The sequence below is a fragment of the Gopherus evgoodei genome, unplaced genomic scaffold (assembly GCF_007399415.2).
Source record: "Gopherus evgoodei ecotype Sinaloan lineage unplaced genomic scaffold, rGopEvg1_v1.p scaffold_62_arrow_ctg1, whole genome shotgun sequence".
Taxonomy (NCBI): domain Eukaryota; kingdom Metazoa; phylum Chordata; order Testudines; family Testudinidae; genus Gopherus; species Gopherus evgoodei.
The window spans coordinates 914,779-966,744 of record NW_022060083.1 but is presented as its reverse complement, the minus strand read 5'-3'; the positions used below and the strand labels follow the sequence as shown (position 1 = coordinate 966,744).

At 42.5% G+C, this 51,966-nt stretch overlaps 1 protein-coding gene across 1 annotated transcript; it reads right to left on the bottom strand.

Annotated features, from left to right (window-relative positions):
• Positions 1 to 863: 863 nt before the first annotated feature.
• Positions 864 to 47,308, bottom strand: LOC115643567 (cytosolic phospholipase A2 gamma-like; the record flags this gene model as incomplete). Its single annotated transcript, XM_030547591.1, is given in 15 exon segments — positions 864 to 994; positions 2,067 to 2,120; positions 2,812 to 2,905; positions 2,907 to 2,942; positions 4,000 to 4,019; positions 4,496 to 4,534; positions 10,859 to 10,924; positions 13,220 to 13,273; positions 17,860 to 18,000; positions 18,878 to 18,995; positions 22,819 to 23,017; positions 24,182 to 24,324; positions 29,332 to 29,448; positions 37,216 to 37,322; positions 47,194 to 47,308. Coding segments are annotated over 15 exon segments (1,434 nt in total), but the record flags the coding sequence as incomplete, so codon positions are not given.
• Between the last annotated feature and the right edge of the window lie 4,658 nt (positions 47,309 to 51,966).

Below are 51,966 nucleotides of genomic sequence, written 5' to 3'. Positions count from 1 at the left end.
AAAAGTTTGTTGGAACAAAAAACAGAAATTCCCTTTTACTGTTACTTTTATGCTCCCTCGTGCGCAAGAATGTTTGTAGGTCTGTGATAATTGTCATAGTCCTCAACATTCTCCCTCTGTGACCTTGAGAAAGTCATTTCTCATTTTTGTATCTCTGTTGGCCGTTGCTTCAAAGGGAATAATAAGAGGTCTCTGTCTAGAAGGAATTTTTTAGCTGTCATGGGGTACTAAGGTAATATGGCAATAGGGATTACTAAATAAAGAATTTGTGATAATTTTCATGATACTATCTTCAAAGCTCTTTATTGGCTATGGTATAGTCATCCCCTCTCATGCCCAACCCTCTGCTGCCCCTATGCCCATTATACTGTATCACCTTCCCTTCCCGATACCCAACCTCTGCCATCCCTACTGCCCATTATACAGTATAGTGCCCCTTCCCCACCCTCACCCTCTGCTGCCCCTAGTAACCATTATACAGTATAGTGCCCTTTCCCTACCCCCACCCTCCGCAGCCCTTAAAGCCTACTATACAATATAGCCGCCACTTCTCCACCCCCCCTCTGCCATCCCTACTGCCCATTATACAGTATAGTGCCCTTCCCCACCCTCACCCTCTGCCCTCTAGTGCCCATTACTTAGCTGCCTTCCCTACCCATATCCTCTGCTGTCCTTAGTGCCCATTATACTTGAAGGCCATTGGTCTGAGCCAGTATGGCCGTTCTTATGTTCTCACCTGCTGCTGCTCCCTGCTGCTTATTATACAACACAACTGCCCTTTTCTCATTCCTTTCTGTTTAATCTATTCGCTGCCAAAACAGAACCTTGAAAAAGAGAGCAATTTACCCTATGGATGTACATACATGTGGGAAGGACAATTCAATTGCATTTTGCTTACGACATTTGTACAGAAAGTTATGGGTGCTCCCCCATCTCCAGTGGAAGATACAGATACAGATTTTCCAAAACAATTTACATGCACTCGATACACTTCCTGTTAGGGAAAATAAATAATAAATAAATAAAAAATAAAAATCGAAGCTGAAAATAAGTAAAAACAAATAACTAGAGGAAATCTGTAGACATTTTTTCCTTTCTTCCCCCTCTCAGTTGTTAGTAGGTGTGAGTAGGGACAGAGATGAGTATTTGTTGATTCAAAGGCACTGAGGTAGCGTAGTGCCCCTTGTAGAATAATTTCAGTAAACACAGAGGGGATCTTCCCCTGGGGCTGCTGCTCAGAAGAACAGGTTGTGCCTGTCTGGTATTCTAGCTCTCAGACCAACTGCCAGAACATCATGATGCAAGTTCTCCTACGTGCTGAGCCATTAGGAGTGGTTGTAGCCCCCACTGAAAATGGAAGTTTCTTTGCATTTACACAGACATAACTCAGGAGCACCTCTAGTATAAGGACATGGAATGAGGATAGAGTGTGAGCAGAGAGCAGCAATGTGCATGGAACAAGGGGGTTATGGAATGAGTGGGCAGGGGTGAAAAGTGGCTGAAATTAGTAGGCAGCAGGTTTAATACAAACAAAAGGAAATAGTTTTTGCACACAATGCACAATTAACCTGTGGAACTCATTGCCATGGAATGTTGTGATGGTCAAAATACAAATGGTTTAAAAAAACCCAACTAGATAAGTTCATGGAAGATAGGCTAAATATCAGGGTGTAAGACCGTGCTTGGTGTAACCCTAAACCTCTACCTACTGGAAGCCTGGAGGGAAAATCAGAGTTGGATCTCTCCAAAATTGTCCTGTTCTAAGGTCTGGGACTGGCCACTGTCGAGACAGAATAATGGGCCAGATGAACCATTGTTCTGACCATTAGGCAGTTCTTATGTTCTTATGTGAAATCTAAGGGTAAGAGTTTTGGAAGTATTTAGGCACCTAAAGATGCAGATAGGTGCCTAGTGGGATTTTCAAAAGTGACTAGGAAAGTTAGGAGTAGCAAATGAATGGTAAAAACAGGTGAGATTTGTTGATTTGAGGATATTAACTTTGTATATTTTGAATGTGATTTTGACAGTTTGTATTTTAACTATTTATAAAGCTTTAACTTGCTGACTCTCTGCATCTGCTGCCATTAAATTATCATCTCTTTCCCCATAATTTTCCACAGCTGTGAAAATTTAAAGCAATAAAAATCAAAAAATTAAAAACCAGATTGTACCAAGCAAAATTCAAAAATCTAAATCACTGGGAATAGACACCATTAAATTAGGCTTGAAAAAAGACTGGGAGTGGATGGGTCATTACACAAAGTAGAACTATTCCCCTTACTGTTACTCACACCTTCTTGTCTATTGTTGGAAATGGGCCATCCTGATTATCACTACAAAAGTTTTTTTTTCTCCTGCTGACAATAGCCCACCTTAACTGATTACACTCGTTATAGTTGGTATGGCAACACCCATTTTTTCATGTTTTCTGTGTAGATATATATCTTCCTACTGTATTTTCCACTGCATGCATCCAATGAAGTGGGCTGTAGCCCACGAAAGCTTATGCGCAAATACATTTGCTAGCCTCTCAGGTGCCACAAGTACTCTTGTTCTTTTTATGAAAGAGTTGTCAAACTCTCTCGGTTTCCCCTTAAAGTGATGGGGAGTGGGGGGAACAGTAGAACAAAGAGTTGAAACACCCGGAATGAATGAATTATGCAGAGAAAATTGTTAAATTATGAATGTTCTTCCTTTTAGGACACATCTGGTTCTTTGCTCCCACCTCTGGAGCAATAATTCGGAAAGTCAAGAGGCTGGCTTTCTTTGAAAAGCCCCATCTAAGTGACAAAATATTTCTATAAAACTTGCCTCCATGTTCTGTTTCAAAAATCCTGCCGAATTCAGCACACTCCTCCATTCTTGCTGCCAAGGTCTTTGAACCCCAGGTGTCGCTCATTTCACAAGCACTTCTGGTAGGAATTTTTGCCCCTCATGTTCTGCTTAAATAATGGGGGAAATTAAGTTAGATTTGGGACAAGCTTTAGAAGTGTTCAGGGGCCCAGGGATTGCCTCAAAGAGGGGCAAAGGCAGTTTTCAGTGCCCAGCTTCCATGAAGGATTTGGGATGTTAACTCCCGTAGGCTCTTTTGAAAACCTCAGCCTGTGTGTCTGGAACAGCCCTGGGCATTTGTGAAAATATTGCTATGTTGTCATGGACCAAGCAGGCAGCAATTCATTCACCTGATACTGGGATTACCTAAGGTGCCTAAGGAAGTCACTCTAGACACATTTGAAAATCCCATTTTAAATGATTAGACACAGGGACAGGTGGTAGTCTAGTCCCACTGGTCCACTTGCCTTTCAGGGACTTCCTTCATTTTCTCAGAGACGTCCTTGCAGTCTTCCCCAGCTGAGGCATGACTGTGAACTGCAGGAGGAGGAGGGGCACTCCGACAGTGTGCACAAGCGCAATGAGTACCTGGGAGGGAAAGAGAACATAATGTGGCCAGCAGGCAGCGGTTATCCTGTGAGCCCCCAGATGTGGAGAGAGGAAGACTCATGTCCTCAGTGCCCAAGTCTCTTACAGCAGGGATGCAATGGCCAGTGTACAGTCAGACACCTGGCGCTGAATCTGTTTGTACCTGGTGTCCTAGAACATCAGCCACACTTCAGTAGAAGGAGTGGCAATGGTTAGAATTCACTTCCCACTGGCACCTAGCTTACGGTGTGAGCTACCTGGGGCTGACCAGGACTCCTCAAATTTATGTAGTATTGTTATTTTATTGAAAATGACTGTTCAACCAAATTGGAATTTTGGTTAAAAAGAGAATGGTTTTCAGATGAAAAACGAAAACACAAATTTTGATTAAATAATCCATTGATATATTCCAAGGCCAGAAGAGAACCATGGCAGTCAACTAGTCTGACATCTTGTGTAACACAATAAACTGTATTCACTGGTTTGGTTTCACATAAATTATTTGTTTTTATTTTATTTTTTTTACTGAAAATGAGCATTTTTCTCTCATACATTTTACTAAAAACTGAAATGTTTTACCATATCCAGCTTTTGAAAAACTAAAGAAAAAATCAGTCTCAGTTTTGTTTATTGTCTGAACCTTCCCCAGCTTCTCGGCAGAAAAACCTTTTCAATGTGTTCTAGTCTGATGTGAAAACAACTTGAGCCCTGTAGAGATAAATGCACATCCAGGTAGAAGTGTATTCCCTATGGATTTCTCCCTATAGATCTAGGATTAGGTTATCCAACTTCTATTGAAAGTGAACGAAGTCAGGCATCTAATTCCATGAGGCCATTTAAAAAAAAATCCACCATTGATGCTGGATATTCTTCATCAGCATCTTGAAGAACTGGGGCTAGATTATCAAGCAAACCTCAGGAAGGTAGGACTCAACTTCCTTACATTTATATTCTTTTGAAAATCCAATCATTAAGAATAGACTGTCAGGTGGCATGGCAGAGCTCGGGGGGAAAGGGTGGTAGTTAATAAAGGCTGTGAATGACAATCTGTATATCCATATATATAATGTCTTACCTCCTCCAAGTGGAGACACGGACATTTCTGATGTGTTTTCTGCAAGAAACAAACAAACCACCAGTTAGAATTATGTAGTTACCGATTCTCTGGCCTCCTAACACCCAGAGCCGGCCCCCGATAGCCTGTCCGAAATTCAAACATTAGCAGCATTTTCCTCACCTGTCAACCTGACTCCATCAGCCCCCTCTTTGGTCCCACCCTGCAGCACCTTCTTGCATCAATATGAAACATCCTTAGTACCTAGCACAACTCCACCCAGGCCAACTCTTAACAGAATGTTGGGGTCACAATGGTTGACATTCCCATGTGGTGCAGGATTGCAATGGAACAAGGAGACCACAAGAAACTCCTTTCAGCCATGCTGCCAAACCCAGAATCATGGGTTTCTCCAGAGGTGCAAACAGAGAAGGACAGGGGGATATTCCCCACACATACTGAAATGTCAACCAATTTCAGCTTTGAGCTGATTCTTGCTGACTAAACTCTGAGGAGGCCTTTTGAGCATTCTAAGATAATGCAACCACTGCTTGGCATCACCTAGCTGGTCCTGGACCTACAGAGGTAAAGGAAAGTTCACCTCTATCTGATCAGGCAGTTGACGAGAGAAGTAACTACAAGAAACTCTGTTCTTTGCAGGGGGTTTATCTAATTTAATTTAGTTGAACTGGGTTAAGCCCCATATGGGAAAGGTGAATCAGGCCCAGTGATCTGAGGAATACAATACCCACACCTTCCATGTGTAGGCATGTCCATTTCTGGCAGCTGTCTTAGAACAAATAATACAAAAACTCATTAGGACTATATAGTTAGCTCCTCTCTGGCTTCCAACCACCTGCAGCTGGCTCTGTCCAGTCTGCTCCAAATTCAAGCACTAAAATTATCTTCCTCACTTGCCAGCCTGACCCCCCAATGCACACTTTCATCCCTCTCTAAATGTCCTTCTTGCATCAACTTCTAACACCCTCTGTGCCTGGAACAACTCCACCCAGCCAAGTTCTTAGACAGAGATTTAGGGTTATATGGGTGATATCCCATAATGGCAAGGGATTGTAATGGCATAAGGACACACAACAGAAAATGCCTCTTCAGAAAGCACGCTGCCGACCTGAAGTCACTGAATTTTCCACAGGTGACAATCAGATAAGGGTAGGGGACATTTCCCACTCAGGCTCAATGACAATGAATTTGAGATGTGAGCCACCTCATGCTGACTTTGCTCTGAGAAGGCCATTTGGGCCCACTGGGATAAGTCCACCTACCACTGAAAAGCTTAAAATATACTGGTTCTTGTAGACCTCCCACGAGAAGCAAACCAACACCCCATTAGTATTCTATAATTATCACCTCCATGACACCTAACTCACACAACCTCTAGCCAGTCAAAAAAATCAGTCATCCTCCCCATCCACCTGATTAGTTCAGCATAAAAGCATAAGAACGGCCATAATAGACCAAACCATCTAGGCCACTATTCTGCCCGACACTGGTCAATGTCAGGTGCCCCAGAGGGAATGAACAGAACTGGTAATCATAGAATCACAGAATATTAGGGTTGGAAGGGACCTCAGGAGGTCATCTAGTCCAACTCCCTGCTCAAAACAGGACCAATCCCCAACTAAATCATCCCAGCCAAGGCTTTGCCAAGACTGACCTTAAAAACCTCCAAGGAAGGGGATTCTACCACATTCTTAGGTAACCCATTCCAGAGCTTCACCACCCTCCTAGTGATTTTTTTCCCCTAATATCCAACCTAAACCTCCCACGCTGCAACTTGAGACCATTACTCCTGGTTCTGTCATCTGCTGTCACTGAAAACAGTCTAGATCCATCCTCTTTGGAACCCCCTTTCAGGTAGTTAAAGGCAGCTATCAAATCCCCCCTCATTCTTCTCTTCTGCAAAATAAATAAGCCCAGTTCCCTCAGTCTCTCCTCAGTCACGTTCCCCAGCCCCCTAATCATTTTTGTTGCCCTCTGCTGGACTCTTTTCAATTTTTCCACATCCTTCCTGTAGTGTGGGGTCCAAAACTGGACAGAACACTCCAGATGAGGCCTCACTAATGTCTAATAGAGGGGAATGATCACGTCCCTTGATCTGCTGGCAAGGTTTCTACTCATACAGCCCAAAATGCTGTCAACCTTCTTGGCAACAAGGGCACACTGTTGAGTCATATCCATCTTCTCGTCCACTGTAACCCCTCGGTCCTTTTCTGCAGAACTGCTGCCTAGCCACTCGGCCCCTAGTCTGTAGCAGTGCATGGGATTCTTCTGTCCTAAGTGCAGGACTCTGCACTTGTCCTTGTTGAACCTCATCACATTTCTTTTGGCCCAATCCTCTAATTTGTCCAGGCCCCTCTGTACCCTATTCCTATTCTCCAGAGTATCTACCACTCCTCCCAGTTTAGTATCATCTGAAAACTTGCTGAGAGTGCAGTCTACGCCATCCTCCAGATCACTAATGAAGATATTGAACAAAACTGACCCCAGGACTGATCCTTGGGGCACTCCACTTGATACTGGATGCCAACGAGACACGGAGCCATTGATCACTACTCGCTGAGCCTGATGATCTAGCCAGCTTTTTATCTACTTTATAGTCCATTCATCCAACCCATACTTATTTAACTTGCTGGTAGGAATATTGTGGGAGATGATATCAAAATCTTTGCTAAAGTCACGGAATAGCACGTCCACTGCTTGTACTTGTAATGATACAACAAGATCCAAGAGCCAGACATAGAATCTAGACAAATTCAGACTGGAAATAATATGTAATTTTTTTAATTCTGAGAGTGATTTACCACTGGAAAATCTTACCAAAGGTCATGGTAGATTCTCCATCATAGGCAATTTTTACATCCAAATTGGGTGTTTTAATTAAAAGCAACTGCTCTATAAATTATTTTGGAGTAGTTCTCTGGCCTGTGTTATACAGCAGTTTGGGCTAGATGGTCACACTGGTCCCTTCTGGCCTTGGAATCTATGATTCTCTTGTCGATAATCATTTCTGCCTTTTTAGGTTTAGTTTATATCTCATTGAAAGTGGTTTAAGGTAATACAAGAAAGCTGCTCTTATACCAGAACAAGAGCATCCACATGAGAGTTATTCTAGTATAATTATACTTGGATAACTGGTAACATTTCCCACGTAGAGAAGTCACATATTTGCTTTCAGTGTGATTTTGTTCTGGGCAAGCATTTATCAGAAAGATACTATGTGTGTTAACACTCATTAGAAAGGGTGAATGAGACTCATGAAACTCACATATATCATTAATGCAAATGGCTTGATTTAGCTCTAACTTGGTCTACACTTGTAAGGCATATGTAGGTTAGAACAGGAGTGAAAAAAACACACACATCACTGTATAGACTAACAGACGTTTTGGAGCATGAGCTTTCGTGGGTGAATACCCACTCCGTCGGATACATGTAGTGGAAATCTCCAGGGGCAGGTATATATATGCAAGCAAGAAGCAAGCTAGAAATAAGGAGGTTAGTTCAATCAGGGAATGTGAGGCTCTCTTCTAGCAGCTGAGGTGTGAAAACCAAGGAAGGAGAAACTGGTTTTATAGTTGGCAAGCCATTCACAGTCTTTGTTTAATCTCTTCTGGGCTGAGTGTGTAGTTGGATAGATTGACGATATTGCTGGGGGTACCACGGTTGTGGCCCCATGTGTCTGGTAGGAGTTTAGACAGCTTACAGTCCTTTTTCCTTTGTAGAGAGACGAAGTGAGTAATGTAGATCTCCTGTCTTATTTTAGTGAAGTCCGTTTGTATGGAAGTTTGGTTATTAATGAGAGTCTTCAGGTTGGAGAGCTCTTTTTTGATGTTTTCCTGTTTGCTGTATAGGATGCTGATCAGGTGGTTCCTCAGTTTCTTTGATAGAGTATGACATAATACAGATTTTTCCAGACTCTGGAAAAATTCCATTACTATTTCAACAGCTTCCACTCCACCATCAACCTCAGCCTGGACCAATCTACACAGGAGGTCCACTTCCTAGACACCATGGTGCAAATAAGCGATGGTCACATTAACACCACCCTATACCGAAAACCTACCAACTGCTATGCCTACCTTTATGCCTTCAGCTTCCATCCCAGGCACACCACATGATCCGTTGCCTACAGCCAAGCACTGAGGTACAACTGCATCTGCTCTAATCCCTCAGACAGAGACCAACACCTACAAAATCTCCAACAAGCATTCTCAAAACTACAGTGCCCACGAGGAAATAAGGAAACAGATCAACAGAGCCAGACGTGTACCCAGAAGCCTCCTACTGCAAGACAAACCCAAGAAAGAAACCAACAGGACTCCACTGGCCATCACATACAGTCCCCAGCTAAGACCCCTGTCATAAACAGATAGTTAAGGGTTAATGTCTCTTTCACCTGTAAAGGGTTAACAAACAGTGAACCTGGAACACTTGACCAGAGGACCAATCAGGAGACAAGATACTTTCAAATCTCGGTGGAGGGAAGTCTTTGTTTATGTGTTCTTTATCCATGTTCTCTCTGGGTTCTGAGAGGGACCAGACATGCAAGCAGATTCCTCCAATCTTTCTGAAAAAATCTCTTCTGTTCTAATTTTAGTAAGTACCAGGAAAAAGGTGAGTTTAGTCTTTTAATTGTTTTCTGTATTTGCAAATATGTATTTTGCTGGAAGTATTTTAAATTGTATTTTTGCTGGGGGGAGGCTTCTCTCTAGTGTCTATAAGCTGAAAGACCCTGTAATATACCATCTTGAATTTACAGAGATGATCTTTACTCTTTCTTTCTTTTATTAAAAGTTTTCTTTTTAAAAGACCTGATTGATTTTCCCCCTTGTTAAGGCTCAAAGGAAACTGAGTCAGTACTCACCAGGGAATTGGTGGGAGAGAGGAGGGGTGGAGGTGGAATTCCTCTGTGTTTTAAAATTCTAGGAGTTTGAATCACAGTGATCTTCCAGGGTAACCCAGGGAGGGGAAGCCTTGAGAGGGCATGGTGGGGGAAAGGGTTTACTTTCCTTGTGTCAAGATCCGGGATCTGAGTCTTGGGGTCTCCAGAGAAGGTTTTTGGGGGACCAGAGTGTCACCAGGCACTGTTAAGTCCTGGTTGGTGGCAGCCTATTACATCAAGCTGGTAATTAAGCTTAGAGGAATTCAGGTCTGTACCCATCTTTTGGACTCTAAGATTCGGACTGGGGATTTACGCCATGACAACCCCTCCAACACATCATCAGGGATCTACAACCCATCCCAGACAATGATCCCACACTTTCACAGGCCTTGGGTGGCAGGCCAGTCCTCGCCCACAGACAACCTGCAAACCTGAAGCATATTTTCACCAGTAACTGCACACTGAACCATAGTAACTCTAACTCAAGAACCAATCCATGCAACAAGCCTCGATGCAAACTCTGCCCACATATCTACACAAGTGACACCATCACAGGACCTAACCAGATCAGCCACACCATCACCGGTTCATTCACCTGCACGTCCACCAATGTAATATACACCATCATATGCCAGCAACGTCTCTCTGCTATGTACATCGGCCAAACTGGACAGTCCTCTACCAAAAGGATAAATGGACATAAATCAGATATTAGGAATGGCAATATACTAAAACCTGTAGGAGAACACTTCGACCTCCCTGGCCACACCATAGCAGATCTTAAGGTGGCCATCCTGCAGCAAAAAAAGTTCAGGACCAGACTTCAAAGAGAAACTGCTGAGCTTCAATTCATCTGCAAATTTGACACCATCAGCTCAGGATTAAACAAAGACTGTGAATGGCTTGCCAACTAACAAAAGCAGGTTTCTCCTCCCTTGGTTTTCACACCTCAGCTGCTAGAAGAGGGCCTCATCCTCCCTGATTGAACTAACCTCGTTATCTCTAGCCTGCTTCTTGCTTGCATATATATACCTGCCCTGGAGATTTTCCACTACATGCATCCAATGAAGTGCGTATTCACCCACGAAGCTCATGCTCCAAAATGTCTGTTAGTCTATAAGGTACCACAGGACTCTTTGCTGCTTTTACAGATCCAGACTAACACGGCTACCCCTCTGATTCTTGACACATCACTATGACAATCCCTCCACCATCAACTGAGTGTAGACACAGCTATGAAGATGGAAGAATACTTCTGTCAATGAAGCTAATGTTATTGGGGGAAGGAGTGAGAATATATTGGCATAAGAACTGTTGCTGCTTTCCTCATCCATGATAGGGGGGCTGCAGTGCAGCCATAGCTGCTCATAGTGGTGCAGATCAGAACTAGCTCCTTTCATATCAGTGAAGTCATGAAAGGAAAAACCCAATGTGAATTATAAGAAAAACTGGCCCATGGTTCCAGAAATAGAATGACTCACCTGCTTCTCCTACTGCATACTGATGTTCCCCTCCCAGTCCTCCAGAAAATACTTGGAGAACAAGCTCTGGAAACAGAAAAGAAAACATGCGCATTATGAGTCATTTCACAAAGTTAAGGACACTAACCATATCATCTAGGACTGTGGGTTTTAGCCTGTGGTCCATGGACCCCTAGGGATTCAGACCATGTCTAAGGGGTCCGCAAAAGGTTGTCATTACCATAAAATAGTGGTTTTCAACCTATGGTCTGTGGACCCCTTGGAGTCTGCAGATTATGTCTAAGATTTCCAAAGCTCCTCTATTTGATAATTTTTAGACCTCTGCAGATTAAAAAAACAACAACCCGGGATTGATAACCACTGAGCTAGGAAATCAAAATTCAGTTACAAGGTATTGAAGATCTGTCACCCAGGGTTTTTAAAGAGGAGTCATTTTTTTTTCTTTAAGGTTTGAGGTTTTCTTAACTCTGGACATCAGGGACATGGTTTTGATCTGATCTGCATTAGTGTAACTCAGAAGGATAGTGGGTAAGGAACAGAACTTCTATCCTGTGGGAAACTTTGGAGATTCTGAAATTTGTTTTCATCTCAAATTCATTCAAAAACTAAAAACTTCAAAATATCTTGAAGGATTGAAATTGTGAAATATTTCAATTCAAAATTATCAAAATGACCGCACTAAAAGTTTCCTTTGAACAACTAGTGAAGCATTATAAGGTAACAAAAATATGACCTATAAATATATAATATAAAATATAAGTTAATATAAGATATTTTTAGCTAGCTAGTTAAAAATAAATAAAAGTTGAAACCAAATGAAATAATAAAATTGAAACAAAATGATGAAGTCAAAACAAAATACTCCATTTTGATTTGTAGCATTTTGAAAATTTTCTATCAAAAATTTTATCAGAATCAACACATTTCCACAAAACTTTTGATTATCACAAAGCAGGATTTTCTGGTGGAAAATGGTTTAGTCAAAATGTTTGAACTGACTATTCAAAAGTAACTCTGCTCTTTTCACTGGAATTATTCCTGATTCATGATACTGTAAATGAAGACACAATTTGTCACTGTGTAAAATCAGCCTGAAACCAGAATCATATCTTAGATTTGATCATTATCTATGTTTTATAATCTAGGCATTATCTGACCATTATTTTTATTTTTTTAAATACCACCACAAATATTAAGGCCAGTATTGAGCATTTGCTTCCCTTTAAAATCATCAGTAACTAATCAGCTAGTTTCGGATTTCCCTGACTCCTCTGTACAGTGGGCCTGATGTCAGTAACACTGGTATGAAGTAAGGGGAATTCCACTGATTGCTAAACATTTGTTCCTGATTTATACAGGTGTAAGTGAGGCCAGCATTTGCCGAAGTGTAGATAGTTCCAAAATTAGTATGAAGTTTCAGATCAGGATTCATCTAAACTGAGAATTCAAAGCCACCTAAAGGAACTGAATTTCATTGCTCCATGCACTTGTAGAGTTTGAGATGAGAAGGCCATTACATTTCACACAGATATCCCTGGTGGAACCCATTGACCTCGTTTAAGCTGAGGCAGTGCTGAACTGTTGTGTGCCACAGCCTGAGAACAGGAGATACTGAGCTGCACACGAGGCAGAGGTCCTGCAATGGCAGGGAATGATTAGGTGAGACATGCCTATACAATCTCAGCAGGTGGCCTGCACACAGTGCTGCTAAGAAGGTGAATAAATCTCCACTGCTCCTGTCAATGTGACCTGGGAGAAAATTCCTTCCTGATCTCTAATCTGTTGGACCTGTAGCATAACTCACCAACCAGGAATCTAGAAACAAAATTCTCAGTACAACCTCAGAGCATCAGCGTACCCTAGCTGGACTCCCATCTCTAGAGGTGGCTGATTAAGAAACAGTTTACAAATGTGCACCAGGGAACAAATTCCTTCCTGATTCCCGCAGGTGACTGGCTGAGACCTGAAGCATGAGATTAGATTATGCCCAACTCTTCTTTAAAATTAGTGGAAATTAGGATCCAAACACCCAAGTAAACTTTGAAAATCTCATCTTTAGATATAATAATATGGAAATTATCTGGCATGCTGGACATTTTGAAAGGCAAAAATGAGAGTTAGGTGCTCTGTCTCCTTTTGGCACCCTTGAAAATCCAACGCATCCACAATTGGAAGACATCCATGGGCTACTTTAGGCTACTGCTAATACAGAGATTGTTGGACACATGACAGTGCCACTATGATAACCAGTAGGGTACTGGGATCATTGCTACAGAATGGTGCAGTAGCTTCTCCACTGGAGACCTGTGCTGATTCCACTGATGACCTGTCCATAACTTCAATAGGCAGAAACGTCAGTACCTTTTAAATATTTCATGTTTTCCTCCCTGCTTCCAAAGACACTTCCCCATAAACCTGAAAACAAGAAGGAAAAGACTTTATTTACAATGGCACAAGTAAGAGTTCATCAAGACCTTTCCCTTTAATACTACATAAAGAGTTGCCTGGAGAAAAGCCCCACCGGTAGAAAAGTCAAGAGGGCACTGGCAGGCCAGTCTCTGATGGGTTATGTGTTTTTGCAATTTGATTTACACATTCATCCATAACTGAAAAAACTTATTGTAAATTGAGGCGGTCAACAAATTTCCAGTGTAATATTTTTGCATCAGAAAATACTCTTTTGTCAAAATTTAAACTTTCCAATGTGAAAGGAGGCATGCTGACACATTGGAACAGAACCTTTCATTTTTTTCATTTTTAAATTACCTTTCATTCCCAAATGTATTGGCTTTTACAATTCAGTGTAAATGAAACTATTACAGAAATAGGAAGGCAACGTTTCACTTTTATAAAAACAGAACATTTCAATTGACCCAAAACAGAAATCATTTTGTGGGAAAGGTCGAAATTTTGTGTTTTAGTCCTGATTTGGTGTATAAACAAATTGCCACATTTCATATAAATGTAAATACTAACTTTTGAACAGCCCTAATAATCAATATTAGTATTTGTAGTATCACAGTGCCAATGTGACCCAGCAATGAAGAATGACCCCATTGCATTAGGTGCCTTACAAACAAACTAAAGAAAGAAAGAAAGAAAGAAAGAAAGAAAGAAAGAAAGAAAGAAAGAAAGGAAAATATTACCTGCCCAGAGTTTGATAACTTTTGGAACATCTCTGCCCTACAGTGAGTTGAGAGATGGGTGTGATAAATGTATTTATTAGGTTTATAATCTTAATGGGATTACTTTGATCTCAGGATCATGGAAATATAGGTCTAGAAGGGACCTTGAGCTGTCTTTTTGTGTATCCCCCCACAGTGAGGCAGGACCAAATAAATCTAGATCAACCCTGACAGATGTTTGTCCAACCTGTTCTTAATAACCTCCAGTGATGGGGATTCCACATCCTCCCTTGGAAACCTAATCCAGAGTTTACCTATCCTTACAGTTGGAAAGTTTATTTTCCCCCTTTAGGATAAATAATTGCTGGAGATATGATACATTAGGAGATATATTTTGAAGTACTGTCAGAGGCACCCAGAGCTAGGATGGACTATGTTTGATTGGTATAGTCCAAATTTGAATGAATGACTGAAGCTGGAATATTCAAAGGAAGTAAGCCAGTTTGATATCCAGAATGAGATTTTCAAAAGCAACTAACTGGCTTAGGAGCACACATGTCATTAATGTGTGCTCCTAATGTGCACACATAATGTGCCATATAATCCTTATATGGCATTTTGGGCTTATAAGTAGGAGCATTGCCAGCAGATTGAAGGACGTGATCATTCTCCTCTATTCGGCATTGGTGAGGCCTCATGTGGAGTTCTGTGTCCAGTTTTGGGCCCCACACTACAAGAAGGATGTGGAAAAATTGGAAAGAGTCCAGCAGAGGGCAACAAAAATGATTAGGGGGGCTGGAGCACATGACTTATGAGGAGAGGCTGAGGGAACTGGGCTTATTTATTCTGCAGAAGAGAAGAATGAGGGGGGATTTGATAGCTGCTTTCAACTACCTGAAAGGGGGTTCCAAAGACAATAGATCTAGACTGTTTTCAGTGGTACCAGATGACAGAACAAGGAGTAATGGTCTCAAGTTGTAGAGGGGAGTTTAGGTTGGATATTAGGAAATCTTTTTCACTAGGAGGGTGGTGAAGCATTGTAATGGGTTACTGACGGAGGTGGTGGAATCTCATTCTTTGGAGGTTTTTAAGGTCAGGCCTGGTCTACACTACGCGTTTAAACTGAATTTATCAGCGTTAAACCGATTTAATGCTGCACCCGTCCATACAACAAGGCCCTTTATATCGATATAAAGGCTCTTTAAACCGGTTTCTGTACTCCTCCCCGACAAGAGGAGTAGCGCTGAAATCAGTATTACCATATCAGATTAGAGTTAGTGTGGCCGCAAATTGACAGTACTGGCCTCCAGGAGGTATCCTTCAGTGCACCATTGTGACCGCTCTGGACAGCAGTCTGAACTCGGATGCACTGGCCAGGTAGACAGGAAAAGCTCTTCAAATTTTTGAATTTCATTTCCTGTTTGCCCAGCGTGGAGCTCTGATCAGCACGGGTGGCCATGCAGTCCCAAATCCAAAAAGAGCTCCAGCATGGACCGTACGGGAGATACTGGATCTGATCACTGTGTGGGGAGACAAATCTGTTCTATCAGAGCTCCGTTACAGAAAACGAAATGCCAAAGCATTTGAAAAAAATACAGAGTCCACAGCACAGTGCTGCGTGACAAGCGTAACGGAAAGCCAAAGATTCAAATGGACGCTCATGGAGGGAGGGAGTGGGTACTGAGGACTCCAGCTATCCCACAGTTCCCGCAGTCTCCGAAAAGCATTTGCATTCTTGGCTGAGCTCTCAATGCCTGTAGGGTCAAACACATTGTCCTGGGTGGTTCAGGGTATATCTCATCAATTTACCACACCCCACAGTGAAAGAAAAGGGAAAAAAATTGTTTCTTGATTTATTTCAATGCTATGGCGTCTGCCAGGGCAATCCAGGGAAAAAGGGCGTGAAATGATTGTCTGCCATTGCTTTCACGGAGGAAGGAATGAGTGACGACATTTACCCAGAATCACCCACGACACTGTTTTTTGCACCATCATGCATTGGGATCTCAACCCAGAATTCCAATGGGCAGAGGAGACTGCGGGAACTATGGGATAGCTACAAGATAGCTACCCACAGTGCAACACTCCAGAAATCGACGCTAGCCTCGGTACATGGACGCACATGGCCGAATGAATGTGCTTAGTGTGGCTGCGTGCACTTGACTTTATACAATCTGTTTTACAAAACTGGTTTATGTAAAATTGGAATAATCCCATAGTGTAGACATACTCTCAGACTTGACAAAGCCCTGGCTGAGATGATTTAGTTGAGGATTGGTCCTACTTTGAGCAAGGAACTGGACTAGATGACCACCTGAGGTCCCTTCCAACCCTGATATTCTGTGATTCTATGATTAAGCTTCTAAATCACAACCTCAAAGCCCATTGAATTTGTATGGGAGTTAAGTGCCTAATTGTCCTTCATCCCTTTGAAAATCTCCTCCCTACATACACATACATACACACACTTACACGATCCTTTTAGACCTTTTGGAAATTCCCTATCTAAATAAATAAATATAAAGAGGAAGATATGCTTACACTGTTATATTAATTAATAGGAAGATTAATGTTCCTGGCAGGGATTTTCAAAGGAGACCATGGGAGTTCAGTGAACAAATTCCACTCACATTCAATGCAAGTTGGGCTTCCTAAGTTCCATAGGCTCCTTAGAAAATCCCAGCTCTAGTGACAAAGTAGTAGCTTAGGCATTAGGAGACCTGACTTCTATTCCTTCACCCCCCATTTCTGACCTTCATGACCTTGGATAAGCCACTTCCCCTCTCAGTGGCTCAGTTCCCTTCTCTGTAAAATGGGTATCTTGATCATGGATGGGATGTGCAATCTATATAAATGCTAACATTTCAGCAGGATCTAAGTGGGTTGACAAACGGATGAGATGGTGGGAGAAGGGTGAGCAAAGGGGATTACACGTGAGTGAATGTCATGAGTGAGGTGGAAATTATGGTGTGGGTACAGAAGGAAGATTGAATGGGGGGAAGGAAAGCTGAGTAGGTACAAGCAACTGGCAAGGGTGCTCTGAAATCGGGATGAGACCTACGGGACTGGGTGTCTGGAAGCATTCCTAACAGGTCTATAATATGAGATAGATCTCATGCTGCATTAGAATAACGTGGTTGATTTGTTGCCCCAGATTTGAGGGGTGCGTGTACCCCAGAATTTGATTAAAGCAATTGCAATCATATTATGTACATTTAGCCATCAGGAATAAAAAAAAAAAAAACAACCTAGAACACCACATAGTTAAGGGTTAATTTGAACAGACAGGGCTTCTTGAGGCAAGATCATATACCAGCTGTAGGTTTGCAGCTTCTGCCTTTAATATAGGAGTTTATTATGACTAAGTTTGTTAGGAAAGTTAGTTGACAACTGGTTTATTGATGTTGGGAGAAGCGATGACCCAGGAGGGGTCACTATGATACATGTATTTTGTAAAAGTTAGTTATAAAGAGGGCTAGATAATAGAGTTTACTTTGGGGAAATTCTCTGCAGCTATCCAGAGAGATGTTTTTCATGACACCATACTCCCCTGAAGGGAAGCACCTTGCCATCACCACCCTGCTGCAAAGTACTCAATACCATCTCAGATTCTAGATAATGATTTGGGATGTTCTAAACCTATTGCTTATGTTTGGATGTGTTTAAATCTAATAAATTGTCATTTTAGTTAAGAGCATGCTTACTTGTATCAATCATTTCTCAGATGAAAATGGATGTGTTCCCATTGGTTTATTTCTGATAATGCCTGGTGTGAAACAGTTAAGTTACCACTCCTTTGGGTTCTGAAAACCCTGGGTAACACATCTGCAATACATATCTATCTATTGGCTGAGAATCAGGGACTTGAATGCTTACCTTGCAGGTAGCAAATACTTTTCTCTTTGCTGTTATCTTTCAACTTCCCATTCTCGAATTTGCTTCCCAAGTCTTTTGTGCACACAAATGCCCCTAGGCCAGGAAAGCCAGACTCATGAGGAGTGAATTCAAACCAGGTGCCTGTGAAACATAGATAGGGTTTATTAAAAAGGCCCTTTCAAGTGCCAGCTTCTTGTTGTCCCCTTCTTGGATGATTGTAATAATTTCTCAATTCCCTGGCCACTCTGTTTGCTCTAACAGGGAATCCTACCTCTCTTTTCACTCTGTTTCTTCACCCCGTGATCATTTTCAAGTCATTTGCTATGATTACCTTCTCCATCTAATGTTTCCTCTTTAGGCCAGCATGTGCTGTCCTTGGATATCCCAGAAGCCTGTGGAGCCAGCACAGCCTTCCTCCACCCTCCCTCCAACCACCTATCTCTAACTCTGACCCAAAAGTATCAAGAAAAAATTACTCATAATGAGTCAAATCTAAAAGTGATATATTTAACTGTAGAGCTAATCAAAAAAGCAAACATTTCTGAAGTTTTCCAAGTTCTTTTCATTTCTGAAACTGTTCCTTATTGGGCAATTTACCACAAACTTATCTGATAGACATTTATATTGAAAATGTTTTTCAAAGTCACAAGTGAAACAATTATGGGAATTTTTCATTTACTGAAAAACCTGTTTGTTTTTGTTGGTTTGTTTGTTTTTTGCTTTTTTACAATGAGGAACATCAATAACCATTTTGGTAAAATCCTTGATAAAAAATGAGATAGATAGATAGACGTGAGAGGTTTATGCAAAAAAACCACCACATTTTCTAAAAAGGCCATTTTTAGACTAAAAAAACACATTGTTAGATTGCATTCAGTTCTATTAAATAGTGACTCCACCTAGCAGTGTTTACAGTAGCAGAAACGGCAAGAAGCAACATCAATATTTATTTTTCCATCAAGTACTTGACATTTCAGACATGGTTTCTCTCACTATCACCAGTGTGTTATGGTTTTACCTGGGCTGTTTTCATCTACTTTATGTGATATCTTTGCTTCCACTGCCGCATAGATGGGATAAGGATTTGTCCCACTTGTGGAGGCATCATCTTGTTCAGATAACATGGTCTGATCATACTGGAAAGTTAAGAATTGATGAGCACAGAAATACACAAATGTTGGTGATGTTCCCAGTAATTCTGTTCCTGGCTAATTAGTTCAGGCTAGGAATTAGAAAGACCCTTTTTTCTGAGACCATCATCATCTTCATCATTGTTCTCTCATTCTAGTGTGCATTTGTTCTGTACCTTGTGGAAATACCCTACATCCCCATGTTCATCCTTATAATATGATTGTGTGGTATCTAATGCAAACTTTGTCATGTTGGGTGTCTTTGGAAGGCCCATGATGCACTGAGCATTGTTGTTGCAGTAATGTTATAGTTTATAATTGCATGTATATAGTTATGAGGCTGAAAATGTGTTTTTATGGCTTAAAATAAGCCCAGGCAAAAACTCTCCAAGAGCGGAGAGGCAGTTCACACCTCATCAGGACTTGTATGGGACGAACCCAGCCCAGCCTTGCAGGAACAAAGGACGATGGCCTAGGCAACAACAAAAGGATCTGTTGGAGTCTCAAGTGAGTTACCCCCCTTCCTTTGGTTAATTTGGGTCTGTGTTGAATCACAGAATCATAGAAGATTAGGGTTGGAAGAGACCTCAGGAGGTCATCCAGTCCAACTCCCTGCTCAAAGCAGGACCAACACCAACTAAATCATCCAGGTAATGCTCACCTAACTCTGAAGGTGGGGCAAAGCCAAGAGGGAAGAAAGAACATGATAAAAGTGAGAGACGTTTGCCATCCTCTTCCAGTGTCTTCCACTTACATCTACAGACACCACCACCACCAAGCAATTGAAGTGCTGATCAAAGGGGAAAGCCTGGCTGAAGGGCAACCAGCCAGCTGTGGTGAAAAGCATATACATTTGTAAGGGCATTGAAAGTGTTAAGATCAGCTTAGTATCATGGGATAGCCATGTTTGTTAGTCTGTACCCACAAAGCCAAAGAGGAGTCCAGTGGCACCTTAAAACTAACTGATTTACTTGGGCATAAGCTTTCATGGGTAAAAAACCCACTTCTTCAGATGCATCTGATGCCTCCGTAGAAGTGGGTTTTTTACCCACGAAAGCTTATGCCCAAATAAATCTGTTAGTCTTTAAGATCAGTTAGAATGTGTTTTGCTTTTATTTCATTTGATCAAATCTGACTTCAAATTGACTTAAAATCTTTAGTTTAAATCTATCTTTGTAGTTAATAAAGTAGTTAATAATAACTGCTTGTTAGTTTTACTTGAAGCAGTGCATTTGTTCTGGAGCATGTCAGAGACTCCCCTTGGGATAACAAGCCTGGTACATATCAATGTCATTGATAAATTGACAAACTCATATAAGCGTGCAGAGTACAGCGGGCATAACTGGACACTGCAAGACTAAAGTTCCTAGGGTTATCTCTGGGACCAGAGATATTGGCTAGTGTCATTCGGTTGCACAATCCCAGGAGCAGCTTACATGCCAGAGGCGGTGTGTAAACAACCCAGGAGTGGGGGTTCTCACAGTAGAGCAGTGTAAGGCTGGCTCCCAGAGTCAAGGATTGGAGTGACCTAGCAGATCACCAGTCCAGATAACACCAGAGGGGAACATCACAGCACTGTATGGACAAACAACAGGGTATTTACAGTCCATGGTCGTGACTTTCAAATAGACCTAAGGCAATTCGACCCAGATTTAAAAAAAAATATTTAGGCACCTGAAGATGCAATTAGACACGTAGTGGACTTTCCAAAAGCACCTAAGCAAGTAGATGCCTTGGGATATGTCTATCCTGGAGAAGGAAGGTCTGATTACCAGGTGGAGATACATCAGCACTAACATGATAAAAATATCAGTGTAGCTGAAGCAGCAGAAGCAGAGGGAGGGAATAACCACCTTGAGAATGTACCTAAGTTCTAAATCACAGCTCAAGTGTGTATGTCTCCTTGAACTAGGAATTAAATTTCCAGCACCAGTGTAAACATAGCCTGAGTTCCATCAAAATTAATAGTAATTAGGGAGCAGCAGTGGCAGAAAATGGTTTTCAGTTAATAGTAAATTCAATTAAAATTCATTTTCATAGCACTGAAATTATTTTTGAAGTCAGGTCAAATTTGTTGAATTCTTCCATCTGAGAAAAAATGGTAAAAAAGTTTAAATGCTTTATTTTGGCTGTTTTGAAATTAAACATTTTTAAGTTTTCTTTTGGAATGTTATTTCGCTTGAAAAATTAGGTAAATTGAAAATAAAAGTTTATAAGAAAACCCTCTGTCAAGGCTGATTCCCCACTCTGGCACTTCGAGTGCAGAGGGTGGGGCCTGCAAGGACTCTAAAAATTAATACTGGCCACTCCAGGCTTGTGTTAAACTCCCAAAGTTACAGCTTTTCGCTGACCTTGGATTGGTAGATGCTGCCACCACCCAAGTGCAAAACACTTTTGGGAGCCCAGGAAGGTGCACATGGGAATTCCTTCCTGTGGGGTACCCTCAAGCCCTTTCATAACCCCACTCTGGGGAAAATCTGAGAAAGGAAAAGAAAAAAAAAAGAGATAATCTGTTGCCACCAGCTAACTACAACATGTGCACAAACCTCTTAAGACACAGAAATCCATTCTGTTCTTAAAAAAAAATGTAAATTTTAAAGAAAGAAAGAAAGAAAGAAAGAAAGAAAGAAAGAAAGAAAGAAAGAAAGAAAGAAAGAAAGAGACATCTGGACATTGAGGCTATTTCTAGGTTTTAAAAGAGCAATTACAAGGATTAAGCACCAACAATAGCTTTCTTGAGATCCAGTTTAAAGGTTACAAGCAAAACAAAAGAGATTAGCACAGAGGAATCCAAAAGCCATAAAGAAATAAAAAGAGATAAACCTAATAGCATCTTCCTAGATGATTTTTCATACCTGTCCCCAAGCTTCTTACAGCATAGTTGCTGCTCTGTCCACCTCTGCCCCCGAGAGAACAACAACAGACAGATAAAGGGGGATTTTTTTTCTTAATTTTAAAAAGTTCTAGCTTTCCCATTGGTTCTTTTGGTCAGGTGCCCACTCACTTCCTTTTACCTATGCATCACAGTGAGACTTTTTAACCCTTTACAGGTAAAGCAAGTAGAGAACAGCTACTAAGAGGGATTTTATAGCTAACTGGCTGAGTGGGTGTCCATAAAAGGGAGCTACTCTCCACCCTTCATTTATCATACCCTCCAACAATGACCAGAAACCAACCAAAAAACAAACAAACAATCAAAATTTGCAGTTGAATAATTTTTTAGAAAACCATCCAATGCAGTTTTAAAATTGTCAGTGATGGAGAATCCACCACAATCCTTGGTAAACTGTTCCAGTAGTTATTATTCTCATTATCTAAAATGTTTACAGTTTTTCTCCAGTCAGAATCTCTCTAGTTTCAGCTTCCAGCCATTGATTTGTATTAGACATTTTCTCTGCTAGATTGAAAAGCCAAAATCAAGACTGTGATGGAGACTTTTATGCCTTCTAGCTCTCTTCATATTCTGGAAAGTCAAGGATTTTGGGATCATATGCTAGAGTGAGATTTCCAAAACCACCTAAGGGATTTAGAGGCCAAATTCCCACTAGTTTTAATGGGAAATGGGTATCCAAATACCTTACACAGCCTTGAAGTCCTCTCTTTAGAAATGCTCAAATGCCTCAGTGATCTCTTAGAGCTTATGGGAAGAGGCTGACATTTACAAAGTTGCCCGAGGGTTCAAATAGCTTCGAAAATATCATCAGGAGTTATTATTTTACTTCCACGATTTTGTTCTTGTAACCAAGTACTTTTAAGAAAGGGGGGGAGGGATACATTAAGTAAATGCATTGACTTTTCAGTGGAACTCTGGATTTACACAGCAACCCACCTGCTTCAATATTTTATAGACAACAAAAGAGGCCCAGACATCAGTCAGAGAGAAGAGTTCATCTTTAGCTGCCTGGCACACAAGAGAGTATGCCTTATGAAGATCCCATGAAGATTTGGAAAGTGTATCACACAGACATTCTTCCAAGTCCTGTACTTTCTCTGTCCAGTTCTTATCTTTGTAGAGGGTGGACATGCACCTTTTAATGAACCAAAAGGGATATGGCTGAGACTAAGGGAATAGGATAGGGAATTCCCTTCCTCCTTTTAATCTTTATACCTTTTATTTTTCACATAGGGAATTCTAATTATCATCCTGGCATTGTAACAAATCTGTGATTTAACAAAGACTTTATTCACGGCTGTCTGTCATCACGGCCGCTGGGAAATGTATGGCCATAACAGGGATAGAGTAAGACCCTCTGTTGAATGCCAAGACCCCATACATCATTGTGACTCTACCCAACAGAAGGCAGTGGTGAACATACTAATCAGGCCATTCTGAGTGTGACCCAGAGCCCAGGGCTCGGGCCCTTCTTGAGCTACTGGGCAAAATACATTGGAGTACAAGGTATATGACATGAGGAGGAGCAATTGATCCCTCCCAGCAGCAGGCAGTGGTAACATACACACATACACACACAGAACCCATTTCAATACGTCACCCTTGAACACCCTTCGCATTTTCTGCCACCCTAGTTCACTTCAATGGGGTGACTCTCAGAGCAAAGTTCTACTCAGCAAGCACGAGAAAGAGAGAGGTTTCTGAAGATTTTCCTTTCCTTATCTCTTTCTTCGTTGACAACTCCACTCTTTTTGCTTCCTCCCAAGCCTCAATACTGGGGACCTGTTTACATGTCACTTCAGCTCTGTTTCACTTTGCAAGCTTTTCCAGTCTTCTCTGCTTAAAAGTGGGATTTCCAAAAGTGACTTAGGAATGCAAGTCAAAGGGTCAGTCACAGGGTATGTCTGCCCTGCAATCAGAGGTGTAACCGCAGCATGAGTAGACGCAAATGCACTAGTTTTGATCAAGCTAGCATGAGTGCCAATTGCAGTGAAGCTGAAGAAGCATGGATCTCTGTGAGGAGTTGCTGAGGGTCCTAGGCAGCCTTGTACAGCCCATGCTGTAGCCCCAGAGCTTCACTGCTATTGATGTCTGAGCTAGCAAGGTTAAAGCTAGCTCAGATATGCCTATGCCGGTTACATCATACCCCCTGTTTGCAGTGTACACATACCCTTAGATAAAATCTCACCCATAAGGAATTGAAAATTTACAGAGATAAATAATAATAAGAATGTTCCAGTGGGCACCAACTCTGTTCAGGAAAACTTGCTCATTCTCACTTCTGCTGACATGCACCTACCAGGTAGAACCCGATACCCCACACAGATGCAGGACAGCATCCAACAGGCCCTGCTTCTTCATCTCCACCAAGGTTCCTTGAAGGGCTATCATGGCCCGCAGACCTCCGCCTGATCCTAAGATGGTGATATTGGGCATGTTATCCTTTGTATCCTGGGTGAGGGAAAAGAGTGAAAGACAAATGAACTATCAATGCTGAGGCATCTCTGCTATTCAGCTCTTGGTATCCTTTCAAGAATTTCACACAGAATCTCAAGTTCCAAGACTTGTTTGCTTATGTTGGGAAGCATTCCTTATCAGGTGCCCAATGACCTGTGTCCCATGATGACTCAAGAGCAAATGCATTTTACCCTGCATATTCCCGTATCATTCAGGGCCCTTTGAAACTCATAAGAAGACAAAAATAGCCATATTGGGTCAGACTAAAGGTCCATCTAGCCCAGTATCCTGTCTTCCAACAGTGGCCAATGCCAGGTGCCCAAAAGAAAATTAAAAAAAAGAGGTAATCATCAAGTCATCCATCCCCGGTCGCCCATTCCCAACTTCTGGCAAACAGAGGCTAGGGACACCCATCGCTACCCATCCTGGCTAATAGCTATTTATGGACTTTTCCTCCATGAATTCATCTACTTCTTTTTTGAACCCTGTTATAGTTTTGGCCTTCACAACATCCTCTGGCAAAGAGTTCCACAGGTTTGACAGTGCTCTGTGTGAAGAAATACTTCTTTTTGTTTGTTTTAAAACTTCTGCCTATTAATTTCCTTTTATGACCTCTAGTTCTTGTGTTATGAGGAGTAAATAACATTTAGTTATTTACTTTCTCCACACTAGTCATGATTTTATAGACCTCTATCATATCCCCCTTAGTCATCTCTTTTCAAAGCTGAAATGTCACAATCCTATTAATCTCTCCTCATACTGAAGCTATTCCATATCCCTATATCATGTCTGTTACTCTTTTCTGAAACTTTTCCTTTGTGTTTAACGCCTTATGCTCCAACCAACAGACCAGAATTTTCAGGGATGCAAATTAGTGCCTACAAGGCATTTCAAAAGCAACTAAGCAATTTAGGTTCCTAATTTTACTGTCCTCCATGTTGACATCCCTTGCTCTCAATAATTCATGGGAGTAACTGTTTGTTTGTTTATTTGTTTGTTTGGACAAACTTGTAATATAGGACTGATTTTTTTTCCCCATTTTGAAGCACTTGGAGAAGAGGAAGGTGATCAGGAACAATCAGCACGGATTCACCAAGGGCAAATCATGCCTGACTAACCTGATTGCCTTGAATGATGAGATAACTGGCTCTGTGGAGATGGGGAAAGCAGTGAATGTGATATATCTCGACTTTAGCAAAGCTTTTCATAGAATCATAGAATATCAGAGTTGGAAGGGACCGCAGGAGGTCATCAACTCCAACTCCCTGCTCAAAGCAGGACCAATTCCCAACTAAATCATCCCAGCCAGGGCTTTGTCAAGCCTGACCTTAAAAACCTCTAAGGAAGGCGATTCCACCACCTCCCTAGGTAACCCATTCCAATGATTCACAACTCTACGAGTGAAAAAGTTTTTCCTAATATCCAACATAAACCTCCCCTCTGCAACTTGAGACCATTACTACTTGTTCTGTCATCAGGTACCACTGAGAACAGTCTAGATCCATTCTCTTTGGAACCCCCTTTCAGGTAGTTGAAAGCAGCTATCAAATCCTCCCCCCATTCTTCTCTTCTGCAGACTAAACAATTCCAGTTCCTCCAGCCTCTCCTCACAAGTCATGTGCTCCAGCCCCCTAATCATTTTTGTTGCCCTCCGCTGGACTCTTTCCAATTTTTCCACATCCTTCCTGTAGTATGGGGCCCAAAACTGGACACAGTACTCCAGATGAGGCCTCACCAATGCTGAAGAGATGGAAATGATCACACCTCTCAATCTGCTGTCAGTGCTCCTACTTATACAGTCCAAAATGCTGTTAGCCTTCTTGGCAACAAGGGCACACTGTTGACTCATATCCAGCTTCTCATCCACTATAACCCATAGGTCCTTTTCTGCAGAACTGCTGCCTAGTCATTTGGTCCCTAGTCTGTAGCAGTGCATGGGATTCTTCAATCCTAAATGCAGGACTCTGCATTTGTCCTTCTAGAATCTCATCAGATTTCTTTTGGCCCAATCCTCTAATTTGTCTAGGTCCCTCTATATCATACCCCTACCCTCCAGCATATCTACCACTCCTCTCAGTTTAGTGTCATCTGCAACCTTGCTGAGGGTGCAATCCACACCATCCTCCAGACCATTAATTATTAATTAATGGTTAATATTAATTAATGATTAATTTTTCTAACCAAGTTTTACCTTGAGTTTGTAAAGAATTTCAGTCATGTTATTGAACATGATTTGATTAAACCATTTCTGTTATACAGCAATACTAGCTGTAGTAAGACAGAACCAAGGATGGGGACCTCTTGGGATGCAGTCAGCGATGTTTGTATCATCCCTTCCTGCATCAACTTTGAGTTGAGTTGTGATATTATTGACATAAATTGCAACCACTATTATATATTTGGAACATATATTATACAAAGTTTGTCATGTGAAGTGTCTATGAGGAGGTTATGATTTGCTGGTTATTAGTGTGCTATCTGTATGCATGTATCATTTTTGTGTTTAGAGTTATAAGTGTTGGCTCTATACTGTCTGTATTTCAAATTTGTGCTATATTTCTGGGTGACACCCAGACAACATGGCCTCAGCACTGCCTAACCTGCTTGATTGCCCATTATGGAGGATCAGCTATACACTTGACCCATTGAGAGAAGTCAGATTACCTTTTGACTCAGCAAGGCATGCAGGGACATGCCTATTGACCAAACTCTGAGGTTTTTCCATGCCATGTGCTTGGTGACTTGTGGTTGGAACAAAGAAAGCACAAGTCACATGGCAAAAGGACTATAGAAGTCAGAAGCAGCATCTCCATTTTGTCTTCAATTCTGTTTCTGACCTCTGGAGGAACCTTGCTATAAACTAAAACTCTGAACAAAGGACTGAACAAGCTGGGGATGTGCTCCAGAGACTTGATTTAAGCCTGCAGCATATTCCATCACTGCCACAAGCTTGAACCAAGAACTTTGTCATTACTGTATGTAGTTGATTCCATTTAACCAATTTTAACTCTCAGCTATATTTCGTTCTTTTATTAATAAACGTTTAGTTTTTAGATTCTAAAGGATTGGCAACAGTGTGATTTGTGGGTAAGATCTGATTTGTACATTGACCTGGATCTGGGGCTTCATCCTTTGGGATCAAAAGAACCTTTTATCTTTTACTGAGGTATTGGTTTTAATAACCATTCATCCTCATAACGAGTGGCATTGGTGGTGATACTGGGAAACTGGAGCATCTAAGGGAATAGCTTGTACGACTTATGGTTAGCCAGTGGAGTGACACCAAAGTCCTCTCTGTTTGGCTGGTTTGGTTTGCCTTAATAATAAAGGAAACCCAGCCTTGAGCTGTAACTGCCCTGCTCTAAGCAATTTGTCCTGAACTGATACTCTTAGTTGTGTCCTGCCAGAGACAGCATCATTACAAATGGTTACTAAACCCTGAGCACCAAAAAAACACCCAGGTCACTTTCCCTTCAGATGAAGGAAGAATACTGTGAAGAAGAAGCAGTGGAAGACTCTTAGGCTGAGATTTGCAAAGCTGTCAGTGGGCAGAGGTTCCCATATATGTTAGGTCCACAGGAGTTCGCATCCCTCTAAGGACTGCCATTTTTCAATGATGGGTAACAATCCTGTGATGTTCCTCAAATTTCTCCATCATGCCAGCTAACAGAGTAACCATGGGGGGTGGGCAGCAGCAGCTGGATTTTGCCCTCTGTAAGGTTCAACCAGCAGAGGGGGCTGTGATATATGCAGAAAGTATGTTACATAATCACTGTTCATTACTCATATTAGTAATAAGTCAGATAAGTATTAGTAGCTCAACCAACTCTGTCCCTCTAACGCTCTCTGTGCACTACAGTGATGGCTCTAATCCCCCCTTCTCATCTGTTCTCTGCTGCAGGCTCTGTCTGGCCTGAAAATCACAGCGCTATATACACACATACTGCAAAGGGTTTTTAGGAAGCACTGACTGAATTAGGAAGCACTGACCTGACTTCATGTGAGCATGCAGCTCTCTAGAGGTTAGTCTCAGCAAGCCCCTTACTGATCCTTCAGCTGAAGGGGTAGGAGCTTGTGCTTTTAGCACTGAAGGCCCCCAAGTTTGAGCCTGCCAAAGGACATAAGGTTTGTATGTCTGTAGCCATGGGTTGCCTTCTTGGTGCTTTGGGAATGTTGTATTTCAAGGGGAACATCTCCATGGGGCAGGATTTTTAAGGCATTTCCTCCCACCGTACCAGGCACCTCAATCACCATCCACATGACTAACATCCTATATTGTTCTCCTTAGTGCCAAGAGGCATGATGGGCCCCTATATTACGGGGAGATTTTGGCAAACCAGTAAAGTGCCTGAAACCACTATGGCTTATTGTTAAAGACAGCCTAGTCAGCAAGCGGGAGGGGGGATTTAGGATATCACTGAAAGGGCAGTTTGACCCCACTTCCTTCCTGATAAGAATTGAGTTAAAATTGCTGATACATGCATTTTCAAAGAGTAGGAAATGTCTCAGGAATGTCTATTGAGGTCTCAAGGCTGAAAGTTCTGGAAAGACCCACACCTGGTTAATCAATAATCAGAAGGAACCTCTTGCTTGAAACTGCTTACTTAACAAGGTTTCTTTAATTACTAATGTATAAATAAGGGGGAAAAGCTTGAGACAGGTGGGACTCGTTTCGGGACTGGCCTCTCCCTCTAGATGCATCTTCTGTTCCCCAGCAGCAGACGGGCTGCCGCTGTATCACTTGAAAGCCACACTCAGCTTTGGTAATTATCAAGGGTTGGGGGTGTTTTATTCATTTGTTGTGGCCGTGTGTAAGTGCTTGAGACTAAGTAAAGTTTAGCTTTAAGTGAAAGCACTCTTGTGTTGTCCTGTTTGTGCCAGCCATCTATTGGTTGGATGGCCGTGCCTCCCCTGAGTTATTTCCTGACACCTCCTCGCATAGACTAAAGTTACCAAGAGCTTTGGGTTGAAAGAACCCCGGGTAACACTTACCTCATCGCGGGCAATGCCAAGGCTCTTGAGGCACTCCAGGACTTTTTCCTTTCTGTTCTCAGTGGCTTTTTTCTCACCCGCCGAGAGCTCATGGGAAAGTCGGACACATCCACCATCCTGCCAAAAATAAAATACAATAAAATATCTCATCTCTCCTAAGGCTACCATAGTGCGGAGACATGGGGACTGTGCACAAATAACACCAGTCCCTGGCATTTTCCCAGGATTTACTCTTTGCATCTGTATTATGACTATAACTGGAAACCTCAGCCAAGGTTACAGGTGGAGGTGGGCAAATGACTGATTTTTCCCTTCACTGAAGTTCTCAGAAATTGGGAAATAAAGTTGGCTTTGGTTGAATGAAACTCAAAAATTGTGAAAGTTTTATCAGATTGAAAGAAATCTACTCTGGGTAGAACACAACAAGTTTCTGTAGGACAAATTATTTACCTTTCTCCATTGAAACCTTTTCATAGTTTCTTCCATATTTCCCCGTAGAGCTCCTGGTGATGTGGAATTCTTTTTTCAGTGACAAATGTACTCTTCAGGGAGTGCCTCGATGGGAGGACCAAGTCAACCTCTAACTGTTATTTTCTGTGGCTGGTTCAGAGAAAAGGAACATTTAGTATCGTCCCATAGGGATATTGAGTGGAATTTTAAGAGTCTAAGGGAGTTAGGAGTTGAAATCCTATCTCCACCTGGAAATGTAAAAGAAAATAAGCTAACATGGAGTGTGGTTGGTTTAGAGGTTCCACTTTCCAAATACAAATAAGAGAGAAAAAATGGGTGGTGGTGATGAGGTTCAGATTTAAAACAAAAAAACAAACAACAACAAAAACCCACTGACCCTAGTAATAACATTTCTCTCCTGCTACAACAGAAATTGATGATGGTTCATGTTCCCAAGCCTCCCTTTCCAATAAAGTGTATATATGGGGGAGAGAGAGGGAGAGGGGTGTGTGGAGATAGCCAGATAGACATCTCTGATCTTGGTGTGTGCCTGGGAGAGCAGGAAACAGTAAATCACTGGTTGGAAACCTTTAGGTGAGAGAAAGAGCTGAGAAAATAGACACAGCCCCCATTCCCCATTTGGGGCCTTGTTTATTCTGGTTCCATTCAGCCCAAGTGCAAAGGTGTCAACTTGACTTTTAATTTTAAAGTTACTTCCCTGTGAAAATTTGGCAGAGGGCATTGTAACTGGTAGACTGACAGTAGTCAGTTTATATGGAAATCAATTTAGGGCCCTTGCAGGCTCTAGGAAGCACTCTAGAAGTTAAGGCAACAAACCTCATTGGAATTCCCTCTGCTCCTTTTATAACTCCAGCCCTTAATTGCATTCTGCGAAGCTCTGTCCCCACACCTGCGGTTTGCTCAGCTTACATTTCTGAACATATGTTATTGTGTCTGTGGGTAGGTATGTGAGTGTGAGTGTCTAGATCCTGAAGAATGTGAACTCTGGATCTGCACTCGTGATTTTCTGCTTTTAAACAGTGTGTGTGTGTGTGTGTGTGTGTGTGTGTGTGTGAGAGAGAGAGAGAGAGAGAGAGAGAGAGAGAGAGAGAGAGAGAGAGAGAGAGAGAGAAAGAGAGAAAGAGAGAGAGAGAAAGGGATGGGATTACTGTCTCCTGCTGGAGACGACACAGCTTGGCTGACAATGCTCCATGAACCCCATACAGAAGGCCCCCAGGAACGCACTCAATTTGCAAGTCTTTTTTTTTTTTTTGCATTTAGGTGGTGGCAGTGTTTACCAAGCCAAGGTCAGAGAAAAGCTGTAACCTTGGGAGTTTAATACAAGTCTGGAGTGGCCAGTATTAATTTTTAGAATACTTGTGGGCTCCCAACTTCTGCACTCAGAGTGACAGAGTAGGAATTAAGCATTGTACACATCAGTAATACCACCTCCCTGCTCATCACTGATATACCCCTGTAGGGAGATTAAGACGTGACAGTATATAAGTACCTTCATGGTCCAGTTAATTAATTTAAATAAATTATGTTCTGATAGAGAATATGACAGGAGCATCACCTGATCTCCAATTTTGCAAGTATTCTCTTTTTGACTTTTATCAAGATAGACTTTTTTGCCTTCTGTTTGGATTTTCCCAGTTTAACAGCCACCTGCAAGTGAATCAGATTAAGATGTTTTTGTCAGTGCTTGCAGGTAGATTTCCAGTTTGATTCCCTCTAGCTGTGTGCCATTGGAATGCTACAAAAGGTGCTCTGACATTCACATTCTTCACCCAGTCGTCATCTCAATGTATGTATGATCTGTGGAGGCATCTGGAGTTGCCCTGAGTGTCATTTAAATGATTGGAGTCAGCATATCCCAATTGCATCCATTGGCATCTACCAGTTTCCACAGCATTAGTTTGATGATGCTATTTGTTCACTCCACCATCTCTGATGATTGCGGTCTATATAGATTATGCAATTTTTGTTGCACTCCAAGCAACTGTAAACACCTTGTAACGTTCACCCAGTAAAATGTGCCCCTCTATCTGACTCTATCCTTGTGGAGAGTTTCCAATGAGAGAAGCATTGTTCCAAATATTTTGGTTGTGGCTAAAGCAACATTTGCCTTAAGAGGAACTTTTTCCATCCATTTGGAGCATGGGTCAATAACAACAAGAAGGTACTGGTTTCTTCTGATCACAACAGATGAACTCATTTATGGAAAAGCAATATGTTTCTGTGATTTTTATTCTGGGAGATATTACTTTGAAAAACTGGGTCAAGGTTTTCCCTTGATCAACATATGGGCACATATCAGAGTGCCCAGAATACAACAGGGCATGAGGCAAATGATATAAGGTCTGTACTCTGATCACTGTTATATCTTTTCCCTGCAACAACAAAGTCCAGTTTGTCAGTTTAGCCTTGGACAGATTTCCATCCTTGATTCAATTATAAAACAAGAGCTGGAGAAGGGTGTGCGTGGAAGGTAGAGCTATTGGGTTTAAACCAATTAAAAACACAAACTGCTTGGTAGCCTAGCCGGAAACCAATACATATTTTTCACAGATGGAATAATTAAGTTCTACTACGCTCATTCTTCTAGGGTCATAGACTATTGGCTTAAATTTCCATGCTTCTCGTTAGAAGCTACTGTTGCAAGTTCAGTTGCACTGAGAGAGAGTGGTCAGCACATATGCTTTTATTACTGCTTGCTTCAATTTTAAAAATCTATTCATATGCTGGTCTATTCAGGCCCAAGCAATCCCTTTTTTCAGAAGTTTGTACAGTGGACCTGCAATGGAAGAAAAGTTAGGAATGAAGTCTCGACAGTATCCCGCCAATCCTAGAAAAGATCATAAAGAAATTATATCAGTGTGCATAGGCAATTTTTGAATTGAGTTCACCTTCTGTTGAGCTCTTGTTCCATCTCCCTGAGACAAGGTAATACCTGAAAAAACTTTTGTGGAGGAAAATTTCCTCCTATGATTATAATAGTCACTGAAATTCTTTCACACACATACCAATGTTTAGCAAAAGCATCTATATATTAAGTCACTTATTCATGCACATTTGCCTTATTTTTGCAATGTTTGCCTTTGGAGGGAAAAACTGCACAAGGCCTGTTGGCTTCATTCTATCTGTTATTGTGGATCCTCATTCACTCTTTCCCCTTCCTGGCTTTCATACTGCATAAGTAGAGTTGAAATCCAAAATTGGAGAGGGTCCAGAGAAGAGCAACAAGAATGATTAAAGGTCTTGAGAACATGACCTATGAAGGAAGGCTGAAGGAATTGGGTTTGTTTAGTTTGGAAAAGAGAAGACTGAGAGGGGACATGATAGCAGTTTTCAGGTATCTAAAAGGGTGTCATCAGGAGGAGAGGGAAAACTTGTTCACCTTAGCCTCCAATGATAGAACAAGAAGCAATGGGCTTAAACTGCAGCAAGGGAGATTTAGGTTGGACATTAGGAAAAAGTTTCTAACTGTCAGGGTAGTTAAACACTGGAATAGATTGCCTAGGGAAGTTGTGGAATCTCCATCTCTGGAGATATTTAAGAGTAGGTTAGATAAATGTCTATTAGGGATTGTCTAGACAATATTTGGTCCTGCCATGAGGGCAGGGGACTGGACTCGATGACCTCTCGAGGTCCCTTCCAGTCCTAGAGTCTATGAATCTATAATGTTGCAGTAGCTACTGCAATGGGTTGAGGTGGGGTGGGCTAGCAATTCAAAATCATGGAGTTCATCTGCTGGTGCATTTCCTGCATTTCATACTTCTGAGGTTCTAATGTTGTTCCAGTCTGGCGAAGTGCTAATTATGTCCAGTTTAGGAGTAGGAGGCTGATAGGCTGGGATTTTTGGGAGGAGATGGTAGTGATTATTGTCAGGTATGAATTGTCTCATACTGTAGCTGATGAAGATAGTAATGAGCATGAAGTGGCTCTCCTTTATTTAGGTGCCTGTGATTATTATATTGTGGATTTTGAGTTTGTGGGCAGCATGGTATGGCACCTCTTAGATATAATCAGTTTCTAATATTCTTAGCCAACCCTCTTGTGTGAGCTTGTTGGCATTCTGCCACATATTGTAGGCCTTCCACTTTATGTTTTGTTCTACCTGTGGCTCCTTGAACAGTTGCTATAGGAGGATGAATTCTCTTGGAACTTTTCAGTTGGATCTGAATATAACTATAAGCTTAGACAATTCATCCAAAATATCTGGAAGAGTACTCTTAGTGTGTACGTGCATTATAGAATCATAAAACTGGAAGGGACCTTGAAAGGTCATCTAGTCCAGTTCTCTGCACCCAAAGCAGGACTAAGTATTATCTATAGACCAGTGGTCCCCAACCTTTTCCGGGTGGCAGGTGCCGGACGACGAGCTACCGAGGACTGTGGCTGGCGGACAAGCATCTGCCAAAATGCCACCAAGAAGCAATAACCTCAAGAGGCATCGCCACTGAAATGCCGCTGAAGTAGCATCATCAAGAGGCATCACTGCCAAAATGCTGCCAAAAATCAGCGGCATTTTGGTGGCAGAGCCTCTTGGTGATGGGGCATTTTGGTGGATGCTTCTCCGTTGGCCAGTACACAGGTGCACATAGATGCCCCAGCAGGCACCACTGGGCCCATGGGCACTGCATTGGGGACCACTGATCTAGACCATCCCTGACAGGTGTTTGTCCAACCTGATCTTAAAAATCCCCAATGATGGAGATTCCACAACCTCCCTAGGCAATTTATTCCAGTGCTTAACCACTCTGACAGTTAAGAAGTTTTTCCTAATGTCCACCCTAAACTGCCCTTGCTGTATTTTAAGCCCACTGCTTCTTGTCCTATCCTCAGAGGTTAAGAAGAACAGTTTTTCTCCCTCCTCCTTGTAACAACATTTTATGTACTTGAAAACTGTTATCACGTCCCCTCTCAGCCTTCTCCTCTCCAGATTATATAAATACTTTTTTTCAATCTTCCCTCATAGCTCATATTTTCTAGACCTTTAATACTTTTTGTTGCTCTTCTCAGGACTTTCTCCATTTTATCCACATCTTTCCTGAAATTTGGCACCCAGAACTGGACACAATACTTCAGCTGAGGCCTAATAAGTGCAGAGTAAAGTGGAAGAATTACTTCTCGTGTCTTGCTTACAATATTCCTGCTAATGCATCCCAGAATGATGTTTGCTTTTTTTGCAACAGTGTACACTGTTGACTCATATTTAACTTGTGATACTCTATGACTTCCAGATCCCTTTCCACGGTGCTCCTTCCTAGGCAGTCATTTCCCATTTTGTATATGTGCAACTATTTATTCCTTCCTAAGTGGAGTACTTTGCATTTGTCCTTATTGAATTTCATCATATTTACTTTAGACCACTTCTCCAGTTTGTCCGGATCATTTTAAATTTTATTTCCTATCCTCCAAAGCACTCACAACTCCTTCCAGCTTGATATTGTCCACAAAATTAATGGCATAGAGAATACGCTTATAATCTAAACCATTGATCATAACCTTCCTTCAAAATGCTGGTGAAACATTGTTAAATAATAAATCAATATATTGAGGGTCCCTTTCCTTTCCAGACACTTCATTAGATTTTCAAGCTGCACATAATCTATTATGAAACACATATGGGGATTCTCACTCCTGTTGTCTCAGATTAGCTACCAAGGTGACCCCTGCCTGTCCTGGGTCCATATTCTGTTCTAACAGATATACAGTGTCTGTAAATGATTTTTCCCCTTCTTGAAATTTTGATGGCAATGTATTCCACAAAGTGCTGCATGTTTGCAACTCTATCTCCTTTTCTCATTGGCACTATCATCTTTTCAATGGCATTTGGTGTTTTTGTATTTGTTACTACTGCTATTGGGAAGACATGGCTATTCAACCCTGAAGGTTCCAGTTTAGAAGTTGATTCTTGTTCCTCCTTTATAGTTACATTAGGGATTTCCTTTTCCTCTGTTTTTCAAAGGAACTGGTATCTCCCAAGTTTGGGCACCTTCTACTGTGTAAAATGTAGATGGGAAGTTTGGTTCTAACCTTTTATACTTTGTTTTGGTTGGGGTAAGTGCCTGCACCTTGTGAAGGTCTGGCATTGGCAGATTGTCCTGTGGGAATTCTGCTTTTGACCAAGCCTTTTGGTGTAAAGAGAGCAGGTGGGAATCAGAATGAAGTGTGCCACCTGTTCTCTTCCTTATTGCTTCTTGCTCAACTGACTTAAAGGTATTAGACTCATTTGTTAGGGTCACAAATTGCAAAGACTTTCATCTTTCATGGGAGGCATTTCTATCTAATTTGCTTCCTGTCATGTAGCCAGCAAGTTCTATAGTTCCCTGAGTTTCTTGTAATAAGCGGCAAAGTTGTGAATGAGACCGAAGTACCTCCTGACTTTTTCTTATTTGGTAAACTTTTTGTAACAGACCTTCTCTTTCTTCACTGCTAACAGCTTCTTCAAATCCCCTTTTCACTATCCCCAAAGTGCTTGTCTCAGCGTCTGTATCTGACACTTCCTCTTTTTCTATCTTGCCGGAGTGTTTATTCTGTTATTCCTGTCTGCTCTTAGACCCTCAACCCCCTCCTTACCCAATGGAAAGCTATGTCCTAATGTTGGCTGTTCTTTCCCAGGTTCCACCATGGCTACCGGGATACGGGAAATGGGATTAGCTGGTATTACATTAATAACATATACAGGTGGAAACTGCATCTCTGTACATACATCTTTCTCACTTTCTAACTTTGGGATATCTTGGATTTGCTGCCCCATCTCATTGTAAGCAGAACACAATCCTTTTTACCTACATAAAATCATTTGTTTTCAATTAATTACACCTGTAGATCTAAAGTGACCTTTCTCTCCATCATACTTTCTGTGTTCTCCGGAGCCATGCACTAGGTGCCAATTTGTAGCTTTTATTTTATTTAAAGTGAATTTTGTTATGTGATATTAGACCACTGTGGCTTTGGCTTTACAGCGGCTATAATTTCAAGCTTAACAGAGTGAAAGTCACCTCTGCTACTTGCTTCAGATTTAGAGTCTCTAGCAACACATAAAGACCAAGGCTATTGACCATACAGACATTTACAAGTAAAAGGTCTAGTCTGTTTTAAAAGTTTTATTAAAGTTACAATTAAAGTTATGATTACCTGAGCTTATAGAAATTCTACACAGACCTATGCACAAGTTACAAAAATAATCATACTTACATCTCCTAGGCAATGTTAGGGTCTGATGGGTCTTTCACAGATTAATCCTCAGTAGAGAGATAGTCAAGCTGGAGTTTCCCACAGGGAGCTCAATTTTCCTCATCTGGGCATCCTTTTTTTATCATGTGATTCTAATTATACCTCATTAGCATTTATGCACATAGTGCAACCTGAGGTTAGGGCATGTGTTAGAAAAATGTGACTTGTAAGCAAAAAAATTACTCTTACTGTTATTTTTTTGCAAGAACTCCCATTGGTACATTTTTCCCCATAATCTTGTGGCATAGTGTCATTTTTGACCACATACTTATTGTTAAGGCTTCCTCTCCCTGTTCCTGTTAGGCAGACAGAAAGCAGAACACCAGAATCAAAAGTGCAAGCAATATGAAGTTTATTGGGCTTTCCAAGTAAGCATAATTCACAGCTATGTAGCCCATCAGAGCTTTTCCTGTCCCATTCCCTCCGTGTCTTTCTTAGAAGGCTTGATTATACTAGTGATGCAGGCCCCTGGTCCCTCCCCTTACAATTTATGGACATGTTTTGGTTTGGAGGGTTGTGAGTCTGGGGGCTTCGGTATCACCTCTTTTGTACTCCATGGGAGGGGTAGGGAGTGAGGTTGTGCACTGGCTAAGGCCAGGATTATCTTTGGCTTCCAGTGGCTTTTAGTGTTTCTTATACCTTCCCCACCCTGCATCCTCCTCACCCCTTCCGATTGGTTGCTTTGACCTTGTGCTGGTGTTTTGATGTGTTAGGCTGACTTTTGGGAGAGGTAAAAATAAACGAAAAAGAAATTTAAAAGGCTTTCTAAAAATAATAGAGTTGAGACAAGCAAGAGAACCTGTCTCACTGAGCACGTGGCAGTAAGAGAAGCAAAGAGAGTTTTAAAAAGTGCTTTAAAGAAAAAAAAAGGGGGTCATTTTGAAAAAGAAAAGCAAAAGTTTTATTAAAGAAAAGAAAAAATTAAGTTTCATAAAGAAAGAAGAAAATAAAGAAAAAGGGTTTAAAGAAATTAAAGAATAGAGATGAAGTTGTTTCAAAAGGTTATGAAAGAAAAGAGTTTTAAAAATATAAAGAATAGAGAGTGAGAAATTAAAAAGGGTTATTTTGGAAGAAATTAAAGAAACACAAAAGATTTATGAAATAAGAGAAAAATATAAAGGTACATTAAAAAGAGGTAAATTAAAAATAGAGAACAATTAAAAATGTTTATTTTGAAATAAAGAAAAAAGGCAAATTAAAGAAACGAGATTTCTTTGTTAGGTTGAGAGAAAGTTTAGTAAGCACCTGGTAGACAAAAAGAGGAGGAAGAAAGACAGGGAACACGTGGGAGAGAGAGGAGAAAAGAGGGTTTTAAAGTTTATTTAAAAAAGGTTTATTTTGAAATAAAGCATAGAGTTGAGAAATTCAAGAAAGAGAAGATTTCAAAGAAGTTAAAGAATAGATAGAGAGCCTGTGTCACTGAACACAGGGCAAGAGACTTCTAACATTTGGGGGGGAAGGGTTATTCTGAAATAGAGAATAGAGAGAAATTAAAGAAAAGAGGTGCTTGTTTTAAAAGGTTTCTGAAAGAAAAAAGTTTTTAAAAAATTAAGAATGATTTTTAAAGCAGAGCAGATGGCAGAGTATGAGAGCAAAGAGGGGTTTAAAAGTTTAGAAACAAGAGTACTTTCAAATAAAGCATAGATTGAGAAATTCAAGAAAGAGAGGATTTCAAAGAAATTAAAGAATAAATAGAGAGCCTGTGTCTCTGAACACATGACAAAGAGATTTTAAAGAGGACAGAGAGAGAGAGAAAGAGAGAGCAAAGCAGTGAGCTTACCCAAGCAGCTGCCTCTAGTGAAATGACATATGTGTTTATATATGTGTTTCAATAAAAAAATAGCATGCAGCGAGCCCTATTTGAAGTAGCATGTTTTTTTTAAAGGTGTTTCTTTTTTCAGCAAAAGCACAGGTTTAAAATTAAATAATGAAAACCTGAAGAGATGCTAAGTTTATTTAATTTTCATCACTAAATAATTACCAACTCTGCAACACAAAGATTTTAATCTAGAAATAAAATCCTGTGTACAAGAATGTCAATTGTAAAGAAATAGTGACATAACCATTTACAATGTATTTAACACATTCTTTTTAACTATTTTATAATAAAATTTTAAAGGAGAGAATTATATAGCAATGGATCCCCCCTCTTGTTTTTCCTAGAAGAAAACTGTGCAAAGGAGGTACATAAAAACCAGCCCCCTCACCCTTGCTATTCAAGAAATGACCCCTCACTTTCCCCCACTCCATTTAACACTTTTGCTAAACATGCAGTGTTTAATTATATCAAATAAAGTTTGCTGTTAAAGTTTTCACAAATGCACCAGTTGTTAATGTTTCACCTAATGGCTTTAGATTTATACAACAGACAAATTAGCTCATGTAAAAGAATTAACACTTTTTACCAAAGATTCCCTGCCCCACCACATACACTTTCTTCTTTGAGAATGTTTTTTAAAGTCGAAACCAAGGACAAATAAATGTTTAAAACATTAATTAAAGGGAACAGGCATATAGATTTCTTTGTTTCAGTTTTGTTAAAGACACTTGTGAAAGTGAAATCAAACTTCCTTATTTCATTTACTGGAAACTGACTTTAACTTTGTAAAGGGTGAATGTCATTTACAATAAAAGTGTAAGAGGAATGAATAACTGTGCGAAGGATAAATATCCCCCTCTCTTGTTATTTGAAGATGATAACTACTGAAACAAAATAATGTTTATTAGGAAGAAAACTTTATGAAATTTTTAAAAAGACAAAAGCGAAGGTCCTGTGACTATACGAAGTTCAGATATAGCCTATTCGCATCCATCTTCCTGACTTTTTCTGTTCCATTTAACACTTTTGCTAAACATGCAGTGTTTAATCATATCAAATAAAGTTCTTTAGAAGTTTAACATGAAAATACAGCATGGAATGAGCTGTAACATAACAAGGCCTCTTTTAGGAATGTTTCATATGCAGTGAGGCCTATTTGAAGCAGTAAACTTTTTAAAATAGCTACAGCGATAGTGTAGGCTTAAAGTTAAATAATGAAAGCCTAAGGAGATGCTAAGCTTAATTATTTAATTATGAAAATTAAGTATCATCTCTGTTGCAGTAGTTATCAGCTTCAAATAACAAGGAAGGGGGATGTTCTTCTTACTCCTTCATGCAGTTATTTATTCCTTTTAAACTTTTACTGTAAATGACATTCATGCCTTACAAAGCTAAAGTCGGTTTCCAGTAAATGAAATAAGGAAGTTTGGTTTCCCTTTCACAAGTATGTTTAACAAAACTAAAACAAAGAAATCTACCTGCCTGTTCCTTTAATTAATGTTTTAAACATATGTTTGTCCTTGGTTTATATTAAAAAAACATTCACAAAGAAAAAAATGTATGTGGTGGGGAAAAACAGACTCTTTATCTGTGGTAAAAAGTATTAACTCTTTTACATGAGCTAATTTGTCTGTTGTATAAATCTAAAGCCCTTAGGGAAAACTTGAAAGACTGGTGCATTTGTGAAAACTTTAGCAGCATACTTTATTTGATATAATTAAACACTGCATGTTTAGCAAAAGTGTTAATGGAGGGAGGGAAAGCTGGCGGGGAGGGTCATTTCTTCGAATAACAAGAGTGAGAGGTCAGTTTTTATGTACCTCCTTTGCACAGTTTTCCTCTAGAAAAAAAAAAGGATGGAGGAACCTGCTGCTACGTAATTTCTCTCCTTTAAAATGTTATTGTAAATCCTGGGAATATGACATTCTCCTTTATGCAGCTTACAGGTAGGGTCAATTTCCAGTAAATAAAATAAGGGTTAGGAAAGAAAAATTCTGAGTGGTGGGGAAAAGCAGGGTCTTGTTGTAAAATATCAGCTTTTCCTTTTAAATTAAAAAAAATGTAGCCTCTTTTTGTATCAGCTATTTTCTTAGTGTTATCCAGTACAAAGATCTGCTAATATAGCTTTAGTCCTATAATGCAGGTATGTTATTTCATGTTAGCAAAAGAATTAAAATGGGCATATGACATTCTCTCTTTATAAAGTTTACAGCTAAAGTTAATTTCCAGGAAATTAAACAAGGGTTGGGGGAAAAAAGGGATGTGTCGTGTGGAAAAGCAGGTTCCTTATCTCTGGTAAAGGGAAAAAAAAGTTATTTCACATAAGCTGCTTTTTCTTTTTAATTAGTTGACGTTTTGTATCATTCCTTTACAGAAGTTTTCCTTTAGGCAAAACTTTAAAAATCAATCTGGTGTACTTCATTTTGTGTGAGAAATAGAACATCTTGATTTCACTGTTGGCAAAAGAATTAAGAAAAGAGTTTATCTTACATTTTCAAACAGAGGGGAAGGGAGGGAGGGAAGAGGTGGTGGCCCTTGTTTTAAAAAATCTTTGAATGATATGATTGGCTCAGGAAGAGTGCATTCTAACACACAGCTGTAGAACAGGTTCTGATCGGTCCAGCATGGCTTGCCACTAAGGGTCGCTGCCCCTGAAAAGTTATCATTTCACTTGGGGCACCTGCTTGGGTACACTCACTGCCTCCCCCCTCCTTTAAAATCTTTTTGCCATGTGCTGTGTTTTCTCCTCCCTGCTCTGTGCTGTCTTTTCTCTTCATTAAAATCTCTTTGCCCTGTGTTCCCTGAGCCAGGCTTTCTATCTATTCTTTGCTTTTTAAAAAAATCCTTCCTTTCTTTAATTTCTCAGTTCTAGACTTTATTTCAAAATAATCTTTTTTTTCTAAACTTGTAAGACCCTCCTTGCTTCTCCCTCTGCCATGCTGTCCTTATCATTTCTCCTCTTCTCTCTCTCTACCTAGTGCTTACTAATGTTTCTCTCAACGAGCTTGCCTTCATTATCATTATATTTAGCTTCTTTCATTATATTCAGCTGTACCCCAGAAACTTACAGTGTCCTATATTGTGTAAGATATTAGCTGAGGCATGAACTAGCATAGGTGTGTTAAGTAGGCTGTAAGCCAGGGCACAGGTTAATGGTTACCTTTAGATTTTTAGGAACTAAGGAACGTTTCCTCAATAGTAGGAGTTAGAATGCTCCAGTAAGTGCTACTGCAAGGAACATGGAAGTAATAGCCACACATCCGCTTGAGCAAGGGGTGAAGGTTATTGTTCATCATTTGGCTCTGTGTGAGTTCGCTCCCTGTGCTGTGCTGGCTCTGCGCAAATAACCGACACAGCAGACCTCAACTGAAATGCCCAAGCAGACCAGACTCCAGTTCAGCCGTGAAGGCGCTCGACTAGGTTTATAGTTAACGAAGCACGGTCTTGGTATCCCATACAGGATCACTAACACATGTATGTCCATTACAATGGACCTGCTCAGTGAATAGTGGGACTTTCCATTTTCCCCTAGGTGAGACAAAAGATTAAGGCAAGTTATCCCAACATTTATTGACCGAGCCAAACCATATGGGTTAAACAACTTACGTGTCGCTTTACGCGTTTCATGACATGTTTGTTTCCTCCCCTTCTACTTTTCTCCTGATGTTTCAGACAAAATATCACCACTAAACACTATTGTCAAACCATTTTATCATGTGCTAGGCTGGGGTTTTCTTGTGCTTAACATTAAAAAGGTTACAGAGCAGTTTTTAAACTAAGAGATAGGGGAAATCTGATTGCTGCAGAGGAGCACATGGATCGGACAGGAACTTCTCTTAGAGAAGAGTCTATTGATAGAGATTCTCAAGGTTTTAGTCAGGGGGAAAGGATGGAAGAGGATAGTCCAAGGGCCAGATCAGATGAGAAACATTCACATAAAAAATAATCTGACACATCAGAAAAGGGCAGACAAATAAAAAGTGACAAGTTTTTAAAGTGGGTGTACACAAATGCTAGAAGTCTAAATAATAAGATGGGTGAACTAGAGTGCCTCGTAAAGGAGGATATTGATTTAATAGGCATCACAGAAATCTGGTGGAGTGAGGACAAACAATGGGACACAATCATTCCGGGGTACAAAATATATTGGAAGGACAGAACAGATTGTGCGGGGGATAGGGGAGTGGCACTGTATGTGAAAGAAAATGTAGAATCAAATGAAGTAAAGATCTTAAGTGAATCCACATGTTCCATAGAATCTCTATGGATAGTAATTCCAAGCTCTAATAAGAATATAATAGTAGGGATCTATTATCGACCACCTGACCAGGACAGTGATAGTGACTATGAAATGCTAAGGGACATTAGGAAGCTATCAAAATAAAGAACCCAGTAATAGTGGGAGATTTCAATTATCCCCATATTGACTGGGTACATGTCACCTCAGGATGAAATGCAGAGACAAAATTTCTTGATACTTTAAATGACTGCTTCTTGGAGCAGCTAGTACAGGAACCCACAGGGGGAGAGGTAACTCTTGATTTAGTCCTGAGAGGAGCGCAGGATCTGGTCCAAGAGGTAACTATAACAGGACTGCTTGGAAATAGTGACCATAATATAATAACATTTAACATTCCTGTGGTGGGAAGAACACCTCAGCAGTGCAACACTGTGGCATTTAATTTCAGAAAGGGGAACTATGCAAAAATGAGGAGGTTAGTTAAACAGAAATTAAAAGATACAGTGACTAGAGTGAAATCCCTGCAAGGTGCATGGACACTTTTCAAAGACACCATAATAGAGCCTCTGTCCAAAGAAGTAACTGGTTCTTACCTCCATGAAGGAGCGGGGTCTTCCCTCTCAGCAAATTTGAGAACTAGCACTGCTTGGTTTCATAGGACAAGGTGACCTGTCCCCACCGCTCCCTGAGGTGGCTCAGCTTCTGACTGTTGTCACACACCCCAGGGCCTAGAAGACAGGTGGGGAGGAGGTTCCTATTCATATCACCCTCTGAAAGCCAATAGAAGAGCCAAAGGAAGAATAAAGGGCAAGAGGTGAAGCAGGCCCTGAGCCTCTGTCCCATCCTCACCTCCTCAAATGTGGAGCTTCCTGAGCTTCATTTGGGCAGACAGTCTGTAGCTCTGGCACAAAGGTCCTTCTGCGCCATGTGGGGCAGGGGGACCTCTGCCTGGGAGCACGGGGAATGGGATGGGGGTCAGAGCAAGGAAAGAGGGGAGGGGTGTGGGAATGAGAGGAAGAGCTCATGCCCCAGATAAAGGAAGTTTGGGGTCAGAGGGAAGGACCCTGGTTCACAGAGAGAGGAGAGAGTTCTGTCAGTGATAGGGGCCTCCATTTCCCCTTCCACTAGCCCCTCATTTACAGTAAGACAGAGCAGTACCTGCGGCAGGGAATGGGAGTTGCTGAACATAGGAGGCGAAGCTTTAAGGGCATCAGATGAGGCTCAGCCCTTGCAGAGCCTCAGGCACCTGATGCAACTGCTGGATGATGCGGAGCTGACACATCACCTTGGCTGTGACATCCTCCAGCTGCAGGGCAAGGAGAACATGGCAGAGACTGAGACACTGCCCTGGAATCAGGGAGGATTAAGGGCACCTGGAACCAGCACCATTTCCACAGCTGCTCATGTCTGAGTGGTTGATTCACACTCCTGATCCCCAGGGTGGATGCTTGTTGTCCTCTCTAGTGACCTCCAGTGCCAACCATCCTCTTTGTAGGGTTAACTCCTGCCACCTCCCCGTCAGTGCCCCTGACAGCTGTTCCACCTCCAACCCACCCAGGGACACCGCTCAAGTTTGTAGAACCCTCTCCTCCACCCCGATCTCCAACCCCACCCAGGTAGGGCAGGAGGGATTCTGACAGCAGTGAAGTGGCATGCGGGAAGGTTGAGACCTTTTCCCATGTCACCCCAGTGACAAATGCTGAAGCCACAGGATGGCAGCCCTGGTGAATGGGGCAGGTCAGCAGCCTCTGCTGACTGAATCCTCCCATTCTCTCTAGAGTGGGTCCAGCCCTGCCACCAGCAGGACAAGCTTCCCCCGCTCATGTGCCTCAGAACTGCCTGGCCAGTTGCCATCACCCATCAGTCCTTGGCCTCCCAGGCTGCCAGTGATGGAGGCAACTCTGGGTGGTGGCTCAGGTGACATGGACACTAGGCCATGGGGAAATGGGTGCAGCTCTGTGGGTCAGGAAAGGTTCACAGAGGGCAATTAGGGGACTGTCCTGCCCTTCCCAGGAGTGATAGTGGAGCATCACATCCTAATAACACAAGTCCATGAAGTCCAGAAGTCCCCACTAGGCTCCTTGCTCCCAGGCCAGTGAATGGTGATAGGATGGGAATGAGGCCTGGGCCCCACCCCAATCTCCTGAGTCTAATGCAGCTGCTTACTTTGTCCTTCATCAGTTGCTGGGCTTCCCTCAGGATGGAGTATGTGAGGAGCAGCCCAGCCTGGCTAATACACAACAGGGGGGTCATGGATTGCCAGCATTGCTGTCTGGAGGAAGTATTTTCTCTGCCCCTCAGAGAAGAATTTTCCAAAGACCTAAAACCAACAGGACACAAGGCTGTAGCAGATTGCCCAGAGCCAGCCTCCAAATCCTAGAGATAGAATGGCCTCAGCGTCTGGTGCCCCAAAGGGAGAGTATGAGAGCTGCTGTAGCCAAGGCAGTTCATTCCCCAGGAGGCTTTCAGGGTCCTATGGCTCAGGGAAGCCCCTTTATTAAAATATGGCAGAAACTTAGGGACCAAAGCCTCCAGTGGCTCTTTCTGGAGGGCAATTTTCCAGCCATGATGGGCAGGAAATAGATCTCTAATGTGGGTGAGCAGGGCCCACTCTGCTGTGCATTGCACAGAGACAATAGGGGACTCTGTATTGCTTCCAGCAGAGTGATCTCTTGCACCTCAGTGGCTAGAGGAGTGTGCGTGGGTGGTGGGGAAGGGGGTTGGAGCTGACAGACCAAAGTTCTATTTCCCCCAAATTAGTGATTTCTCTAGTACCTGGGTATGGCCTAGGGAGCTCCTTGGTTTCTGCCAAAGGGAATCCAATCTACAACTTGACCAGGATAAGGAGACTCATGTCCCAGTCTCCATCACAGACACTCCTAGGAAACTTTTCTTCTGCTGCAGCAATTCAGCTTGTGGGATGCAGGACAAGCTCACACAGTCTCTCTCACATGGTGTCTATAAAGCAGCATGCTGTAGATGCACTTGTAGATCCAGGAGCCATTCCAAGGCCCCCTCTGTGATGTTGTGGAAATCACCCATTTCACCTTTGACTCCAATCTGAGGGCACTGGGTTATGGTGTGTTCCAAGGTTTGGATGTTCTCACCATAGCTGTGAGACGAGGTGGGGAGGTCTTTGATTTTCTACTCGTGCAGCAAGTAGGTGTAACTTGGGTCAGTGACAATGTGCTTCTTTGGCACAGTGGCTGAGGTCCAGATACTCTGCCATTCCCTGGCCAGGTCTGGAGACATGAGGAGGGCGCATGTGGTCCATATTGGCTCTGGAGCTCACTGTGCTCCCTACCCAGTTCCCAGGTTGGAGCATTCTGCTTCCTGACTGGCAATGGAATTGGGCAAACCCCACCTCCTTTCTCTGCTTCTACAGGGTGCAGGGAAGTACACAAGGGTCTGATCAAGCAATAGTGACTGACTGACCCAGTGCTTTCCTCTCAGACACTTGGGGATCAGCCAGGGGGACAAGGAGCAGAGAGACACCTAGAGCCATAATCCTATATTAACTCACCCACCTGGGGAGTCTCCTTATGCCACGTAGCAATGGCTCCATGTAAGACACTCAAATCACAGCAACTAGCAAGGTTCCAACGTGGGACCTTTAGCATCAGCCTGTCCCACTGGGTGCTGGATGAGGAACTCCGAGCTGGAAATAAGGAGCAGGTGCTTTTCCTGTGTCCAGGATGCATCCACTGCAGGGACCCCAGCCAGCCCCACTCCCTGAGCTGTCATACCCTGCCACAGTGTCCTTACCTCCCCCACGCTGGCTGTGTTTTTATAGCCCAGGAGTCTGCTGTCCCAGTGCCAGTCGTGGCACCACAGATCTTCTGCCCTGGAAAAGAGAGAGAGAGAGAGAGAGAGAGAGAGAGAGAGAGAGAGAGAGAGAGAGAGAGAGACACTTTGATCATTCTGGTTGCAGTTTCTGTGTCCTTCAAATCCCATTGGTGGCTGCACAGTGGAGTGGAGAAGAAGAGATGCAGAGAGAGACTTGTTCTCCAGCTGGGGTCAGGTGGAGAGAAATTGTCTGGGGTCCCATTATCCACCTGTGGTCACTCTCAGTCCCCTGTTGGGTTCCATGTCCCAGTGGGTTCCTTACCCCTCGGTTCGAGCAGCAGCTGGTTCAGCTGGTAAGTCCCCTTCCTGGCCTGCTGGCTGATGTCTTTGTCTGAGTCACTCACAAACAGAGCCAGCTGTGCCACGTGGTGACCCATCCTCGGGAACCCTGCTGAGATCTAATGGAAGGGAGAGGAGAGGAGACGCCATCAGAATTTTCCTGTCAGCTCCTTGTCCCCCTGGGCCAGAAGGCTACTTCCCTTAGCCCCTCTGCAGGAGATGCGGGGGGAAAAAAGCCTGAGATAGACCCTTCGTTTGCTCTGCTGCCAAGGGAACCAGGATCTGCTTTGGGATGCCAAGCAGGGGCTGGAGCATGGTCCCTGCCAAGGTTCCTTTCCCACTCTGAACTCTAGGGTACAGATGTGGGGACCTGCATGAGAACCTCTAAGCTTAATTACCAGCTTAGATCTGGTTTTTCTGCCACCACTCAAGTTATTTGGGAAACTCTGTCTACCTCCCCCCTAGAATATCTCCCTCCCAAATACTATAACCCTTCCCTGGGTAGCCTTTGGAGACTCCTCCACCAATTTCCTGGTGAACACTGATCCAAACCCTTGGATCTTAAAACAAGGAGAAATTAACCATTCCCCCTCCTTTCCCCCCACTAATTCCTGGTGAGTGAAGATCCAACCTGTCATAAACAGATAGTTAAGGGTTAATGTCTCTTTTACCTGTAAAGGGTTAGGAAGCTCAGTGAACCTGGCTGACATCTGACCAGAGGACCAATCAGGGGACAAGATACTTCCAAATCTTGGTGGAGGAAAGTCTTTGTTTGTGCTGTTTGTGCTGTTCGTTGTTCTCTCTTGGGGCTAAGAGGGAGTAGACGTGCACCCAGGTTTTTCTCCAGTCCTTCTAAATCAGTCTCTCATGTTTCAAAATAGTAAGTACTAGCTAGAAAAGGAGGATTAGTCTTATGTTTGTTTTCTTAACTTGTAAATGTGTATTTTGCTGGAAGGATTTTTACCTCTGTTTGCTGTAACTTTGAATCTCAGGCGGGGGAGGGGGAGTCCCTCTAGTCTCTATGAATCTGAATACCCTGTAAGCATTTTACACCCTGATTTTACAGAGATAATAAAAGAAAAAATAAAAATTAAAAGCTTTCCTTTTTAAGAACCTGATTGAAGTTTTTTTCTTCCTTGTTTAAGACACAAGGGGATTGGGTCTGAACTCACCAGGGATTGGTGGGGGGAAAGGAGGAAGGGGAAGGTTAATTCCTCTTTGTTTTAAGATCCAAGGAGTTTGGATCAGTGTAGCCTCTCAGGGTAATCCAGGGAGGGGGAAAGGAGGGGGAATGGTTTATTTCTCCTTGTTTTAAGACTCAAAGGGTTTGGGTCTTGGGTTCCCCAAGGAAGGTTTTAGGGGAACAGAAAGTGTGCCAAACACTATCTTATGGCTAGTGGCAGTGTTATCAGATCTAAGCTAGGAATTAAGCTTAGAAGGTTCCATGCAGGTCCCCACTTTTTGGACACTAAAGTTCAAAGTGGGGGGAAAAAACCTTGACACAACACCTTTGGATCTTAAAACAAAGAAAAATCAATCAGGTTCTCAAAAAGAAGGCTGTTAATTAAAAAAAGAAAGGTAAAAATCTTCTCTGTAAAATCAGGATGGAAAATAACTTTACATGGTAATCAGATTCAAAGAGCCCAGAGGAACCCCTTCTAGCCTTAGGTTCAAAGTTACAGCAAACAGAAGTAAAATCCTCTTAGCAAAAAGGAACATTTACAAGTTGAGAAAACAAAAATAAATCTAACACGCCTTGCCTGGCTATTACTTACAAATTTGAAATATGAGAGACTGGTTCAGAAAGATTTGGAGAGCCTGGATTGATATCTGGTCCCTCTTAGTCCCAAGAGCGAACAACCCCCAAAACAAAGAGCACACAAACAAAAGACTTCCCCCCCTCACCAAGATTTGAAAGTATCCTCTCCCCTTATTGGTCCTTTGGGTCAGGTGTCAGCCAGGTTACCTGAGCTTCTTAACCCTTTACAGGTAAAAGGATTTTGGTGTCTCTGGCCAGGAGAGATTTTGTAGTACACAGGAGGGCTGTTCTCTTTCCTTTATTGTTATGACAACCCCCTTGACCAGGACAAGAATAACTTGACTCAAGCCTATCTCATTCCTTGCTCTGACTCTGCCTCCCCAAGAGGAACACTCCGAACTTACAGCCCTGCAGCAGCAGATCCCACAGCCCGTTGGAGCCAGCCCGCCTACACCTGGAGTCAGGAAGCTGGGGTCAGAGGTCACTTACATCAAACTTGAGGAGGGTGACTGCATATCTGAGCAGGGCCGTGCTGCTCCTAATGGCCCTGGCTCTCTCCTGGGACACCCTGGACACGATCCAGAGGTTGACATGCTGTAGGGAAAGGAGGCAGGTCAGGATCAATGGGCAGGTGGTGCTTTGCAAATGAGCCCCACCCCTGCAGCCCAGGGGCCCAAGACATTATGCGCAGGGGGGAAAAGCTGAGTCATTGATCACAGAGCTTTAGAAGGGGATTCTTTCCCCCAGGATGCAGCTTGTATCCTGCAGGTCACAAGTTGTCAGGGTCTCTCTAGATTGGGACAAGGTTTGGTGTCCGGGCTGGTCCCATCCTCCCAGAACTCCTGATTCCTGAACAGTTCACCAGAAAGGAGACTGAACCCTTGCCCTTCCCTGCCAGTAAAATCCTTGGTGGATGTAGGGAGTCACTGAGAGCACTATCCCTCCAGGAATTTCAGAGCATATCAGAGAGAAGGGCTGATTCCCTGGGGTCTTCCTGTTTCTCTAGGAAGGAGCATGTGCCTCTTCTCTGAGAACCAACTCCAGAATCTCATGAGGTGTGTGTGTTGGGAGGGGCAGGGGAAGGGTGGGTTTTCAGACTCTCACTCCCCAAGACAACCAGGGGCCCTGTGGTTAGTGCTCAACAGAACCAGGCAGAGCTCTGGGTTGAAGTCCCAGCTCCTTCCTCTGTCCCTCAAGAAAGCAGGACCTGACACTGCATTGCACTGACCTCCCCAGCCATGGACGCCCCACTGGGGACCCAGTTAGGAGGACAGAATAGAAAATGGATCTCCCAGTCTCTCCTTACCAGTCCCCCAAAGAGTTAAGGTGAAATTAGTTCCCACCCCTCTTTATGGGGCTCACCTCCAAGATGTAGTGGAGCTTGTCTGCGTCTGGGAACTCTGCCAGCAGGTTCCCCAGCATGGCATCCAGGAGCTCTGGCATGACTTTGTGCAGAGCCTGCAAAGCATGGGTCAGAGTTAGGGAAACTGGGCCTATACCTGCCACAGGATGGGAAGAGGGGTCTCTGGGAAGCACTGGTGAGACTCCCAAACACATATCCTGGCCTTTCTCATTCACATCCCACTGCAGGTAATTAGCAAGGATTGATGACACCTGGATCTTTGATTCATGAGCTTAGCAGGTCTCTGCAGAGGGCCTTGTAGGCAGAAGAGTAGGAAACAGCCAAGTTGCTATGGATGGAAGCTAGGCTGCTGGGAAAAATATGGCATAAGAAAGAAAGAAAGGAAGGGTAATCCTCTGGAGGGAAGAGAGGTAAACCCTACAGCTTGTTCCATCTCTGCCTATCCCACCCCTAAATCTGGAGCTCCAGCGAATCAAGGGAGCAGGGACAAGGACCGCTCTGGGAGAGGAGGAGGATGTACCTGGATGTTGATGGTGTCCATCTCCGTGCCCAGGGTGAAGACGGAGCGAAGGGCAGCTCGCAAGAGGTGGGACTCTAGGTCAGGCTCAAGGGCTGGTTTCATGGTGCTGGCAAGAGAGAGGAGCTGGTATTAGTCTGCGCAGTTCCGGGGTGGGACTGTAGCCAACATGGACACGAAATCACAGGGATATAGGCACAGGCTGGCGAGAATGGAAACTGAAGCACTGAGCTAGGGAATGACAAGGCCAAGGCGTCACAGACAGACAGTGGCAGGACAGGAATAGCGTCTGTTCCCTGGAGCCTGCTGCCCCTCCTGTATCTAAGCCCGCGAGTGAGCCCCTCTTCAAGGCCCTTGGAATATTATTGGAGTGAAAAGAAGAGCCCAGCCAGAACAGAGTGAACCTTCGCACCCCACTATCTCTGCCAGAGGTGCTGCTCCTGGGAGGTGACCGACCTGGGAGTGGGAGGGACAGTGACTCCCAACCTTGGGCCTGAGCAGCACTGGGGTTAGGGGAGCCAGCGGAGGGGGGAAGGGGGCTGTCTCGGTATCTGAGGTTGCCCACAGCAGCCAGGCAGCTGGCGAGGATGGCGCTGTGTGGAGAGTCTTTAGGAAGCTCCTCAATGAGCTCCTGTGAGACATGAAGGAGACAAAGGAGCATGAGAGATTCGGGCTCTACTGACACCTCCCAATGAGAAGATTACACAGCCAGTGCCCCACATGGCCAGCAGAATCCCTCACTACCTCCTGCTCCTCCCATTTCTTCCTGCCCATCAAACTTGTCCGCCTTCCAGGATTCCTCCCTAGCTCAGTCCCAATCCCCTTCTTTCCTCCTCCTTGTCAAAACTGCCCCCATTCAGCACCATCTCGACTACCAAGCTGGGACCATGTGATTCCTTGTCCCCCAGTCACAGCTGCCCTCCAGCCCCACAATTCCCCCACTGCCCAATCTCACAATTGTCCCTTCTCTTCTCCCCAGCCTTCAGCCCCAGCAATCCCTGCTTTCTGCTGCCCCCTCCAACACCACCCAGCCCCCACCCATTAGCCCGGTGATACCCCTGCCAATCCCATGTTTCTCTCCTCCCTTCAGCTGCCGTATGATGTGTCTCTCTCACCA